Raw genomic sequence first — 72,089 nt, 5'->3', positions numbered from 1 at the left:
TTTTGTGCAGAAAGACACACCTTCATGCACAAAAACAATCAATAAACGCACTTTTCTCTTTCAATGTATGCTGAACATTTTAGCATGCATTGAAGATTTAAAAATGAGGAGAAAAAAACAATTCTCCTTGTTGTGCTTTCGTACACCAATTAGAGAATGGTGCAGCATTCACACACAAATCGAGATTTATGATTTCTGATAAATCTAGAGATGTGTCTTGTTCTAAGAGTATTCAGTGCAATCATGCACAACAACACTTATAGAACAACCTTTCAATGCAAAGTGGTGTGTATGATGAGGTTGTATTTACATGGTGTAGAAAAAGTACAAAGAGCACCTTTTCATCTCTTTGTAAATATGAAAGAGTGTCTTGCGCAATAACTATGTTACAAAAAGTGACATATTTCTGTTTTAAAATTGCTTTCGAATGATAGAAGGTAAGCTTTGAGTTTTGTCTGCAAAGATGCTCAAACAAGAATGATTGAAATGATTGCGGTCCTTCGATAGGTACAATGGGAAATATTATGAACCACTCAAATCTGTTTTTTGCAGGTCACATAATATCCGGTAACAGAGAGATTTCAAAACTACATCGGTATAAACAGAGTGTTTTAAAAAAATTGTTCAATCTTTGTAGGTTCTTGCAGATCTGCCCATTCTGCATATTTATATTTACTTAAACTTACCTTCACAGTAATCGAAAATAAAAATGATATACATTTTTTTCAAAATTCTTTTACAATAAAAATTGATGTAAACTGCTTATTTTAGAATTAGGATCTGTAAAGAAAAGAAAAAATTGTTATAACATGTAATGATAAATTTTTTACAACACAGCATAATTTCAACAAAGTAATTTGTTTGCCTTTTTTGCTTTTCTCAGAATATATTGAATTTCACTAGAAATAGTGATTTCTATCGTACTCATCACTTAACAGCGGGCAAAAAAAAAACAATCAAAAAGATTGTTTAAAAAAACCCAACATGCTATTCTCAGTAAAATACCACAAGATACAAATCACACATATATAAAATGCTTATGGCTAACAAAATTTTATAAGTTTAACTTATAAAAACTGAAAATGTTGTTGCTTAAAAATATTCACTGAGTCAATGAGCACAAAAAAGTCCATAATTCAAACATATACCTTTCCTTGAGGCCAAATGGTATTTTTGCAATCCTTTTTATGTAAATTGTCCAATGGTAGTCCTATTAAATGATAATAATACATTTCTCAGAGAGTGAATTATCTTCCTAAAACTTTGACTTTAAAAATATTAGGTAGGAATTTGGTAATTCCCTAGGCAAACGTTGTTTGAAAACCAACTGGGAATCATTACAAAGTGTCCAGCCTTTGTCACATTTTAGATCGGCAGTGTAATGTCCAGATGAGGTGGAAGGACCATCATGGAAAATTATTGCAATTGCTACAAAAGTCCTTCCTGATATTGATACTTGTGTTGCTATAAACTGCTTTATTAAAGTATCCAATTTTCTTCCATCAGCTGTACAACATTGCATCATTAAAATTATGTATTGTTCATATTTTCTTAAAAATAATGTCGATAACGTTTCTGATTTACATTGGCTACACTCCATGTTTTGATTTGCACCTATAACTAATTTATTAAAAGAAACTGATTTACAGTCTGGTAATGTTAAATACAGAAATCTTTCAGTGTCTACATTAGTGGAACATGTATACATGCAATTTTCACAATGATGTTCCCATTTGTAAGAAAGGCCAAAAATATTTTCTATTTCTACACCTTCATTTTCAAAAATGGTAAGCATATACATTAAAAATTCCTGAGCATCTTGTTGGATATTTTGTGTAAATTGTGTAGAACCAGAACACACATCCAAAAGATTACGAACATCTGAAACAGATTGTATTTTACTTGTATCTGTTGTCAATTTTTCAAAAACAGAATGCAACAGACAAAAAAATCTTTGTTGCCGATTCTGCATAATTTGTTCTTGCAAACCTTCAAGATAAAAAACAACATTGACCACTACATTAGCATAGCAGTTGACACCTGAACTATTTTCAAACTGATAACCAACAACCTCTTCAACAGTGTCCAATTTATTTTTACTTGCAATCACAACATTATCTTGTTCTATTCCCTTCTCAACACCTTCAGAACAGATATTCTCAATCCTTCTTTTTCAACCAATCACACGCTTTTCAAATACAGGATATTGACCTAAATTTGGAGCATACACCCTTCTTAACCTATTATACTCTTTTACGCAGTTAGCATCTACAGTAACCTTTGTCTCATCAAAATCAATCAAAAACAAACCAGATAATGTTCTGACTCGCGACAAAGCAACATATGCCATACCCTCTTGAAATACAGTAGATCCAATGTTCACCAATGCACTGTCTACACTTAATCCTTGAGATTTTTGAATAGTCACTGCATATGCCAGAGAAAATGGAAATTGTTTCCTATGGACATATAAATCTTTAACAAGCAAAAAACGAACTGAACAATTACCAATTTCTTTAACATCTTCAATCTGATCAAATTTAATTTCTAAAAATTAAATTCCTTCTTTTTTCTGATAATTAACAAAATCTACCACTTTACCCATTACGCCATTAACTAACCCTTTTTCTACATCCAAATTACGCCTTAAAATTACCCGATAGTTTACACACGCATACAGTGTCTTTTCTAAAACAGCTGTTTTAGATATTTTTTTTCTAAAGAATCCAGTTTTGTTTTCAACTTTCCCGTCAAAATAATAGTGATTCCTTCATGCTCTATTTTATCGATGGCTTCCATTTTTATAATTTCTTCATTTTCCAATTTCAATAGTTCTTCGTTGAATATGGAACACTCGTACAGTGTTGGCATTAAACAGATCACTGATTTATTTTCAGCAATTTTCTTGTATACTTTTGCAGGAACTACATTTTCATTTGGAAAGAAATTGCAAAGTAATCGACTTTCCAAAGCTTGTTTGCCATGTTTTGTAAGAATTCCAATTCTTATATCTTGAAGAATACTTCCATATTCAGCATCATTTGACTGTCGCATATTTGTTAGCAGTTCTTTGCATTCAAAATTAGTCCAAATGTTCACATTACCAACACTACCAAGAGACTTTCTGGTATCTTCATGTGCAAGCGTTTTAAATACCGGTTGTCCTTTTACCGGAGTCAGTTGCAATAGATCTCCAAAAACTAGGACGTGTTTTCCTCCAAATAACACGTCATACTCTGTTTTAAGAATTTGCTGCATTCTTAAATGCACAAAGGCAAGCATCAAGTTTGAGACCATGCTCACCTCATCAATAATGAGAAGTTTCATTTTCTTCAAGACTCTTGAAACTTCACAACAAGCTTCTCCAGATAGCTTGTGGTATTCCAATTTGTTCTCATGCTCCACTGGTAGCATTAGTAAACGATGTAAAGTAATTCCTTTAATGTTATGTGCTGCCAACCCAGTTGGAGCAGTGACAACACAAGACAAATGCGACTCAGTTGTTTTTTGCAGATAACTTGTAATTACTTTAATTAAGAAACTTTTTCCTGTTCCAGCTTGACCACTCACATACATTCGGATAGGTTGAAATGATGTACATGAGCACCCTTTCTTTTCATGAAGTAATCCATGGTCAATGTGCTCTTTCACTTGTTGATATATTTGTTTCTGTTCAACATTTAGTTGTTCTTCCAAGTTTCCTAACTGTATTACATCTTCTTGAGCTTGATACATTGCTGTTTCCACCTCATTCATGGCAGTTGCTGCTCCATTTTCAACAATTGGTTGTCCAAGTGGATCTTGACTCAGTGCAGCAGAACTTTGACTGTCTTGAGAACTGTCTCTAGCAATCTCAGCTACAATTGTAGCTTCTTGATCAATTTCATCAATCAACATTTTCACATAATTTGCAAAAGCACTGCATTGTATGCTATCTTGACAAGCATTAAATGAATCTTCATAGCTCTGAAAATCTCCAAGTAATTCCAGTTCTGAATCCATGGTTTGAACATTTGCAAAAGGGATAAATAGTAAAATTCCCTTTTATCAGCAGTGTCGCAACTCAGTTTCCTGTGATTAATTAAATTTCCTTTCCTTTGTTTCACCAGACATCCTTCAGAACCAATCACTGCATATTTTCCATCATTGATGTTCTCTGTAGTATTCCGTTTAAAAGTGTAGTTTTGCAGCACTTCATAGAGACACATGTTCTCAAGATGATGACTTCTGTTTGGGTAATATGTGTCCAACATATTTGTTTTCAAAATATCTGTACTTTCTGGTTCTTTTTCTACTAAATATTAAATTTCTTGCACAGATTTCAGTACCCGATTTCGCATTCCTGCAAGACCTAGACTCACCCAAATGATTCTTCTACTTTTGGAATATAGACTTGCAGATGATAACCGATCTGAACATTCATATGCTCCAATTTCACGATGCGATAACATCTTCAAACTGAAACTGTATAATTTTTTACTTAGAGTCTTCTCGTGAGAAATCTCTTCCCACATTTCTTTCAATTCCGTCTTTTCTGATTTAGTAATGTAGGACGTTACATATCGTGCAACAGCAATTGAATTGTCCGCAACATACTGAATATCCATGTTAGCATTCCACATGGATAAAATAACTGGATTGTAGTCCTTTATGTATTTCGATTCTTCACTTCTTTTTAAGTTGTAGGTATTTTTCGGAGACTTTCTTGTGATGGTATGTCGCATAGCTGACATAAAACTGTTCACTCTTCCTTTGGATAATACAGGACGTGGAAATCCAAACCGACATTTGGTATAGAACTTATCCTTTGACTTGTACTTTCGTCGACAGTATTTTCCACATCGATTGCTTTGGAATCGTAAGACTTGTTGTTTTAAGTTTTTATGTTCTTTGCTATTGGGTACAGCACATGTGGCATAATCTTCAATGAAAGACAGAACAGTTTCATCTGAATTTGTTCCAAATTTGGGGGCGTCCTTGATCCATAACAACATATGTATATGAGGAGCACCTCTTGCTTGATACTCCTTTCTCCAAAAGAAATCCACAACTTCTTCAAGAGGAGGATTCTTTTTATTTCAGATGAAAGACATCCTAGCTTCAAATCTACGATTGAAATATCTGCATACATTAACAGGATCCAATGAGCACAATTCTCCAGGTGTCTTGTATTCAATATTTTTTATATTGGAATTTGCCTCTCGAAGAAATTCAAGTAAATCATCCCAAGCATACTCAGCACAGCATAGTGTAACAAACCACGTAGGAGTTCCCAAGTTCCATAGCATACATTTCAGTTCTCCATGACGACGGTACCAATATTCATTAGTCCCACGCTGACATGCCATCAGATTAAACAACTGAGATTCTAAATGATCATCTCTCTGATGCACTTTATCCATAAAATCCTTTGTAGTTACATTTTGCAGATGCATTCCAGTTTTTAAAATGTGATTTACTGGATATGAAAGTCCAGACAAGTCACTTTCAAACAGAAGATGAAACATATAAGGGATACATTTTCGAAATCTTGGATCTTCTGCATATAATCCGATATTCAGATGCAGGAATCTGCACAGGACGTTCATCATATCGTCCACCTTTTCCTGTTGGAAACAACTGCGGGAAACAACGAGCTTCCAAACTGTCTTCCCATACACTCATGGGACTTCCTGTTGCTTTTTTCATTTGGAACAACTCAATCGTATTCCCCATTACCTCTTTGGAATGAAGTGGATGTACACTGTAATGTTCATAGATTTCTTCACATCTGGACATGACCACTTTTTCTATTTGTCCACTTAATGTTTCAGTATCTTCTGCTAAATCTATTTCTTCTTCTCCTACAAACACATTTCTATAGTACTCATTATTTTTTAACAGATACAATGATGCCTTTTGCACTTTTCTAACATCCACTAACTCTTGACAGATTTTCTTATTCTTAGTAGGAACACCATTAATTAGAATGACTAGTGGCTCATTTTCTGCATGGTCTACACCAATAGTTTCAATATTTTTCCTTAAATCTAACGGTAAATACACAACTCTTCCTTTCAATCCTCTTTGCAACTCTGATGGAGTTAATTTACCTGTTTTAGGCTCCATACGAACAATAGCCTGAAACGGGTGAACACATTGAATGAGAATAGACTCATACATATTTAAATCTATCAGCTCTGGAGGAATAGCAACCAACTGTAGATTATTATGAACAGCTCTAGCAGGCATTTTATTCTCATCTAATTTGTTAAAACAATATTTGCAAATACGCTGCTCAGATCCCAAATCAAAACAATCCTCTACCAACAAATACGTTGCAATTTCCATCCACTTATTATCTTCTATTTCACTTTTTAAATACAGATTGACACCCCTAGTCTGATTTTTATAGTGAGTTCGCCAACATCAAATACAAGAAACATTTGGTCTTTCACCTGAAATTACCTTAAATTTTGTGATTTCATCCTCAAAATTTTTTGTAACCACGGGTTCTACATTGTCTTCAACATTTTGTTCTACTAATGTGTCAGTTTCTGCACTCTCTTGCTGAGGACCAAAGTAACAAAACTCAATATCATCACAAACCTTCTTCACATCTGATACTGAGCCACGCAAAAGAGCACTGTTCAACTCATTTAACTTTAGTGCTGGACTTTTCGCTTAATACAATCTGCTCACTAACTTCCGCATTTGAGTATGATGTACTGCCAGTATCCTGAAATGGTGAAAAACACTTTCACAAACCTTCCTAGAAAGACAAGCCAGAGAATGACCTTGCAAACCAGTATTTTTTCTCACTCTGCAAGGGTCTAGTCCTTGCAACACCTTAATCTTTTGTTTAACACTTTTTTTTACTATAAACTCGTAAAAAACTACATAATTTATCAATAGATTCCTGTCGTACACTACAAATACTACTGCAATCCCATGTATACACAGGGTGTTTAGGACGTCTCCCTAGAACTTCATCAGCTATCACTTCTTCTGCATTTCTTTCAACCATTTTCTCTTTCTCAATTGGACAACCATCTCTAACTTCATAACCTCTACCACTGGTGTCAACTGTAAACAGTAATTTTTTGCTCTGTAAATAACTCTCTTCATTAACCCCTTCAGCGCTGCGCGGATTCCTCCGCGGTGCTGAAGGGTTCGAGCGCGGGCGGGGCCATGACGGAACGGTTCCGTCATGAGCACAGCTCAACCGATGCTCATGACGGAATCGTTCCGTCATGAGCATGGAAGGGGTTAAAGAAAGGCTCTGAACTGGAACTGTGTTTCCATTCTCCCAAAAAAACATCACAATTTTTTTTTCTATTAATTACTCTTTTCCTCCTACTTTTGGCCTTCATTAAATTGATTGGTTTATCTAGTGATCGAATTTTGTTTAATACTAAAATGAATAGTTTCCTTTTTACTTCAAAAGTCTTTTCAACAATGTTTTCAATATGCTTCTTCTTTTTATAAAATAGAGCTCTCTTTTTATATTTCTTCACATCTTTCAGCAAATTGTGAACTACTCTCTTGTAAAATATTTTTTTGCGTAATTCCTTATACTGATTTTGCCTTCTTTTAGCATACTTTGTCTCCTTTGACTGAACATTTGTTGTTTTGCTTTTCCTCTTATTTTGAATTTTTTTTCTAGTTGTAACATTCTCAGTGGTTTCAGCATTCTGTACATTTTTTCTTTTTAGCCACATTATCTTGTACATTCAATACTTGTGGTTCATGTTTCTTCAAGTAATTTTCCTGTCTCTGTTCTTTTCTTTTTTTTTCTGGCATGATTTCTCTATTTTAACGTTGAAAAACAGTATCTGTAAAAAAAAATCACAAATAAAACTATATTAATAACTTTCAAATTTATAATATTCTATTACTGTAGAAACACATTTTATATAAAAAACTGACTACGAAACTATAGCCCTGAAGCACAAGTGTGACGGTTAAAACACTGCATGCATAGTGCATGCTACTTTGAAGCAGTTCATGCCCTAAAGCCTACCTCACTGAAAGAGTACATGCTAACTGACTGAATGATTACAATACTATAAGGAGACACACTGGGTGAGTGACAGGGTGTTTCCTAGAAGTGTATGAATACTGACATGGATATTGATGGTGTGAAATACAAGTGTGTAGGTGATTAGAGACCTACATGCATAGTGGACACATGTTTCAATCCATCCATATGTTAAGGCCTGTCTCACTCCAATACTACTTGGATACTGATTAAATGATTAGAGTACTGCAAGGAGAGTGCCTGGGTGAATTTGTAAGTGTTCGGGTTTTGGCGCAGTGAATGGATTAGTACATGATGCTGAATGGGTCACTGGAAGAGTACAAGGGGAGTGATAGGGTGTTTGCTGCAGTGTATGTATACTGAGTGGGGAATTGAAGGTGTGAAAGACAAGTGTGTAGGTGGTTAGAGGACTGCATGCATACTAGATAGGCGTTTGAAGCAATTCATGTGCTAAGGCCTGGCTCACTGCATGAGTACTTGGGTACTGACTGAATGATTAAAGCACTGCAAGGACACTGCCTGGGTGAATGTATAAGTGGTTGCCTTTCGGTGCAGTGAATGGATTAGTACATGGTCCTGAATGGGTCACTGGAGAAGTATAAGGAGAGTGACAGAGTATTTGTGGGAAATGTATAAATACTGTCTGGGATATTGAAGGTGTGAAAGACAAGTATGTAGTTGGATAGAGACCTACATCCATAATGGATAGACGTTTGAAACAGTCCATAGAGTAACACTTGGATTACTGCAAAACTACCTGACTACTGACTGAATCATTAGAGTACTACAAAAAAGAGTGACTCTGTGAATCTTTTTAAGATTTTGGATTCTAGTGCAGTGAATAGGTACTTACTGCCAAATGAGTCAGTGGAGGTGTGCAATTAAAGTGACAGAGTGTTTATTGGAGTTTATAGATACTGACAGAGAAATTGAAACTCTGAAAGGCAATTGTGTTGGTTGTTACAGGCCTCCATGCATACTGGAAACACGTTTGAATCAATCCATGTGCTAAGGCCTGCCTCACTCCATTAGTACTTAGGTACTGACTGAATGATTAGACTATTGCAAGAAGCGTACCTGGATGAATTTACAAGTTTTTCAGTTTTGGCGCAGTGAATGCATTACTACATGGTGCTGAATAACTCACTGGAACACTGCAAGGGGAGTGACAGGATGTTTGCTGAAAGTACATGGATACTGACTGGGGAATTGAAGCTGTTATAGACAAGTGTATAGTGTGTTAGAAGACTGCATGCATACTGCATAGACATTTGTAGCCCTCTATGTGGTAATGCATGGTTCACTACATGAGTACCTGGAAACTGACTGAATTATTAGACTACTGCTAGGAGAGTGCCTGGATAAAACTTTTACGTTTTTCAGTTTTGGCGCAGTAAAAAGATTAGTACATGGTACTGGATCAGTCACTGGATGAGTGCAAGATGAGTGACAGGATGTTTATTGAAGTATATAGATACTGACTAGTTAATTAAACAAGTGAAAGACAAGTGTGTAGGTGACTAGCGGCCTGTATGCATACTGGATAGGGGTTTGAAGCAGTCCATGTTGTAAGGCCTGGCTCGCTGCATGAGTACTTGGATACTGACTGAATGATTAGAGTACTGCAAAGAGAGTGCCTGGGTGAATTTGTGAGTGTTTGGGTTTTGGCGCAGTGAATGGATTAGTACATGGTGCTGAATGGGTCACTAGAGGAGTACATGGGGAGTGACAGGGTGTTTGCTTGAAGTGTATGCATACTGACTGTGGAATTAAAGGTGTGAAAGAGAACTGTGTAGATGGTTAGAGGACTGCATGCATAGTGGATAAGCATTTGAATCAATGCATGTGCTAAGGCCTGCCTCACTCTGTTACTACTTGAATATTAACTGAATGTTTATAGTATTGCAAGGACAGTTCCTGGGTGAAAACATAAGCAATGACTGCCTTCTAATTCTAACAAAACTTGAGAACAGGAAAGGTTTTAAGCAGTTATGCGTATTCAAACATATGAAGTACCCAAATGCTTCTCTCACAGTGGTTCCCAAATGCACACAGGCTCACAGTGTGATTCTAGACGAGCAACACTATCCCTAGGAGTTTACCAAAAGTCATTTACTACAGTGGAAGGGGTAAGGGTACTGCACAAAACCTACATATTTCAGTACTTCACTTTACTGTCAATCCCTGACTCATTTTATCAATGCATAAGCAATGACTGGCTTCTAAAGCTACTAAAACTTGACAACATGACAGATTTTAAAACGGTTATCTGTCAGCAAATACACGATGTTACCAAATGCTTCTCTCACAGTGGTTCGCAAATGCACACAGACTTACAGTGTGATTCTAGACAAGCAACACTATCTCTAGGAGTTTACCAAAACTCATTCACTACTGTGGAAGGGGTAAGGGGACTGCACACAATCTACATATTTAAGTACTGCACTTTAGTGTCAAAACCTAACTAATTTTATCAATGCATAAGCAAAGACTGGCTTCTAATGCTACTAAAACTTGACAACATGACAGGTTTTAAAACAGTTGTCTGTCAGCAAATACACGATGTTACCAAATCCTTCTCTCACATTCCATACCCAAATGCACACAGACTCACAGTGTGATTTTAGGCAAGCAACACTATCCTAGGAGTTTACCAAAACTCATTCACTAGTGTAGAAGGGGTAAGAGTACTGCACACAATCTACATATTTAAGTACTGCACTTTAGTGTCAAAGCCTGACTTATTTTATCAATGCATAAGCAAAGACTGGCTTCTAATGCTACTAAAACTTGACAACATGACAGGTTTAAAAACAATTGTCTGTCAGCAAATACATAATTTTACCAAATGCTTCTCTCACAGTGGTTCCCAAATGCACACAGACTCACAGTGTGATTCTACACAAGCAACTTTATCCCTAGGAGTTTACCAAAACTCATTCACTACTGTGCAAGGGGTAAGGGGACTGCACACAATCTACATATATCAGTACTGCACTTTAGTGTCAAAGCCTGACTCATCGTGGCGCCGCGGCCAGGGCGACTGACTCCGGAATCTGGGGATCACGGTTCGATCCCCAGCACCAGAGGCAGATTAGTCCAGCACCATGTGACTCTGGGCAATAGCTTGCTTAATCTTCCCAACGGCCCCCAGCGCCTAGAGATCCTTACGGGTGATTGTTCGCGCTTTACAAATGTGGATTATTATTATAAGCAAAGACTGTCTTCTAATGCTACTAAAACTTCACAACATGACAGGTTTTAAACAGTTATCTGTCAGCAAATGCACGATGTTACCAAATGCTTCTCTCACAATCCTTACCCGAAAGGAACACAGACTCACAGTGTGATTCTAGACAAGCAACACTATCCTAAGAGTTTAACAAAACTCATTCACTAGTCTGGAAGGGGTAAGGGGACTGCACACAATCTACATATTTAAGTACTGCACTTTAGTGTCAAAGCCTGACTCATTTTGTCAATGCATAAGCAAAGACTGCCTTCTAATGCTACTAAAACTTGACAATATGGCAGGTTTTAAAACAGTTATCTTTCAGCAAATACATGTTGTTACCAAATGCTTCTCTCACAGTGGTTCCCAAATGCACACACACTCACAGTGTGATTCTAGACAAGCAACACTATCACTAGGAGTTCACCAAAACTCATTCACTACTATGGAAGGGATAAGGGGATTGCACACAATCTACATATTTAAGTACTGCAATTTAGTGTCAAAGCCTAACTTATTTTGTCAATGCATAAGCAAAGACTGCTTCCTAATGCTACTAAAACTTGACAACATGGCAGGTTTTAAAACAGTTATCTGTCAGCAAATACATGATGTTACCAAATGCTTCTCTCACAGTGGTTCCCAAATACACACACACTCACAGTGTGATTCTAGACAAGCAACACTATCACTAGGAGTTCACCAAAACTCATTCACTACTATGGAAGGGATAAGGGGACTGCACACAATCTACATATTTAAGTACTACACTTTAGTGTCAAACCCTGACTCATTTTATCAATGCACAAGCAAAGACTGGCTTCTAATGCTACTAAAACTTGACAACAAGACAGGTTTTAAAACAGCTATCTGTCAGCAAATACATGATGTTACCAAATGCTTCTCTCACAATGGTTACCGAAATGCACACAAACTCACAGTGTGATTCTAGACAAGCAACAATATCCCTAGGACTTTACCAAAACTCATTCACTACTGTGCAAGGGGTAAGGGGACTGCACACAATCTACATATTTCAGTACTGCACTTTAGTGTCAAAGCCTGACTCATCGTGGCGCCGCGGCCAGGGCGACTGACTCCGGAATCTGGGGATCACGGTTCGATTCCCAGCACCAGAGGCAGATTAGTCCAGCACCATGTGACTCTGGGCAATAGCTTGCTTAAGCTTCCCAACGGCCCCCAGCGCCTAGAGATCCTTACGGGTGATTGTTCGCGCTTTACAAATGTGGATTATTATTATAAGCAAAGACTGTCTTCTAATGCTACTAAAACTTCACAACATGACAGGTTTTAAAACAGTTATCTGTCAGCAAATGCACGGTGTTACCAAATGCTTCTCTCACAATCCTTACCCGAAAGGAACACAGACTCACAGTGTGATTCTAGACAAGCAACACTATCCTAAGAGTTTAACAAAACTCATTCACTAGTCTGGAAGGGGTAAGGGGACTGCACACAATCTACATATTTAAGTACTGCACTTTAGTGTCAAAGCCTGACTCATTTTGTCAATGCATAAGCAAAGACTGCCTTCTAATGCTACTAAAACTTGACAATATGGCAGGTTTTAAAACAGTTATCTTTCAGCAAATACATGTTGTTACCAAATGCTTCTCTCACAGTGGTTCCCAAATGCACACACACTCACAGTGTGATTCTAGACAAGCAACACTATCACTAGGAGTTCACCAAAACTCATTCACTACTATGGAAGGGATAAGGGGACTGCCCACAATCTACATATTTAAGTACTGCAATTTAGTGTCAAAGCCTAACTCATTTTGTCAATGCATAAGCAAAGACTGCTTCCCAATGCTACTAAAACTTGACAACATGGCAGGTTTTAAAACAGTTATCTGTCAGCAAATACATGATGTTACCAAATGCTTCTCTCACAGTGGTTCCCAAATACACACACACTCACAGTGTGATTCTAGACAAGCAACACTATCACTAGGAGTTCACCAAAACTCATTCACTACTATGGAAGGGATAAGGGGACTGCACACAATCTACATATTTAAGTACTACACTTTAGTGTCAAAGCCTGACTCATTTTATCAATGCACAAGCAAAGACTGGCTTCTAATGCTACTAAAACTTGACAACAAGACAGGTTTTAAAACAGCTATCTGTCAGCAAATACATGATGTTACCAAATGCTTCTCTCACAATGGTTACCGAAATGCACACAAACTCACAGTGTGATTCTAGACAAGCAACAATATCCCTAGGACTTTACCAAAACTCATTGACTACTCTGGAAGGGGTAAGGGGACTGCACACAATCTACATATTTCAGTACTGCACTTTAATGTCAAAGCCTGACTCATTTTATCAATGCACAAGCAAAGACTGGCTTTTAATGCTACTAAAACCTGACAACAAGACTGGTTTTAAAACAATTATCTGCAAGCAAATACATGATATTACGAAATGCTTCTCTCACAATGCTTACCCAAATACACACAGACTCACAGTGTGATTATAGACAGCCAACTATCCCTTGTACAAAATACATTTACTAGTCTAAAAGATCTAAGATGACTGCACACATTGCAGAAAATCTTCTACTACACATTAGTACCAAAATGTTTCTCTCAAAATGATTCCTAAATGCACACAGACTCACTGTGTCATTCTAGACAAACAACACTATCCCTTGCACTATACTAAAACACATTTCTTAATCTACAAATACTACATTTTAGTGTTGAAACATGACTAATTTTGCAAATTTATAAACAATGACTGATTTCTAATTGTACCAAAATATAAAACACAGCACAGTTATCTTTCTGCAAACACATGAACAACACAAATGCTTATCACAGAATGATTTCTACATGCACACACACTGTCAATAACATTGTAGACAAAAGAAGTACTCCCTGCACTATACCAGGAAAAATACATTAGTCTGATTAAAATCAAAATACAGCACATACTTCCCCTCACAATTAAATAACTCACCTTTCAAGTTGTTTTGTAGATTAAGAAGTATATCAGTCACACACCAGATTTTATTATACAGAATCTCTGCACTGTGCACCTGTCAGCAAAACCAAAGAATGGCAAAGTTTCCCTCTCATTTTCCACAGATATACATGTAAACATCAAATCACATTCCTTCCCACATAAATTCAAAACCAAACACACATTTCTATTGGTTAAACATTTCAACCCTTTCCAAATGACATAAATTTCAACCCTACACCCAATCTGCCTTCTGCCTGTTACCATAGAAACAGGTCATGGAACACTGAACTGAGCACACAGGTCACAAGTTTAGCACACAATGTTGCTAATCAAAACAGAAAGTATGCTTGACTTTTCAACATATCAGCTTATCATATATAATGTTCCTTTCAATCACTTTTTGTTAACCAATAACAATCATGCATTTAAAAAACAGAAACATGCACCCTACCTTTCAGTGTAGAAGGTTGTCAAACAACCAATGATTTCTTGTCTTTTTTCAAAACTGCATCTTAGCCACCATTTTAGAAAAATCTTACTTTTCAAACTGCCATTTCATTTACAGAGACCATCTGAGTGCATCCAGACCTCCCTTCAAGATGCTTAGAGTGTGGATTGTGGTACACATCTATATTTTCTGGAGTCAAAGGTATGCAGAAAACAAAGGCATTCACAAAGACCTAGGTTTGCCAAATGTAGACATCAAATGGATTGGACAGAGAGGGTTAAAGTGGCACCAATTGATGCCATTGGTAAAAACCTTTATGCATATCCAACACCCTGACCTCATAATAGTGCACTGTGGTGGCAATGACCTAGGCACTTTGACTGGGGTAGGTCTGGAAATGCTTATGAAGGACACCTTTGCAGAATTGATTTAACTTTTTCCCAAAACTGCCTTTGTGTATTCCAACATATGCCAAAGACAGAAATGGAACTGGCCCAATCATTTTTGTCCACAAATTGAGAAAGCTAGGAAATATGTGAATAAATCTGTCTGCTTTTCTCCGAGACTATAGAACGGGGTCCATTTACAATAACAATCTGCGCTTTCATATGCAAGAGATGTATGGGAGAGATGGAGTACACTTTACTGATGAAGGAAACAAAGTCTTCCTCAACAACTTTAGACTCTGTATAGGTACTTACTTATAAGTACCAAAAACTCTGAATGAACACAACGGCTCTTTTTAGAGCCACTCAAGAACAAAACACTTAATCTTGATGTTTATCTCCCAAAAATGTCAGGTTTTTTTCCTTGGATCTGCGCACCCAACGCGATAGGAACCGCGCACCCAACGCGAGAGGAACCTTGCACCCAACCCATTAGAATGCGCGACTCCTAATTTTACCGTAAAAAAAAAAATAGCCCCTATCACTAATTTTTATTATCCCCGGGGACCCCATCCCCGGGGCTTATAAAAAAACTTTGTAGACCGTGGGGGGAGCCCCAACGCCCCCACGGTCCCAGCCTGCTCCCCGCGTCCTTCGGGAGCCGGCATTGCTTTTCCACATGGGGAGCTGCTGACATGCAGCTCCCCGTGTGGTAAAGCAATATCGTTTGGATTTTGAAAGAGAGAGCAGATTTCCCTGCTCTCTCTTTCAAAAGCCTAACGAAGTTTGCTATGGGAGGGCAGGAGACTCCTGCCCTCTCATAGCAAACAGTGTCCTGGGGGTGGGCACCCCAGGACACTGTAGGAGCCGGCCCTGGGGGGTGGCGGTCCCCAGGGCACTCGAGGGCTCCAGGAGGGGGGCCATGCAGCCCCCCTCCCCCTTTTAACTTATAACTATTTGCCACCGGGATTTGGCCCACCCGGGGGCTAATTATTCACGAAGCACGGAAGCCTGCGCTTCGGGTTTTTTATTTTTTCGTCCGGATCCGCGCACCCTGCGTGCATTTCGCTGATTTAAAAAAAAAAAAAAGGGGGGGCCCAGGGGGTCCTTCTGGGACCCCCTAAGCAACACTAGAGGGTCAGAGTATTTCTACCCTGCCCCCTTTATATGTTTAAAACCCTTATTCTCCTTACTTAATAAGCCTCGCTTCTACCAAGGCACAACATGGCTGCCAACAGTTCCTGGTTTCGAATGTAGACAGACACTTGACAGCCAATTAGCATTCAGCGCGTGATCGGGAGGGTGCGCGCTCTGTTCGGGGAGGGTGCGTGGATCCTCCGAGGCCATAGATATATCTATCTTTTTTAGTCTAATTTTCTCAGGAACTACTGAGCAGATTTACACCATTTATGCAAAAGGCACGAGTCTGAACTGAGGACTACCTCTTTGCCAAATTTGGTGTAATTCCGTTCAGCAGTTCGGGCTGTAGCTGCGTCAACAGGTCCTATGGAAAATTGCATGGGAAAAACGCGTTTTGGGACCCCCTTTTTTCTCAGCCCCCGCTTGACGAATCACCACGAAACTTTCAGGATAGGAGCGGACCGGAGCTGGCCAAAAGTTTGGAAAATTTCGTGAAGATTCGTCAACCGGCGCCAGACTTATTGGAAAATAGGTCCTAACTATAACTACCTACCGGCGACTGCCAGTAGGTAATAATGTTACATCTGTATATATATATATTATATATATATATATATATATATATATATATATATATATATATACACATATATATATATATATATATATATATATATATATATATATATATATATATATATACACAGATGTGATATTCTTAACTCCATATCAGTAAACCTTTGGAATATATATACATACTGCACTCGACATTACTTCCATAGTTAAATTATAAACATGTAGCTGCGTAGCCTTGTGGCTTGAGTTGCAACTGAGTACACTCCTAGCTTAAAAGTTCTGATGTTTGTTTAACGAGAATAGTAAAGATTTTTGAACTTGGCCTTCTCTGCAGGGTCATCCCTAAACGTTTTCCCTTCTCCCCACCTGTTTTGCTGAATTTGTTTTTGTCGGCCTTAGGGCTTTGCACATTTTACCACTGCTAACCAGTGCTAAAGTGCTTGTGCTCATTCCCTAAAGCATGGTAAAACTGGCTTACACCTAATAGGCATATTTAATTTACTTAAGTCCCTAGTAAACTGGCATATTGTTGGGATGGAAAAGTCCTCTGCATGGTGATCAACGTGTACCCCTGCCTTGAGTGCCCAACTATGCTGTTCTCTTGATCCCTAATGTTGATTTTTGTTGTCATATGTAAACAAGGATCCTGCATTGCATATACATTTGTCCAATAACAGAGACCTGTCCCATGGATTGCAGTCGTCTTGGATTGGGAGGGGTGCCCAACGTACTACCCTCATAGTGGTGGAAGTCTACTGCCTTCATCAAGAGCTAAGCAGCACAAGCGCGTTGGTGACAGCATACCATGCAGTGATCAGCAGAAGTGAACAAGTTCTTTTTAACTTGTGTCAGTGGAGTGAGGCCTAAAGGCTCACTCACCTCTTTAAATTTCTGCTGCTGTGTGCTTAACTCTCCCTTGGCCTACATTGGTTCGATGCAGGGTGCTCCGCAGTGCAGGAGTGATGACACGGTGCTGGATGTAGGTGTGCCCGGAAAGGGTACAGTACCAGGAAAGAGCAGTGCTGTGCAGTGCATGCATGGTGAGTGCGTGCACTCGGTTCATGTATACCAGAAAGGGATACATTACATGAGAGATGCAGTGCTGTGCAGTGCATGCGCAGTGCTGGGTGTATGTGTGCTTTAGAGAAATGCAAAACATTAAGTATTGTGCAGTGCGTACATGGCAAATGTGTGTTCTAACAGTGGGTGTGTTTGCATGTAGCACCCCATAGGACAATACAGAAAGGATACAGCACTTAGCAGTGCACACAGAATGATTGGGTGTGCTGATTCTATGTGCGCATGGGCTGGCACAATTCATGGTGGTTACTGTACTGGACAGTATCAGTGATCTGCATGTACACTGAGTGTGAATGTGCCTGAAATGGTACATTACATGAAGGAACCTGGGTTCCATTTTGGAAAGCCCAGGCTTTCTTGGTAAAGACATGAGGAGTAGAGGAATCCCCCTAGACAGATTTGTGTTTAGCTCCATTATTGGGAGCTGGGTGGGACACACTAGAGAAGGGACACTTCAAACGGTACTCTTTGATTCACTGAGAGATCATAAGGAAAGGGCCATGACACATCTCAGGAAGGAGATGGGGTTAATAAGGGAACCCTAAAGAGTAGGGCTGGGAGCCCGGGATTAACCTTTTGATGCACATAATACTGTGGCAGACATTCATGTGTGAACTCTAGTCCCTTCCATGGTCAGCTTTGGAGTCTCTCCCGCTGTGACCGCTTTTCAAGAGGGAGAAGAGTGAAGAAAAGTGTGCACTTCAAAAGAAGCAAAAACCAAAAATAAACCATCAAAGACCCAGACCCTAAATCGCAGTTGGTGACTGGAAATGAACTATAAGAAGGAGAGGTTGAGACCCCAAAATGTTCTCATCTACCTAGCTGCCAGGTGGGCTGTGTGAGGAGGGGAATTTCTGCAAGACTTCTGCCTATGACCAGAATTGGGGGCCAAGGCCTGCTAGCCTCCCTGCTGAATGAGGCAACATCACCCAGGGAAACCAAGACCACCTGCTCTGGAGCACCAGTGCCTGTCTGCTTGCTAAGACCAGTGTGCCCTGTTAGGCACAGGAAAGAGTTGGAGGGAGGGTGGTCCAGTTGGGAGCCCAGCTGAGTGGACTCCCAGTGTGAAGAGGCAACTGCTGCTGTGTGCAACGAAGGAAGCCTGTGCGGCACTGGCTGCTGTGACCCTGCATGCAGGAGAGGCTGCCATGAAAGTTGTGCTAGTTATGAAGGGCCGAACCTATGCGGAGCCTAGAGGCGACCTTGTATGCCACTGTGGTATGGACTACCGTGTGGTGAGGGACGACATCTTGGCACGTATGCCAGGAGGGGATGTTGATACTTAAGTTGTTGCGAGCCATGACCCGTAGGTCACCACGAAGTATCGATAAATGAGCCTGAGTTGCCCCAGTGAACTGAGGAGGATGCTGTGGGTGTATAGCCACATAACCGGGACCCCAGCCAAGAGCATCGCAAACAAATCCCCCCACCATTGGGGAGCCCAAGAATAACTGTGCAGGAGGAGCACTGGAACACCTTCAATCACTGTTGGAGCCGGTCGAGTATGCTCAGGAGAGAACCTGCATACAGCCGACTCTCTCCGAACAGGACCTGGGCATCGTGAGTGCCCGCACTCACTGGGACACTGCAAGCCTCCTCGCTGATGGTGTGGGCAGGACTGGTAACGGGCCTATCGGGCCACTGGGGACTTGCTGCTCAGGGTGCTGCAATGTCAAGACACGGTTGGTGGCCATCTTGGTAGAGAAAACAGTCTCATACTTTCAAAGATTCATTGAGGGTATATTGCCAGGTCTAAAAAGGACCATAGTGTGCCCATAGTTTCCATAAAAACATAAGGAAAGAAGAAAAACATGAAAGACAGAGCCAAAGCCATATTATTATTAGCCAATGCACTTAAACACCAAATTTACTTAATAAATCGCTGTTGGAGTAAATAAGTAGAGGCTTTACAGAAAGTTTCAAATGTGTCCAGGCAATAAACCATTACTGATCTAACCAACACATATTAGTTATGGGGTTCCGGTTGTTATGGTTTCACAATCTTATGCTCAGACTGCCAATCATTTGAAATTCCCAACTTGCTTGTGTTAAAAATAGAATACATAAATCATAGGAAATGGTGAAATTCATGAATTGTTTGTTCCCTATCTGCACCCAATAGATCATTTGGTATAACGTCAATGCAATGGAAACAGAATGAATCCCTGTCTCTCACTGTACACCCATGTGATGATAATGGATACGAGGCATCTTTTTTTTGACTGGCCCTCACGTTTTCCATAATCTGAAACCTTAGCTCCCTGGTAGTATTGCCAACATAAATCTTGTCGCAACAGTTTATAAAATGTCGCATTTTATGATCCTGATTAGTGTTGTATGTAAAAGAGGTGATCTTATTAATGCCCAATTTACATGCATTGCAAGTTGTACAGCTGTAGAAACCTGAAGGTTGATATGGCGTCCAGTGTTTTCTATCTCTAGTAGAAAAGGCGATATAACTGGGTCTTACAATCTCTTTAATAGTTCACTTTTTGAATTATTATTTGGTTTTATTGATTCTAACAGTTGGATACATTTGTGTGAAATGTTTAGGGCTGTTTGATTGTCAACATTTGCAATGAAAGTGAATTTCATTGAATGGTGGAATATTGCTTAACACTTGGATTGCGTAGCAATTTGACTGCTGGTCTGTTCTTGCCATAGGTGAATCTTACATAGTGAGAGGGCTGGTGTACTCTGAAATATTTCCCTTTGGATAAAAGAAATATGATTGATATTGTTAATTTAACAATGAATGTTTGATTTTTTGATACAATATTAGTTGAAATGTAATTGAATATTTCATAATATAATTGCTGTGATTTTAATGACGATATTTACTTATACGGTACAGCTGAGGTTAATTTGACTGTTGCATAAGATTTTCAAGAAAAGATAAAAAATGCACTCAAAAACTGTTCTTTGAACTATATTAATTAGGTGAGAAAAAGCATTGTTTATGTACTTAATTGCTTTTATTATGTGCTACGAGCCTGGATAAATAGGGATATTCCCTAGTTAATAATATTACAAAAAAAGAATTCAATGGTACTGTGTTTAATTAATGTTGTATAGGACTTCGGGTATAATTAATTGTGAGTGTTCGCTTAAAAATTAATAATTGGCACTAGTGTGTGAAACAAACCTTTAATGTTGTGGTTTTGTGTATTATAACATTTGTATTCACACAATCAATGACTGCTGAATGTGTTTTGCCCTGCCTCTCATAAGATTTGATACCCATATGCATATATGCAAATTTTTTAGTTGATTCGTTATAAGAATGGAGATGTATTTAGGAAGTGAACCTCAATTTAATATTGCAGGCAAAGGATGCCGATATAAATTATGAATTACTGATACGTTAGGCAATCAGTATATTGTAAATATGCACATAGTGCATGTCTTGTTTACAATTAGGGTCACAGATTTGAGAGGTTATGTCCCATATGTACTTTTAGAGTTTGTTTGATATGTACTGCTTTACAATTGCAGTAAAAATGATTTTAACATTTGCTTGTTATGTTTTATGTATTTTTTATCAACCCTATAAAAGTCCTATTGAAAAGTGTTGGCTGTGTTCGTCATTCACTTTACAAGAGAGAAATAAAGAATAATACATTAACCACAAACAAGTATCCTAATTTCTTATTGACTGTCCAACTGTTTTGGAACATATTTGGAATCCTAATTTTCCTTTTGGATAAACGTGGAACATTTTTACTGCCCACAGGGTGCTTTGCCCCATCTTAATATACCAATCTTATGATATTGGGGTTTCTTTGAACAGTTAACCCAGGGGGCAGAGTACCCGTGCTTTGGAACACTTGGAGTGCGACATCACACCCTATAACCGATCTTAGCTGTTTAAGAAATGTCATGATTTGTGACTAAGGAATTGCAATTTAAAATCCTCTTTAATGGCAAAGTTGGATTTCCAGTCACATTGACTAGGTGCAGTTGGCCTTTGGGTTTTCCTTCCAGACAGCCACACAATAGAGGGACTGGGGGGCTAGCAGTATGGGCCATACTAGAAGGATGTGAGGGCAATGCGGTGCACAGCCCCACTTGCACTTCAAAGACCCCACCTCAGCTCACACAAAAAGAAATTCACACTAGCCTGTTGTGACTGCAGACATCCAGGGACCAAGGCAGGGAGGCAGGAAAAGGCACTTTTGTGGGGGAAAAATTCCAGAAGTTTCTTTCACTTTAAAGTTAGCACCAGGTATAAAACTAGGACCCTCAGACCCATGCTTAAGTTCACTTCTGGACCTGCAGGAGGACTGTCTGTGGACTGCCCTGCTGCATGAGGCCTGCTGTGTACTTCACAGGACTGCCCTGCTGCACCAAGAGGACGACCCTGCTGCCTGAAGCCTGCCTTGTGCCATCAGAGGACTTCCCTGTTGCTTGAGACCTGCTTTTCTGCTGAACCAAGAACTTCCAGAGTGACTAAAAGGGCTACTTGACTGGGCTCTGACCAGAGCCTCAGACATAAAAGGCTCCAACCATCTTGAACACGCTCCTGGATCAAACCTGTGCGAGTCCTAATTGTTACATTACCTTTAATGAGACTGGGATTGGTGGAGTGGTGCACAGCTCGTAGATTGCGACAGTGGTGGTCAAATAGTCAATGAGTCCTGATGTATAGTTAAATTTTTTTATTTCCCAAGAAATAGTTTGCCAGCCAAATCTGATTTGCCACACTCAAGCGGACAGCTCCACTCTCAGCTCGCCTGACAGACTTAGCGCACACAGGCCCTTATCAAGGCGGCCCCCGTGCTGAACACTTGCCACCTTACCATTCTGATCCAACAAGAATGCTTATTCATGCCCTGAAGAAGTTCAATCCTTGAACGAAATGCGTTGGCTGGCAAACTATTTCTTGGAAAATAAAAAAATGTAACTATACATCAGGACTCATTGACTATTTGACCACCACTGTCGCAATATATGAGCTGTGCACCACTCCACCAATCCCAGTCTCTCAGTTTTCTGCACAGCAGTTGGCACTCAACGACGGCGAGTGCTGGAGTTGGCCTATGCACGCTCACCCCACATTTGACCACCAGGTGACAACAAGGGAACAACACAGGGAAGTGCGGTCACCGAGTCCGCCGTTGTCTGGAACCACTATTTTACATTACCTTTAATGTTCATCTACATGTTTCCTTCTATTACCCTTTCCCTTTAATTGCTTTGTATTCTTTCAATATCAGCACCTGCCGTGCAGTTGCTTATGACTTCATTTGGAATTGTAGTGAATGTCATTCTGCTCTGGATTTCTTTTCAAGCAGTACTGTGCCCTATCCATTAAACTGCTTTTACCTTCTATTGGACTTATTGAATTATTATTACAAGGAATTTCTACATTGGCGACGAGTTACCTGTACCAGCTACCTCTGAGGGCACAGGAACCGTACAATTGCCTTTGGGATTATCTGTTTGGTGAATGTTACTTCTACCCTGCCTGGAAATTACCAAGAATCAAACTTTCTGCATTTAAAGTAGATTATATTGCTTTATATTCAACCACCATTCTTTTGTGGATTTTCTACAAGCTTCCTACTTCAAGAAAACAATTTTCAACAAATTTAAAGATTTCCTTAATTTTGCATCTTTCAACTGGTTGCCGTTACCTGGTTTCCCCATGCAACCTCGTCCGTGACGACATCATCCTTTGTTGCCCTGTTGCGGTGGAAACAGAGTTGCCAGCGCGTGTTCTCCAGAGATTCTGCATCACCGTGAGGTGAAGACAGAGTTTCCAAGACGTGACGTTAACGCGATCATTTCATCACGCAATGTGACCTCTACGCACCTATGTCATCCGTAATGCGGCCATCTTGTGTTTCTTGGTTTCTACTTCATCTCGTTGAGGCGCACTATCGTGCATGTTCTTTCAAGTTATTGTTTTTCTTTATCACATTACACGAACGATGTGCACGATAAAGCACGTACTTGCAAGAGTTAAGATTATCGCCGACTCGCACGGCTGCGCGTAAAGTTTGGGGTAAGACTTAGTTCATTTTTGATTTGCTCTACCCTCATGCACAATTATATTAATTTAAACTGTGACGGTTAAAAATATTCAAGAAGGGAATTCAGAGTGATTACATCGTTGAGACTACATATTTTAATTTAAACCCATTCTGCAAGGAAATTCAGAGTGATTACATCGTTGAGACTATTTATTTTAATTTAAACCCATTTTACAAGGAAATTCAAACATTATATATTGAGACTATATTTTTATGTTAATATTGTACATTTTCTGTGTTAAAATGTGCAATTTCTCTTTTCCATACCACATTAGGATTAGTTATAATCCTATCATAATATTCTTTTGTATTATTTGTTTTTGCTCATCTTTGACCATGCAATTTAAACCCCCTGCGAAGTTCCTCCAATCCAAAGGTGATCCTCCTATCCCCTGGTCCAGGTGGAAGGAGGAATTCTTGACTTACATTAAAACCATTGATGGGGATAGAATGGGCAATGAGAGGAAGAAAAATATACTGCTTCATTCTTTGGGGTCCGAGGGCCAAGCTGTTTTTAGAACTCTACCTGTTGTACCGGGGAAACTGGGTACTTTTGATGAAGCCTTGTTGCGCATGGAGACACGTTTTAAACCCACTACTAGCATAGCATTAAATAGATACAAGTTTTATACTAGATCTCAAAGGGATTCTGAATCATTTGATGATTTTTTAACTCTACTTAGAACCCTAGGAGTTCCTTGTAATTTTGGTGTTATGGGTGACGAAATGATAAGAGATCAGATAATTGTAAATGTTAAAAGTAAAAAAATTCAAGAGCAGTTATGGGTTTTAGGGAATCCTAACTTACATGATACTATAGCTACAGCAAAGGCATTTGAACAATCCGAGAAATGGATGAAGACTATTGAGGAGGTATATACCAAAGGTGATAGATGCAACAAGTGCGTTGATGAAGTTTGTGCTGTGAACAACATCTCTAAGAATCCTTACCAAACTAACAAAAATGACAAGTCCGTTGTATGTTTCAGGTGCGGTAATACCAACCATGTAGCGTCGTTTAAATTTTGTCCTGACATAGGTAAGGAGTGTATCAAGTGTGGAAGAGTGGGGCATTTTGCTAAAGCTTGTAGGGAGGACCGCAGAAGTACGATTAGCAAAGGAAAAAAAATTCCGAGTAGTTCCAGTGGAATATCTTGTATAAGGGATGTTCAGTCAACAGACAGTGATCCTGTAAATGAAAGAGGAATTGTAGTATCTGTGGTAGATGTATGCTCTCTTGGAGAAACTTTAAGCTCACCTAAGTGCATTGTTAATTTCCTTAATGTAGAACTGGAGCTGATGGCAGACTGTGGATCTCCTTGGTCCATCATTACGGAGTATTATTTCTATAAAAAATTCACTAACATTGTGTCCATGAAGGATCTATCTCCTCCAGATATTATAGCTCAAAGTTTTGATGGCTCCGCCATTGAAGTGTTGGGATACATGGCTTCAGATGTCCATTTCAAAGAGAGATCTGCATTTATTAAAGTATATGTAGCTAAGAAAGGAGTCAACGTATTAGGTTGGAGGGATCAGTGGAGGTTAGGAATCATACTTAACCCTTGTAGTAAAGAACCGGTTATAGTTGTGGAAGAAGCTATAACTTGTTGTGACATTGAAAAAGAGTTCCCTGAAGTTTTTTCTGATAATCTTGGAAGGCTCAAAGGTTTCACACATGTTATAAAACTAAAACAAGGATCACTTCCTGTCAAACAAAAACTCAGGAATGTTCCAATTAATGTAAGGGGAAAACTTAGTGAGGTTTTGAAAGGAATGTTGGATGAGGGTGTTATTGAAGAAGTGGAATCGTCTGAGTGGGTATCTCCGGTTGTGTTAGCACGCAAACCTGACAAGTCTTTGAGGTTGTGTATTGACCTCAGAGCTCTTAATGCCAATATTTTAGTAGATTGCCATCCATTGCCAAATATTAACGAAGACGTAAGTTTGTTAGGTGGTGCCACTGTTATCTCCACTTTAGATCTTAGGCTGGCGTTTCATCAAATTGAGTTAGCCGAAGAGTCACGTCACATGACTTCATTCATCACTCCCCAAGGACTTTTCCAATTCAAAAGGATGCCTTTTGGATTGGCATCTGCGGCTCCTGTAAATATTAAGCAAGTCCTGGGCACACGTAATAGATAAACAGTTGATACAATAATGAAAATTATCTGGAGGTCAACACGGTAGTTCCATTAAAGCTGTTTTATGTAAGCGGTATTCGTGAGAAAAGCAACAACTCCAGCCGACACGTGTTTCGTCAACAGGTCAATGCCCGTGACTCTTCAGGGCTGGAAATAATATAATGCAACACAATCATGATATGAAATTCAAATTATAAACATGTGTGTAACGATCATCAGTTGAGATAGTGCGGTGACATCACACAACACCCAACTAACAGTGAAAACCCTAAGCAAAACCTGTTCTAGGAGAGAACAAATAGGAGAAAATTGACTAGTAATTACAATGCTGCAGTACAGCAAAACAGTAGTAGAGATGTAGAAAGGAAATCACCAAAAGGAGAGAAGGTCAACATAATGGTTAGAACACGCATGTATCGCATAAAACGATATGAAAACACCAGAGAGCAAGAATGGTAGAAACGAGTGAGGGAGAGTGAAAACCAATAAGTGAATGCGCGCACGTTTGAGTGACATAGCGTATAAAGTACAAGTGCAGAGCATATCAGTATTGAAAGCAAACAAATTATTACAATTAGCGTAAAAGAAAATAAACACACGTGTCACTAAAGCTGTGCGGCTGATGAAAAAATGGCCTCCACAGATAGCACGACATCATAAGCGATCAAAATGAAGAAGAATTTAAATAAAACCACTGTATTACATCATACACAAGTTTGCTAAGAACATGTAAAATAGTGAGCAAAATCCTACAAAAAGGCGATAACAAGGAAAGGAGGCGTGCGTAGAGGGCTAGCAAGGCAGGGGGCTAGAGCAAACAAAGTGGAAATGGCATGCAAGTAAGTGATGGTCGTGTAGTGAGAGAGAAAAGGGGGAAAATGTACCTGAATGAAGCGTAATGCGAATATCTAAAATGGGTGAGGAGAGATGGGAAAACGTACTCAATAAGCTAGTCGGCAAAGATAAAACTATGGGCAAAGAACCAAGAAAAATCATGTAAAGGGTAAATGTAATGTGAGCAAGGTAAAATAGGAAAGTTACGACTCACCAATGAACCAGTGATAATTCCGACCCGGTTGACGGATATGAAAGGGAGCCGGAGGTATGGCTGTGATAAAATGCGTGGAATAACGGGCGGGTACGTCCGTGAAATGGCAGAGCCTGAAAGGAAGCACGAGTAACCGGTAAATGTACTGGTACAACGAAAAGGAAACTAAAACTCCACGGTCGCGTGGGTCGAGAGCGTGCAATGCCTGAAGGTGCAGGAACCAGGCTATGCTCGTCTCATCCTAGAGAAAGGGAGGCCGAGTGATTACAGGAAGTGGTTTAAAACCTGTTGGGTGTGGAACGACTAGAGCGCTAACCGTGCTGCCTATTAATGTGTACAGGAAGTGATGAAAAGTGAGGGTGACGTGTGGGACGTAGGGTGGAAAAAGCAGCTAAAAATTATACATTCAAAACGGCTTAACAAACTGATTCACAATGGTAATGTTACATGAGTAAGAACCGACTTTACAGTCTAGTAGTCGGCACAAAAGGAAATGTACTACCGCATAGAAAATATTGCGTTTGAAAATACATAATTACTAACAATGATAAAACTAACCAAAACTGTGCATTATTAGTAGGACATTTAAATGATGTTGAGACATGTGTAACCCTAAAATTGGCAGGTTACAAACAGAAACGCCAGAAGTAATCATTCTCGGAGGGCATTTCTTAGTAGATCGACATGAATCGCGAATAACAAAATAATGATGCTAGAGCTAGATCTAAGGGAAAACAGGAAAAGTAAATACATTCACAAGCAATTGAGAAATAATGTATCCTGGCAAGATCTGAGATCAAATAAAAAATTAAAAATTAACAAGAGGGCTATTGGAAGATACAAGGACAAAACCTGAACAGGAGAGTGAACTTCAACTAGTAGAATAAATGAAAGAAAAGGAGAGCAAGAAAGTAGATCATGTAGTAGTAATGAATGAGCAAAGGGCGGGGGTGTTTTGGGGGGGTTTAAGGAAAAAAGGGGGGGAAAGGAGAAAGGAACTGTTCGCTGAGAGGCATATAGTAAAACATGGTAGGAGGTGTACCAAGGAAAGAAATGAGATGTACTTGGAGGTGTATGGGAGATGACTCAATAAGAACCCCGTGTATCAGTTTCATAAGTCATAGCGTACAAAAGGGAGCCAGAAAGGACCATGGTCCTAAGAGCCCAAAAAGTAATGTAGTTCATGGTCGGTGTTATGGCCATGTCTCACAGTGTACAGGCGCATGATCCAAGTCGCCTCGAGTCGTCTCAGTCTAAGTTCACAGTTACCTCCCCTTATGTTAGGTTGGGCCACATCTATTCCAAAAAAGGAGAATCTTTTGTGTGTGCCCTGAGATGGGCACGATGCCATATGTAGTGCCATGGGGTAACGAGTGTCCTGTTGGTGTATTGCTCTGGCATGTTCACCAATGCAGTCCTTGAGTGCCCTGATGGTGCTGCCCACATACTGACTCTGACAGGTGCACTCCAGTACGTACACTACATATTTGGTGTTACAGTTAATGTTCACTTTGATTTCATAGCAATGTTTGTGGTAACTCTTGAATTCCTTGACTCCATTTTGCGCCCATTTGCACACTCCACAACATCCACATTTGTGAAACCCTTTGGTATGTGGTGTGAGCCAGGTGGTGGTATTAGTAGAGTGTGGAACAGTGGGACTCAGTCTATTTCTCAGAGTTCTGCCGCGTCTGTAGGTAATGAGGGGCTTAGTGGTGATGTTTTCACTCAATGCTTTATCAGCTAGTAGGATGTTCCAATGTTTCATGAGGCTCTTACTGATCACTGTGCTGAGATCATTATCGCTTATTATCAGTCTGGTTTGTATGATTTGGGGTACCTTGTGTGTATTAGGTCGGAGTGTGCTGTCTCTGCTTAATTTCTTTATTCTGGTTGTGGCCTTGTTGATTGTTCTTGGTTTATATCCTCGTTTGAGGAATCTGTCCTCCATGTCTGACATGCAGTTGATGAATTCAGTTTCCTTGCTACAGTTCCTACGTGCCCTTACGAGTTTACCATAGGGGATGGACTCCATCTGATGTGCAGGGTGGAAGCTGTACGCATGAAGGATAGCATTGTAAGAGGTCTCTTTGTGATACAATCTACTATGTAAAGAATTCTCTTTAACATAGAGTTCCATGTCAAGGAATGTAATGACGGATGTGCTCTAACTACATGTTAATTTCATATCCATGTCATTGGTTTTGAGGTGGTTACAAAAGTCATCAAGCTCTCCTTGTGTTCCGGACCAGAGGAGAAGACAATTTTTGATGTATCGACCCCAGTAAATGATAGAATTGGTCCATTGGGCACCTTTCTCACCCCAGATTGCCTCTAATGAGCCCATGTAGAGGTTGGCGAAAGAAGGTGAGAACCTTGAGCCCATGGCTACACCTTTGGTTTGTTTGTACCATTTCTTGTCGTACATGAAGCAGTTATTCTTGAGTATGATACTCATCATGGTAATAAGCATGTTCATGTGTTGCCACAGGGTGGCCGGTCTCATGTCAAGATATTTAGTCACGGCCTCTAGGCCTGTATCAGGTTTGATCGAGGTGTACAGAGACACCACATCAAGTGTAGCCATGATCATACCCGGTTGCCATTGTACGTCACTGAGAATACCTAGGATGTGTTTCGTGTCTTGAATGAATGATGGGAGGTTTTTGACTATGGGGTTGAGAAAAAGGTCCACGTACTCAGCCAATCTTTCTGTCGGTCCACCTATACCCGATACAATGGGTCTCCCAGGTGGGAAGGTGGATTGTTTATGAATTTTTGGGAGGGTGTATAGCCATGGTGAAATAGGTCTGTCCACTCTCATGTAGAGGACCTCATCCTCATATAATAGACCTGCAGAGTGCCAGTCATTCAAGTGTCTGTTAATGAGGATGACAAGAGCGCCTGTAGGGTTATTAACCAGTGGTTCATAACAAGTGGGATCATGGAGCTGTGCAAGAATTTCATGATGATAGTCTGTTCTGTCCATAATAACGACGTTGCCGCCCATGTCGGCCTCTCTTATGATCAAGTCATGATCGGAGGAAAGGGTTTTGAGGGCCATGCGTTCGTTTCTTGTGAGATTGTCCCTGTTTCTACGTTTGTGTTTGTCCAGTTTTTTCTCGTGTTTGTCAATGTCTTCTAGGACCAGATTATAGAAGGTGTCAACTGGGTTGCCACCTGGAAGTATCGGGGTCCATTTGGATTTAACCCTAAGACCACTAGCTATTATAGTGTCAGTTTCAATGTCGAGTTCATGAAGAAGCTGTTCAAGTGTGTATGGATGGTCGTCTAAGTCGCTCAGTGTCATGCGCATGTGAGTGTCTTTGATATCTTTGATGCTTTGCAGAGTCGGGAAGGACGGATTGTCAGGGTTTCTGGTGTTAGTACCATCCTTGGAGATATTGGAAAAGTGTTTTCTGAGTTTAAGACCCCTGATGAATTTAAAGAGATCAATCTTAGTTCTACAAAGGTCGCCTGTATCATGTGGATTGAAATTAAGGCCCTTGCTCAGTAGAGAGATCATGTCCTAATTTAATGGTGTGGAGGAGAGATTGACTACCTGAACTATCTCTTGGTGATTAGTTGTTTCCTCGTGTCCCCTGATCTTAATTTTTTCTTGTATTCTTCCTTTGCCGGATCTTTTCCCTCTGTGGGGTTTCTTTCCTGCGTGCCCTGTCTCTGCTGTGTTCTGTTCTCGCGTCTGATTGATTGGACCTCGCTTAAAAAATTGTAGCTGGTGGTTCCTCTCTTTGGTTCTGATTCACTATTACTAGGGACGATGTTGAGTGATGAGGAGCTAGAGGAAATGGAGGATGCGTCTACTGTCTCTGGCTTGTCACTGTGTTTTGTATTGTGAACTAGTTTGTGGTATTTCTTGGCGAATGTGAAAACGCGCCCTTCTTTATAGTCAGCCTCGTCTCTTTTTAATTGTCTGCTCTTCCTGTCTTTGATTTCGTTTTGATGTTTGTTAAGAATCTCGTTAAGGATTATATAGTTCTTCTCTGTTGCCTCCTTGAGGTCTAGATCCCTTATCTCTAGTTCTAGTTGAGCTATATCTGATTGTAGTTTGATCACCTTCCGGTCAGCATTTTCAATTTAAATGTGGATAAGTGTGTTTGAGTTGATTGTAAGTGCCTCTTCCCATCCACCTAACAGATCGTCGTCAAGGTCATCGAATGTCGGGAAAATCTGTGAGCGCAGTCCCCTTGGTACTCTGTTTAACCTAAGATACTGTTTAAGGGTGGCACTGTCCCACCACCTAGAGTTCTCAGCTTTTTTTAGCCTCTCTAGTTTAATGAATTTCTCTTTAAGACCTTCTCTGCGTTGGGGGTTTCCGCCTGTTGATGTACCCACTGTTGGGGTTCCTTTTTCAAGGTTCTCAAATAATTCCGATGCAACTTTATCCCTATCCATAACAAGAACAGGGGCTAGGTTCAATGAGAGTAGAGGTTCTGCGATGGCTGCCAGTCCTGCGTGAAAAAACAATCTAGTTTCAGCGAGGGGTTTCAGAGAAAGCAAGACAGTGGCGCTCAAGCAGGTTATCCAAATAGTGTATGAGAGGAATGAAGAACTAATGCTTCACGGTGCAACCAGTGCAGAGGTAGACCCCAAACCTCTGAAAGAGTTATGAGCCAAAAGGCCCTAAACACTGTAAATATAAAGCAGGGTTACACATGTCACAACCTCATTTAAATGTCCTACTAATAATGCACAGTTTTGGTTAGTTTTATCATTGTTAGTAATTATGTATTTTCAAACGCAATATTTTCTATGCGGTAGTACATTTCCTTCTGTGCCGACTACTAGACTGTAAAGTCGGTTCTTACTCATGTAACATTACCATTGTGTATCAGTTTGTTAAGCCGTTTCGAATGTATAATTTTTAGTTGCTTTTTCCACCCTACTTCCCACACGTCACCCTCACTTTTCATCACTTCCTGTACACATTAATAGGCAGCACGGTTAGCGCTCTAGTCGTTCCACACCCAACAGGTTTTAAACCACTTCCTGTAATCACTCGGCCTCCCTTTCTCTAGGATAAGACGAGCATAGGCTGGTTCCTGCACCTTCAGGTATTGCACGCTCTCGACCCACGCGACCGTGGAGTTTTAGTTTCCCTTTCGTTGTACCAGTACATTTACTGGTTACTCGTGCTTTGTTTCAGGCTCCGCCATTTCACGGACATACCCGCCCGTTATTCCACGCATTATATCACAGCCATACCTCCGGCTCCCTTTCATACCCGTCAACCATGTCGGAATTATCACCGGTTCATCGGTGAGTCGTAACTTTCCTATTTTACCTTGCTCACGTCACATTTACCCTTTACATGATTTTTCTTGGTTCTTTGCCCATAGTTTTGTCTGTGCCGACTAGCTTTTTGAGTACGTTTTCCCATCTCTCCTCTCCCATTTTAAATATTCGCATTACGCTTCATTCAGGTACATTTTCCCCCTTTTCTCTCTCACTACACGACCATCACTTACGTGCATGCAGTTTCCACTTTGTTTGCTCTAGCCCCCTGCCTTGCTAGCCCTCCACGCACGCCTCCTTTCCTTGTTATCACCTTTTTGTAGTATTTTGCTCACTATTTTACCTGTTCTTAGCAAACTTGTGTATGATGTAATACAGTGTTTTTTTATGAATTCTTCTTCATTTTGATCGCTTATGATGTCGTGCTATCTGTGGAGGCCATTTTTTCATCAGCCGCATATCTTTAGTGACACGTGTGTTTATTTTCTTTTACGCTAATTGTAATAATTTGTTTGCTTTCAATACTGATATGCTCAGCACTTGTACTTTATACGCTATGTCACTCAAACGTGCACGCATTCACTTATTGGTTTTCACTCTCCCTCACTCGTTTCTACCGTTCTTGCTCTCTGGTGTTTTCATATCGTTTTATGCGATACATGCGTGTTCTACCCATTATGTTGACCTTCTCTCCTTTTGGTGATTTCTTTCCTACATCCCGACTACTGTTTTGCTGTACTGAAGCACTGTAATTACTAGTCAATTTTCTCCTATTTGTTCTCTCCTAGAACAGGTTTTGCTTAGGGTTTTCACTGTTAGTTGGGTGTTGTGTGATGTCACCACACTATCTCAACTGATGATCGTTACACACATGTTTATAATTTGATTTTCATATCATGATTGTTTTGCATTATATTATTTCCAGCCCTGAAGATTCACGGGCATTGACCTGTTGACGAAACACGTGTCGGCTGGCGTTGTTGCTTTTCTCGCGAATACCGCTTACATAAAACAGCTTTAATGGAACTACCGGTGTCGACCTCCAGATAATTTTCATTATTGTATCAACTGTTTATCTATTACGTGTGCCCAGGACTTGCTTTATATTTACAGTGTTTAGGGCCTTTTGGCTCATAACTCTTTCAGAGGTTTGAGGTCTACCTCTGCACTGGTTGCACCGTGAAGCATTAGTTCTTCATTCCTATCATACACTATTTGGGTAACCTGCTTGAGCGCCACTGTCTTGCTTTCTCTGAAACCCCTCGCTGAAACTAGATTGTTTTTTCATGCAGGTCTGGCAGCCATCGCAGAACCTCTACTCTCATTTAACCTAGCCCCTGTTCTTGTTATGGAGAGGGATAAAGTCGCATCGGAATTATTTGAGAACCTTGAAAAAGGAACCCCAACAGTGGGTACATCAACAGGCGGAAACCCCCAACGCAGAGAAGGTCTTAAAGAGAAATTCATTAAACTAGAGAGGCTAAAAAAAGCTGAGAACTCTAGGTGGTGGGACAGTGCCACCCTTGAACAGTATCTTAGGTTAAACAGAGTACCAAGGGGACTGCGCTCACAGATTTTCCCGACATTCGATGACCTTGACGACGATCTGTTAGGTAGATGGGAAGAGGCACTTACAATCAACTCGAACACACTTATCCACATTTTAATTGAAAGCGCTGACCGGAAGGTGATCAAACTACAATCAGATAAAGCACAACTAGAACTAGAGATAAGGGATCTAGACCTCAAGGAGGCAACAGAGAAGAACTATATAATCCTTAACGAGAGTCTTAACAAACATCAAAACGAAATCAAAGACAGGAAGAGCAGACAATTAAAAAGAGACGAGGCTGACTATAAAGAAGGACGCGTATTCACATTCGCCAAGAAATACAACAAACTAGTTCACAATACAAAACACAGTGACAAGCCAGAGACAGTAGACGCAGCCTCCATTTCCTCTAGCTCCTCATCACGCAACACCGTCCCTAGTGATAGTGAATCAGAACCACAGAGAGGATCCACCAGCTCCAATTTTTTACGCGAGGTCCAAACAATCAGACGCGAGAACAGAACACAGCAGAGACAGGGCACGCAAGAAAGAAAACCCGCAGAGGGAAAAGATCCGGCAAAGGAAGAATACAAGAAAAAATTAAGATCAGGGGACACGAGGAAATAACTAATCACCTAGAGATAGTTCATGTAGTCAATCTCTCCTCCAAACCATTAAATAAGGACATGATCTCTCTACTGAGCAAGGGCCTTAATTTCAATCCACATGATACCGGCGACCTTTGTAGAACTAAGATTGATCTCTTTAAATTCATCAGGGGTCTTAAACTCAAAAAACACTTTGCCAATATCCCCAAGAATAGTACTAACACCAGAAACCTTGACAATCCCTCCATCCCGACTCTGCAAAGCATCAAAGATATCAAAGACACTCACTTGCTCATGACACTGAGCGACCTAGACGACCATACATACACACTTGAACAGCTTCTTCACAAACTCGACATTGAAACCGACACTACAATGGCTAGTGGTCTTAGGGTTATATCCAAATGGACCCCGACACTTCCAGGTGGCAACCCAGTTGACACCTTCTATAATCTGGTCCTAGAAGATATTGACAAACACGAGAAAAAACTGGACAAACACAAACGTAGAAACAGGGACAACCTCACAAGAAACAAATGCATGGCCCTCAAAACCCTTTCCTCTGATCATGACTTGATCATAAGAGAGGCCGACAAGGGCGGCAACATCGTTCTTATGGACAGAACAGACTATCATCATGAAATTCTTGCACAACTCCATAATCCCACTTGTTATGAACCACTGGTTAATAACCCTACAGGCGCTCTTGTCATCCTCATTAACAGACACTTGAATGACTGGCACTCTGCAGGTCTATTATATGAGGATGAGGTCCTCTACATGAGAGTGGACAGACCTATTTCACCATGGCTATACACCCTCCCAAAAATTCATAAACAATCCACCTTCCCACCTGGGAGACCCATTGTATCGGGTATAGGTGGACCGACAGAAAGATTGGCTGAATACGTGGACCTTTTTCTCAACCCCAAAGTCAAAAACCTCCCGTCATTCATTCAAGACACGAAACACATCCTAGGTATTCTCAGTGACGTACAATGGCAACCGGGTATTATCATGGCTACACTTAATGTGGTGTCTCTGTACACCTCGATCAAACCTGATACAGGCCTAGAGGCCGTGACTAAATATCTTGACATGAGACCGGCTACCCTGTGGCAACACACGAACATGCTTATTACCATAATGAGTATCATACTCAAGAATAACTGCTTCATGTACGACAAGAAATGGTACAAACAAACCAAAGGTGTAGCCATGGGCTCGAGGTTCTCACCTTCTTTCGCCAACCTCTACATAGGCTCATTAGAGGCAATCTGGATCTGGGGTGAGAAAGGTGCCCAATGTACCAATTCTATCATTTACTGGGGTCGATACATCGACGATTGTCTTCTCCTCTGGTCCGGAACACAAGGAGAGCTTGATGACTTTTGTAACCACCTCAACACCAATGACATGGATATGAAATTCACATGTAGTCAGAGCACATCCATCATTACATTCCTTGACTTGGAACTCTATGTTAAAGAGAATTCTTTACATAGTAGATTGTATCACAAACAGACCTCTTGCAATGCTATCCTTCAGGCGGACAGCTCCCACCCTGCACTTCAGATAGAGTCCATACCCTATGGCGAACTCGTAAGGGCACGTAGGAACTGTCGCGAGGAAACTGAATTCATCAACTGCATGTCAGACATGGAGGACAGATTCCTCAAACGAGGATATTAACCAAGAACGATCAACAAGGCCACAACCAGAAAATAGAAATTAAACAGAGACAGCACACTCCAACCTAATACACGCAAGGTACCCCAAATCATACAAACCAGACTGATAATAGACTATAATGATCTCAGCACAGTGATCAGTAAGAGCCTCATGAAACATTGGAACATCCGACTAGCTGATAAAGCATTGAGTGAAAACCTCACCACTAAGCCCCTCATTACCTACAAATGCGGCAGGACTGAGTCCCATTGTTCCACACTCTACTAATACCACCACCTGGCTCATACCACATACCAAAGGGTTTCACAAATGTGGATGTTGTGGAGTGTGCAAATGGGCACAAAATGGAGTCAAGGAATTCAAGACTTACCACAAACATCGCTATGAAATCAAAGTGAACATTAACTGTAACACCAAATATGTAGTGTACGTACTGGAGTGCACCTGTCAGAGTCAGTATGTGGGCAGCACCATCAGGGCACTCAAGGACCGCATTGGTGAACATGCCAGAGCAATACACCAACAGGACACTCGTTACCCCATGGCACTACATATGGCATCGTACCCATCTCAGGGCATACACAAAAGAGTCTCCTTTATTGGAATAGACGTGGCCTAACCTAACATAAGGGGAGGTAACCGTGAACTTAGACTGAGACCACTCGAGGCGACTTGGATCATGTGCCTGCACACTGTGAGACATGGCCAGAACACCGACCATGAACTACATTACTTTTTGGGCTCTTAGGACCATAGTCCTTTCAGGCTCCCTTTTGTACGCTATGACTTATGAAACTGATACATGGGGTTCTTATTGAGTCATCTCCCATACCCCTCCAAGTACATCTCATTTCTTTCCTTGGTACACCTCCTACCATGTTTTACTATTTGCCACTCAGCGAACAGTCCCTTTCTCCTTTCCCCCCCTTTTTTCCTTAAACCCCTCCAAAACCCCCCCACCCCGCCCTTTGCTCATTCATTACTACTACATGATCTAATTTCTTGCTCTCCTTTTCTTTCATTTGTTCTACTAGTTGAAGTTCACTCTCCTGTTCAGGTTTTGTCCTTGCATCTTTCCAATAGCCCTCTTGTTAACTTTTAATTGTTTATTTGATCACAGATCTTGCCAGGATACATTATTTCTCAATTGCTTGTGAATGTGTTTACTTTTCCTGTTTTCCCTTAGATCTAGCTCTAGCATCATTATTTTGTTATTCGCGATTCATGTCGATCTACTAAGAAATGCCCTCCGAGAATGATTACTTCTGGCGTTTCTGTTTGTAACCTGCCAATTTTAGGGTTACACATGTCACAACCTCATTTAAATGTCCTACTAATAATGCACAGTTTTGGTTAGTTTTATCATTGTTAGTAATTATGTATTTTCAAACGCAATTTTTTCTATGCGGTAGTACATTTCCTTCTGTGCCGACTACTAGACTGTAAAGTCGGTTCTTACTCATGTAACATTACCATTGTGTATCAGTTTGTTAAGCCGTTTCGAGTGTATAATTTTTAGTGGCTTTTTCCACCCTACTTCCCACACATCACCCTCACTTTTCATCACTTCCTGTACACATTAATAGGCAGCACGGTTAGCGCTCTAGTCGTTCCACACCCAACAGGTTTTAAACCACTTCCTGTAATCACTCGGCCTCCCTTTCTCTAGGATGAGACAAGCATAGGCTGGTTCCTGCCGCTTCAGGTATTGCACGCTCTCGACCCACGTAACCGTGGAGTTTTAGTTTCCCTTTCGTTGTACCAGTACATTTACCGGTTACTCGTGCTTCCTTTCAGGCTCCGCCATTTCACGGACGTACCCGCCCGTAATTCCACGCATTTTATCACAGCCATACCTCTGGCTCCCTTTCATACCCGTCAACCGGGTCGGAATTATCACCGGTTCATCAGTGAGTCGTAACTTTCCTATTCTACCGTGCTCACGTTACATTTACCCTTTACATGATTTTTCTTGGTTCTTTGCCCATAGTTTTGTCTGTGCCGACTAGCTTATTGAGTACGTTTTCCCATCTCTCCTCTCCCATTTTAGATATTCGCATTACGCTTCATTCAGGTACATTTTCCCCCTTTTGTCTCTCACTACACGACCATCACTTACGTGCATGCCGTTTCCACACTTGTTTGCTCTAGCCCCCTGCCTCGCTAGCCCTCCACGCATGCCTCCTTTCCTTGTTATCGCCTTTTTGTAGCATTTTGCTCACCATTTTACCTGTTCTTAGCAAACTTGTGTATGATGTAATACAGTGGTTTTATTTAAATTCTTCTTCATTTTGATCGCTTATGATGTCGTGCTATCTGTGGAGGCCATTTTTTCATCAGCCGCATAGCTTTAGTGACACGTGTGTTTATTTTCTTTTACGCTAATTGTAATAATTTGTTTGCTTTCAATACTGATATGCTCTGCACTTGTACTTTATACGCTATGTCGCTCAAACGTGCGCGCATTCACTTATTGGTTTTCATTCTCCCTCACTCGTTTCTACCAGTCTTGCTCTCTGTTGTTTTCATATCGTTTTATGCGATACATGCGTGTTCTACCCATTATGTTGTCCTTCTCTCCTTTTGGTGATTTCCTTTCTACATCCCTACTACTGTTTTGCTGTACTGCAGCACTGTAATTACTAGTCTATTTTCTCCTATTTGTTCTCTCCTAGAACAGGTTTTGCTTAGGGTTTTCATTGTTAGTTGGGTGTTGTGTGATGTCACCGCAACTGATGTCATCTCAACTGATGATCGTTACACACATGTTAATAATTTGATTTTCATATCATGATTGTGTTGCATTATAATATTTCCAGCCCTGAAGAGTCACGGTCATTGACCTGTTGACGAAACACGTGTCGGCTGGCGTTGTTGCTTTTCTCACGAATACCGCTTACATAAAACAGCTTTAATGAAACTACCGGTGTCGACCTCCAGATAATTTTCATTATTGTATCAACTGTTTATCTATTACGTGTGCCCAGGACTTGCTTTATATTTACAGTGTTTAGGGCCTTTTGGCTCATAACTCTTTCAGAGGTTTGGGGTCTACCTCTGCACTGGTTGCACCGTGAAGCATTAGTTCTTCATTCCTATCATACACTATTTGGGTAACCTGCTTGAGCGCCAATGTCTTGCTTTCTCTGAAACCCCTCGCTGAAACTAGATCTACGGCTTCTGTAGGCCAGAGATCCATGTGCCATCTTTTCAAAAACATGCAGTTGTGTGTAAAATGTTTCTAGGATGATATCCTGATCTACTCGCCTGATAAAGAATCTCATGCAAAGCACTTGAAGGAAGTTTGTTCCATTCTCAAGGAATATGGACTAACTCTCAAAAAGAGCAAATGCAAACTGTATCAAAATTCAGTTCAATATCTCGGACACACTCTGACTAAAGGGGGGGTTATTCTAAAAAAATCCCTGGTCGATGCCATCTTTAAAGCTCCAGCTCCCGATTCAAAGGACACGTTATTGTCGTTCTCAGGTCTCTGTGAATATTATAGTAAGTACATAAGGAACTTTGCCTCAAAGATGGAACCATGGAGAGAATTGATGAGGAAAAATGCTGAGTTTGTGTGGGGTAATAAGTAGCAAGAAGCATTTGATAATATCAAAGCAGAAATGATTGCTGCTCCTACTTTGAAACCATATTGTATAGGAAAAACTTGTGTGCTCACAGTAGATGCCAGTCTATATGGTTTGGGATGTGTGTTGTCTCAGTGTGCCGGGAAAAAAGAATGGAATGTTGCTTTTGCCTCCCGCACACTTAATCTCACTGAGAGACGTTATGCAGTAATTGAAAGAAAATTATTGGCGTGTGTATGGGGAGTAGAGCATTTTAGAAACTATATTTGGGGTGCAAGATCAGTTTTAAGAACTGATCATAAGCCTTTAGTTTCTATCTAGTCTCCGGGTGGTGGTCTCAATGCCACAGCCCGTATTGCCAGATTGATGTCTGGACTACAAGAATACAATTTTACTGTTGAGTATGTCCCAGGGAAGTCCAATGTTACGGCAGACTGTTTATCCAGACTTCCTTGTGATGCTGTTGAGGTGTGTGAAGACGAGGAGATTGTTGCTGCCATTTCTGAAGTAATGTCGGAAAAATTCAGTTCCATTTCTCAAGAAATGTGAAAAAGAGGCATGGATGATGATGATCTTTTAGGTCAAGTTGTAAATTATATGAGAATGGGCTGGCCTCCCAAGAATTAGATTTCTGTCGAGCTTTTCCCTTTTTGGGAGCTCTTTAATGAACTTGTCATAGAAGGTGATCTTAGATTTAGGCAAGGCAAATGTATTCCACCCTTGTCTCTTCCCAGTGGTATTTTGTCCATGAGTCATGAAAGTCACTTGGGAATGTCCTCCATGAAGAGGCTTATAAGATCTATTTTTTGGTGGCCAGGATTAGACAGATATGTCGACAGAATAGTCAGAGAATGTCCTGAATGTGTGACTAGCGAGAAAATGCTCAAATGCGACCCTGCCTCCCTCATTCCTGTCAAATGGCCCGATTTTCCATGGCAAAAGGTAGGTCTAGATATTGCAGGGCCTTTTAATTTTTTGCCTCAAGATTGCAGGTTTTCCTTAGTAGATTACAATTCAAAATGGCCTGAGGTAAAATTAGTTCTACACGCCACCAATGAAAGTGTAATAAAATGTTTAAAGGAAGTCTTTGCCAGGGAGGGGTTCCCTGAGGTACTTATTTCAGATAATGGTGTACAATTGAAATCTCGTGATATGACTTATTTCCTTAATTTTTGTAACATTAAGCATGTCACCACAACATTATATGAACCCCAAGGAAATGGCCAAGTTGAAAGGTACAATAGAGTTCTTAAACAGGACATTTTGTGGGTACAGAATTTTGGTTCAACCTGAAAGGATAAATTGAGAGAGAAGTTATGGTTGTACCGTATAACTCCCCACACGACTACCGAAGTTTCTCCCTTCCTTTTGCTCAAAGGTAGGGAACCTGCATCAAAATTATATCCATGGTGGTTCAGAAAGGTCATGAAAACTTATTCTTCAGAAATGTGTCTAGATGACGTTGCTCACACAGTGAAACAAAAACAAGGGAGAAGTAAACTCTACTATGATTTACGCATGAAAGTACCTCATTTTGTGGTTGGAGAGTGGGTGAGAATTACGAAACCCGGTATTGTTCCTAAAGGTGAGATGAAATTTGGAAACCCATCGCGATTCTTAAGGTCAATTGTAACAGTGTGGTTACCCAAGATGGAAAAGTTTGGAATGTTAAACGTGTTTCTAAATGTATTAAATTTCCTTCAAAATCTTCCCAAGGGGGGAGATGTGTTACATTACCTTTAATGTTCATCTACATGTTTCCTTCTATTACCCTTTCCCTTTCATTGCTTTGTATACTTTCAATATCAGTACCTGCCTTGCAGTTGCTTATGACTTCATTTGGAATTGTAGTGAATGTCATTCTGCTCTGGACTTCTCTTCAAGCAGTACTGTGCCCTATTCATTAAACTGCTTTTACATTCTATTGGACTTATTGGATTATTATTACAAGGAATTTCTACACTGACCCTTCAGTGGCTCCTCTCAGAAGGGGTATCCGGCCTTGTGAAGCCTTCATCAGCTACAGCCTGCAGCTTTGTCCCGCTGGAAATTTCTGACATCCATAAAAGAGACTAAGTCTGAATGTAGAATTGGCTCCCGACAATGAAGCCTCCTCTTCGGTCCCAGCCAACAGCCAACTGCCTTGCCTTACTGAGCTTTACCTTCTCAGACAATTTTCTTCAAAATGTCTTCTAAGTCCAAAGGTAAGGGGAGACCAGGACCAATCCACTTTATGTATCCGAACTGCACTCCATCACAGTCGTTCATAACTTTTGAGTTTGCCGCGGTCTCGTGCGACTAGATGTCCGCAGTTGACGCTTGGATCTTTTAGGTGACATTTTTCCCTTAAACATTAAAAATTCATATCTTCAGTTATACTGATTGGATTTTTGTTGTTATGGCATAAAATAATTTATTAAAGACTCTATTTTTCTAAATTGTGGTGGGATTGTTCATGTGTGGTGTTTTCACTTTATTATTGTTTAAGTGCTGCATGAATACTTTAGGAAAATAACAAGATTGGAGAGTGAGATAAGTGCTTGCTTATTTTCCCTAAATAATGCAACAATAAATGAAAAGACGAGCTAGCCACCATAGTTTAGTACCTATTTGAGATGTCGTTCACACTTCCATGTAGGGAAAAAACCTTTTAAGTGTTTTAAAAGACTTAAACAATTGTTGCCTAAATACTTTACACATTGCCTCAATGTTAAGCCTGACTTCTTTTGTGCCAGGCTACCTGACAGTTAAGCACAGGTTAATTTAGGGACTTTTTGTGGTTCACCCTGACCCTTGTGGCTGTATGCTTGAGTAGGGTTTTGCACCCTCCTCAACCAACAACCCAATTTTTCACAGGGAATTCTTGCAGTCAATATGCAGGCTGACGTTTATCATGAAAAGTCAGTTTCAGGAAGAGTGAATAGGTATGGTACAGGAGATATCAGAATCTCCATTTTCAGAGGATTAGATGAGAGAAAGACTCCTAAGTCCTGATGCATTCTAGGATATGGGCAAGAACTGTAGTGACTTGTGTGGAGAAGACTTTGAAGCAGAGTTGAGTTTCCTTAGCATAAAAGTAAAAAGAGATGTTTGAAGAAAGTGTGGGATACAATAGAGCCTAGTGCAGCAGCATCTGTACTGTGTGGGTCGGGCTACACATAAGCTGCAACCTGCAGTTCAGCTTTTAGACATGGAATCGAAGTCCAAGTCTACTTCAGTGAGCATTGTGGTCTGGTGTGGAGAGGACAATGAATGTGATGCTTCATTGGTGGAAGCTATGTCTGCAACTACATAGGACTTTGCTGAGGGTGAAGAGTAGCTTGTGATGAATGTCTGGCAATGCAAATAAGCAAGGGGACTTGAAAAAGGCATTATCAATATTAGCGCATCTTGCCCAGTACTAGACATCTTGCACCTAAAGATTATGCAAGTGGGATGCTGGAGACCATGCAGGATGTGTTTGTGACAAAGCAGTAACAACATGCTCAAAATGGATTGGGAGAGTGGGCCTAGACTGACATCAATAAATCACTTTTCATTGTCTCTATCTTGACACTTGACTTACAGACGTTAAAAATAGCAGAATGTAAAGACTGATACTAACCACAATGCGATTTATGTTATGTTATGTTATAGTATTTATTGATACCACTACAGTTATAAACACTAACCTAACCAGCCACCAGTCCAAATCCAATAAAATCCAAGCACAGAAAGAAACGCATAATGAGATCAAAGTAGGTGACCAGAGACATAGATGTGAAATGTTTTCCTCATATTCCTCAAATAGGATGGACTGGAGTAATTGATAGGTCTATGTACTAGGCAAATATGGTCCTTTTTACTACTGGGAGCCAATGCAGTGTATTGTGGAGGAGGCAGAGACACACCTAGCTAATTTTGCAGCTGCATTCAGGATGCTTTAAAGCTTCTTTAACACAGCGAGTTATAATAGTTCAGTCTACTAAAATTAGTCATCTGGAACACAATCTAGCAGGCCTGTGTAGGAAGAAGCAGGGCAATTTTCCTCAACACACTCAGTGGGAGAAAGCAGATGGAGGTCAGATGGTTGACTTGTTTCTCCAAGGACAAATTACCTTTCAAGAAGGAACCAAGATTCTTTACTGTCTTTGCTGGGCTTGGTGGATCAGACCAAGATGGAGGCCAAAAGGTAGATGGAAAAGGTCTGTCAGGAAAAGAGTGAGAGATCCAAAGTACCTCTGTCTTATTCGAGTTTAAGTTCAGGGCATAGAATCGCAACCAGAAAGTGCTGCTGTCATGCACTGGTGGAACGTACCAAGAGGGGCCAAACCTGTTCTGTCCAAGGTGATGATCAATTGGAAGTCATCTGCATAGTTCATGTAGGTGACACGGTAGACCTGACCAAAGTGACCAAACAACGGATGAATATCTTAAACAGGGTCAGACTTATGCTGACACATAAGGAGGGAGGCAGCTTGCTTAGTGCCACTCCTCTAGAGAGAATTTACACCACATATATGCTCTCCCGCCAATCCAGGCCTCAGTAAGTCTGGTTGGAAGGAGAGATTTAGACACTGTATCCAATTGGTCGGACTGGTTGAGAAATACCAAGGCAGTTGGAACGGCCTTCTTTGCCAACATTCTCAAGTCACCAAGGACCAACAACCATCCAGTTTCTGCACAGTGTGCCAGACTGTACAACTGTAAGATGTAATGTTGTTCCAAAGCGTAGTTGGTTCACATCCTTCTCCAAGAGATTAACTGGAAGGAGGAGGAGAGATATGGGCCAAAAGTTAGAAAGGACGGCTTGATCTGCATTTGGCTTTTTTAGCAAAGGAACAATTAAGGCCCTTTTCCAGTAAGCAGGGAACCAGGCATTGATGAGAGAGCCAGGACATGCCTCCAGCAATAGTTGTGAGAGAGTTAACTTCCCATATCTTTCAGAATTTCGAAAGAATGGGATCCGATGGGGAGCCAACTCGACAGTGTCAGACAGTCTAACTGACCATCCTTCAGTTCAGGATCTGCAACGGTAAGATTTGGAGACAGGAAGTAGCGTCTCAGGGTAAAAGGCAGGAGATACTGGCCACAAACCCACATGTTTTGACTTACAGGTCCCAGTGAATTGAATGGATCACAAATGGCATTGTGAATTGAAGGTGATGTTAATCTTATTTTCAAAATATTTAGAATGTTTGTCTACAAGCTCTAGGGAATATTTAATTACTGAGACAGGTCATTCTGGAAAAGTTAAAGACCTAACTACCGGGCAGATTCCCTTTTGAGGAATGAATTTTGTGCGGTTAAGATTATGTTTGAGTAGTATTCTGTTTTAGCAGAGACAACCAGCCTCTTGTATTTCAGTAAAGCCTGCTTCAATTTAATTTAATTTTAGCCTGAATGAAATAGATCCGATAAAGGTGCTGACAACACACTGAAATGGCACATGCAATCAATGTCTCTCTGTTCTCCCATCTCCTAAACGCACAAGTTACTTACCTTTGGTAATGATATATCTGTAAGAAACATTAGTAGTGATAGAATTCCCCCAGGCGTCAGACTGGATCCGGAAAGTTTTCATCAGCAGTACCCCTGTGCGTCGGTAGGCGGCGTTGCGCGGCTCTGCGTGCGTCATTGGTGTCGTCGGCACCGGGATGACGTTGCTGGAGCTACTTAGACGCTCCCACGAGCTCTGACATCAGTTCTGTGCACGACTTTACGTGCCAGGAACGCAGAGCCATGCAAGAAACTGACCACTGGTGTCATGAAACTAGGGCCCTGCAAGGGATAACCTTAACCCTAGAAATCAGTTTGCAGAACGGGGAGTTTGGGTGGGGCGGTAAGGAATCTATCACTACTAATGTTTCTTACAGATATATCGTTACCAAAGTTAAGTAACTTGTGCATCTGAAAGAAACACGTAGTGATGGATTCCTTACCTTAGAATAGATACCCCAACAATACCAACCCCGGTGGTGGGTCTGCGAACCAAGATCACACCAGAAAACCCTGGAGAACAGAATGGCCAAAGAAGCCGTCTCTCCGGACTAGGCTGTCCAGGCAGTAATGCTTGGTAAACGTGTGTAGCGAGGCCCACGTAGCTGCCTGACAGATGTCATGCAAGGGAACTCCCGGTCCCAAAGCAGTAGTGGCTGCTGTCGCCCTGGTAGAATGGGCGCGCAGCCCCACCGGAGGCTCCTTTTTAGCCAATGAATAACAAGCCTTTATGCACAGAACGACCCACCGAGAGATGGTCCGCTTGTGCACGGCCAACCTTTCTTGGCGCCCATGTAGCCAACAAAGAGCTGGTCATCCACCGGAACTGTTGTGTGCGGTTCAGGTAGAATGAGAGCGCATGTTTTGGGTCCAGACGGTGGAGCCTCTCTTCCTCTTTTGAGGGATGCGGAGGCGGAAAGAAGGTGGGCAAGGTAATGGTCTGCCCGATATGAAAGGCAGTGACAACCTTCGGCAGAAAAGATGGACAAGTCCTTAGAACCACTTTGTCCGGATGGACAGAGAGAAAAGGAGGTTTAGAAGAAAGAGCCTGGAGCTCACTCACTCTTCTGGCAGAGGTGATGGCCACCAGGAAAGCTGTCTTTAAAGTGAGAAGACGAAGAGGACAGTTGTGAAGTGGCTCAAAGGGAGCACACATCAGATATGTCACAACCAGATTCAAGTCCCACTGAGGCATTATGAATGGAACAGGAGGGAAAAGATGAGTAATGCCTTTCAAGAATCTATTTACAACCGGGCACTTGAAAAGGGAAGGGTGATCTGGAAGCCGTAAAAAGGCTGAAATGGCCAAAAGATAGCCCTTGATAGTGCCCAGAACAGAGCCCTGCTGGGCCAAAGAAAGGCGGAATAGGAGGACCTCTGAAAGAGGAGCAGAAAGGGGATCCACAGCCTTTGCTGTGCACCATGCCACAAACTTATTCCACCTGCAGGCGTATGCCATCTTAGTGGAGGGAGGCCTGGCAGCCAAGATTACATCACAAACTTCGGGAGGCTGGTCAAAAGACGTCAACTGCCGCCGCTCAATCTCCACGCAAGGAGGTGGACGGTGGACGGTGGACAGGTTTGGGTGGAGGACCGTCCCCTGCTGTTCCGACAGAAGATCCTTCCGGAGAGCTGGGGATCGATAGCCATGCTGAGTTGTTAAATGGTAGCGGCAGTTTCAGTCGATAACCTTCCAAGTATTTGCCCGGCGATAGGTAGCTCGGGATACCATACTCTTCGAGCCCAGTCTGGAGCCACAAGAATGACTTGGGCCCAGTCGTGCTTGATCTTCTTCAGCACTCTGGGTAGAAGTGGTATAGGCAGAAAGGCGTATAGTAGACCGCAACTCCACTCACGACGAAAAGCGTCACCGAGCGAGTGCCACCTTGGAAATTCCAACGCGCAGAACTGATGAAATTGCGCGTTCTCTTCAGTGGCAAATAGATCTAACCAAGGCTCTCCCCACTGCTGAAAGAGACCTTGCGCCACATCTGAGTTCAGACGCCATTCGTGATCCATCATGCACCGGCGGCTGAGTTCTGCCCTGGCGTTCAGAGAGCCTGCCAAATGTTGAACCACCAGGGAAATGCCCTAATGTTCCAGCCATATCCAGAGGTGCAGAGCCTCCTGACATAGGGTCCACGACTCCACCCCGCCCTGTTTGTTGCAGTACCACATGGCAGTGGTGTTGGCTGTGAACACCTGCACTACTTTCCCCTTGACAGTGGGAAGGAATGCCTTCAGTGCAAGTCGGATCGCCCGAAGCTCCAGAATGTTGATATGGAGCCGGGACTCTGCCAGAGACCAGAGTCTTCTGATCTCAGCCTCTCCCACGTGGCCGCCCCAGCCCAGAATGGACGCGTCCGTCACAACTGTGTGTTCCGGTTGGGGAAGGGAGAGAGGGATCTGCCATTGACCCAATCGCGATTCATGAGCCACCACTGCAATTATCGTGCAGTGCCCTCCGAGATCTGGACGTTATCGGACAGGTCGCCCTGATGCTGTGCCCACTGGAACTTCAGGTCCCACTGCAGAGCCCGCATATGCCATCTGGCATGATCCACTAAAAGGATGCAGGAGGCCATCAGGCCCAGTAGCCGGAGGGTCATCCTGACCAAAACCCAGGATAGAGGCTGAAGATCGGAATCATCGCCTGAATATCCCGTACTCGCTGCTCGGGAGGATAAACCCGAAAATGCGCCGAGTCCAGAACCGCTCCTATAAAGAGGAGCTTCTGAGCAGGAATCAGGTGCGACTTCGGCACGTTGATGGAGAACCCCAGCACAGGCAGGAGGTCGGCCGTAGTCTGAAGGTGGGAGACGACTGCCTGGGGCGAGCCCGCCTTCAACAACCAGTCGTCGAGATAGGGGAAGACTGGAACTCCTGATCCGCGCAGATGAGCTGCGACCACCGCCATCACTTTTGTGAACACCCGAGGCGCGCTGGTAAGGCCAAAGGGGAGCACGGTGAACTGAAAGTGCTTGTGGCCTACCGTGAACCGCATGTAACGCCGGTAGGCCGGCAAGACAGGGATATGAAAGTAAGCGTCCTGCAAGTCCAACGCTACCATCCAGTCTTGTGGGTCTAGGGCAGACAAGACCTGAGCAAGTGTGAACATCTTGAACTTCTCCTTCCGGAGAAAGCGATTGACGTTCCGAAGGTCCAAGATAGGACGCAGACTCTTGTCCTTCTTGGGGACCAGAAAGTAGGAGGAATACCAACCATGACCTACTTCTGGCCCAGGAACGCGCAGGATGGCCCCCTTGGCCAAGAGTGCCGTGACTTCCTGTTGAAGAAAAAGCAAAAGACACACAATTGATGGACGGAATGCAGAACCAATCAAAACATTTACCCCCAGTCAAGAGATCTGGGTTATATCCATTATTCTTTTGCTCACCATGCCACCCCAGTTTAGACCTGGCCATATGCAAATCAGTCTTGGCCCTGTGCCTCATGGGAATAGTCCAGCAAGAACTGCCAAGCCAGGTCCTCCCTGGACCGGAAACAAGCATCCTAGGACCGGTTTCGGGGTTTCATCCCTCTTCAGCCAGGATAGCTTGAATCCAGTGGCACAGTGAGCCCGGGACCCACGTCTGGACATACCCGGCGCACTTAGGGTGAGAAAGCAAAAGACACACAATGATGGACGGAATGCAGAACCAATCAAAACATTCACTCCCAGTCAAGAGATCTGGGTTAAATCCATCATTCTTTTGCTCATCATGCCACCCCAGTTTAGACCTGGCCATATGCAAATCAGTCTTGGCCCTGTGCCTCATGGGAATAGTCCAGCACGAACTGCCAAGCCAGGTTCTCCCTGGACCGGAAACAAGCATCCTAGGACCGGTTTCGGGGTTTCACCCCTCTTCAGCCAGGATAGCTTGAATCCAGTGGCACAGTGAGCCCGGGACCCACGTCTGGGCATACCCGGCGCACTTAGGGTGAGAAAGCAAAAGACACACAGTTGATGGACGGAATGCAGAACCAATCAAAACATTCACCCCCAGTCAAGAGACCTGGGTTAAATCCATCATTCTTTTGCTCACCATGCCACCCCAGTTTAGACCTGGCCATATGCAAATCGGTCTTGGCCCTGTGCCTCATGGGAACAGTCCAGCCTGAACAGGCCAAGCCAGGTCCTCCCTGGATCAGAAACAAGCATCCCAGGACCGGTTTCGGGGTTTCACCCCTCTTCAGCCAGGATAGCTTGAATCCAGTGGCACAGTGTGCCCGGGACCCTCGTTCTTCCTGTTGAAGAAGCGCAAGATGGTCCCCCGACGTGCGGTGCAACTGAGGTGGCATCCCTGGAGGCGAAGTCTCGAAGGGGAGGGAATAGCCCTTTCTGACAATTTGCGGTGTGGGTCGATCACCGACACCATGCGGTGACAGTCCCCTTAGTTCTTGAAGCTGGGCATCCCTACGACACCAGGAGTCGATCAACTCGAAGAATTGAGACAAAAGGCCTCGAAAAAACTCAGTCAAAAAATGACTGGGGGTACTTGCTCTTCCTGGATCTGTGCTTGCTGGCGTGGAAAAAGAAAGAACTAACGCCAGCGAGCGTGGGCGTGTCTAAGTAGCTCCAGCGACGTCATCCAGGAGACGACGACGCCAACGACGAATGCGGAGCCGCACGACGACGTATACCACCGCGCAGGGGGACTGCTGACGAAAACTTTCCGGATCCAGTCTGACGCCTGGGGGTAATTCTAAGATAAGGAATCTATCACTACGTGTTTCTTTCAGATATAATAGATGGTAATGGAATGTGAATATGCTGTCATTGCCAACATGAGTGAAGGAAGGTGCATCTTGACATGTAAGCGTGTAGTGGACACAGACCAACCTTTCCATGGATTCTATCCCATCATCATCATCTCGCCGTCTGTACTCCATCAGAAGCCTGTCCTTACCTGGACAGATGTAGCTGAGCCACTGGACTTTCTCTTCTGCGATTCGCACTCTGGATTGTGATCAAACACTCTTGCATGACTGTCTCCTCCACTGCAGTCAGGGTGTTTCTCCCACAAGGAGTCCCCGAGAATCTTTATGAAGCACCCTTGACTGGGGGGTGAATCTGCCCTTTCTCCTTCCCCCGGGCAATGAACCGGCTGACCGCCCCTTTCATTCACAGGTTCACTTGGAGGTGATTCCTAGAATAGAGGAGTTAAAAGAAGGTACCAGGTTTTTGTATTACATGATTAAATAATATTGCATTTTTAAGGAGATTTCAGGTGTCCATCTGAATGGGCATGTTCCAATATAAGACGCCAATTCTTGTTGGCTTTGGACCATTGACAGGTCCTGCACATATGTTTGATTGTAAGCAGAAGGTGGGCTGTGGGAAGACACTCATAGACATTCCCCCCTTCTTTGAATTACTCTCTCTTTCCTGAATCCACTCTTGGACACCTTACTGCATTGCATTCTCGTACCTCATTCTCCTTTTATTTTTGCTTCCTGTAGAGAGAAATCAAATGAAATATTATGCATATTGCATTAAAGAGTGGTAGCAGGCTTGGCATATGTTTGCCCCTCGCTAAAGTAGTATTTCAATCCTCCTAATTTTCAACCAAGGTCACTGGCCTAATGTTCTTTGTTCTTATGATCTCTGTATCATAGGATAAGAGTCCCCACAAACCCCCTGTCTAAAGGAAGCTTCAAATCATATAAAGATTGGAAAATGCTATTGGTCTAATGTGCGCATGCTTCCATATGAGTTACCAAGCACTATGAGCACTGTATGAAATAAATAAAGTATACATAAGAGGAATGTACATTACATACCATCTTCATGGAAATGATGAACAGTTCTCACCCGTTCGGTGAAGCATTGCTCAGCCGTGTCCTTTTTTGTGTGTGTTAGATTATCATTTCCATCACAGCCCCACATTGTACTTTCATCCCTTGGGGAGCTCTGGCATGTGGGAGTCAATCCTACTGCAGTAGTCCCTGTCTCGCAGGTACCCTTCTCCGGTCTCTTCGGCTCTTCTGGCTCTGAAGTATAGTGCTAAAAATGTAGAGGAGACAAAGAAAATGTCACAAAGCTATTAAGGTGAGCTGTCCAAGTTCTGAAGGTATAGAATATTGGGAAAGACGAGTAGGGATATTCAAAGTTTTTATTATGCAATTGAAGTTTAATGTAGTTCTTAATTATTGACTTTTAAATATCTCACAGAGCTTCCCACTTTTCCTCCTTTGCCTACACCCAAGCATAGTTTTTCTCTGGTGAGTGTTAGTAAGTACTGATACCAGATGTCTATGCCTAATGGGTATTTTGTAACTATTTTGTACTAGAAACTCACAAGCATTTTGTAATGAAAGAGCATGACTTTTATACCATTTCTTCGCAAGTGATGCAACGCTTGTGAGGAAAAGGTACATCAAATGACACTTGCATATACAAGCATTGCAAAAATCTGGTTTCATCCGAAGACCCCACTCACATAGAACTTCATAACCTTTGCATAGTTTTCATACTTTTTGTAATATGCAAAGACAAGGTTGGCAACTACTCACACCAGTATGTACAAGCCATATGGAACAACCTCACCTTACTGGAGAGAGCTAGTACTAAAGAAATTCATTGCCGGTTGGAAATACCTTATTGGCTTCTGCTGTGTGCAATGGGCAAATGGCCGAGGCATTGAGATCGAGAACATGCCATCCCCAGAGCTCACCAGATCTCTTTTCCTTCCTGCCTCAGATATTGTTATGAACTCATCTGATGTGCTAAACACTTCTCCATGAGCACCTGTCCAACAGAAGCAGATCACCGTTCTAGTCAATCAAGCACTGCATCAAGCTCCTGCCAGCCTCACCTATTCCTCACTTAACAGAAAATGGCAATGCCATCAACCTGTTCTTCAGTGAAAAAATACAGAAGATCCAACAGTACAATATTGATACCAAGCCTGCTTCATCTCTCACACCCACTCCCTCCCATGGAATCCTGCAATGTTCAACCTTCAAAGCCACTTCTCTCCCAGGTCTGACTGTCATGTTCACGTTTCTCAAAACCATTGTCCTCGATCAAAGCTCTCTCTGGAGATGCTCTCTTACTGCTAATTACTATTGTAAATTCCTCCCTCACTCATGGTATTTTACCAGAAGCTCTCAAGACTGACCAGATCCTCCCACTCCTAAAGAAACCTACCCTAGACCCTGATGACTTAACCCTTCACCTGCTCATCAATCACCTACCATTCACCAGCAAGATCATTAAAAAAGTTGGGAATGTTCAACTCCAAGATCATATCAATGCTAACCATCTCCTGCATGACTACCAGTCTGGCCCCAGGTCACGCTGCAGCACGGAGTCTGCCACCTTACATTTTGTAGACAATGTCCTCTTGACCATAGATGAAGATGACCCCTGCCTCTTGATATTGCTCGACCTCTCAGCCCACCCTCATAAGCAACCTTGAACCGTGAATGGGAATCACCAGCAATGTCCTGTACTAGTTCTCCTCCTACCTCTCCAACCAATACTATTTTGTTCACATGGGTACCACCAGGGCACAAAAGATGCCTATCAAATGTGGAGTCCCTCAGGATTCTATACTGTCCCCTGTCATCTTCAACCTCTACATGGAGCTGCTTGGTAATGTACACACAGATAACAACATCAAGATTTACCAATATGGCAATGATATAAAACTCTACTTGAACATCTCCTATGCTTCAGATAGCCAATGCTTCGGGCACTGCTTGCACATTTGTCCAACACATACCTGAAGCTCAAACCAACCATGACAGAATTGATATATTAGCCAAGAACAACAAATAAGATATAGTACAAACCTGGCTCAATGACAAGAACCATGAAAGTTTCGAACCCCAACTCTCACCAAATGCCAAATCACTCATATTCACATTGGACACCAACCTTTTCCTTAAGGAACACATTACCAAAAAACAAAGACTGCCTGGTACCAGCTCTCTCTTCTGAAGAACGCCAAACCATTTCTTCCATAAAGCGACTTCAGAACTGACGTTCAAGACCTTGTACTCTTGCATTTGGATGGTGATAATGATCTACTCTATGGCTACCCAGATGCCACACTGGTCCCCCATGCCACAGCACATCTCATCTAGGGCCTGAAGAAATATGATTACAACACTCAAACCCTGCTAGAACACCACTGGTACCCCTTGCTAGAATGCACCATCTTCAAAATAGCTGTATCGTTTAGAAAGCTATCGCAATGAGACCCCCCCGCCCCCTTATCTAGCGTTATAGATTTCTATGAAAACAGTTAATGCAAAATAAAAACAATATTTAATGATCTGGTGAAAATTAGAAATAAACTATCAGGACTAATAGTTCTCTGCCATCTCAGGTATTTCTCTCAATACGAACAAAGATGTTCATCTTAATCATTTGTGCCCAACTGAGATTCTCGAGGGTTCAAATCATTCTACCATTTTGAGATACCCATATAATTGAAATTTACATACAATGGGTCCAATTCCTAAAGCTATTTGCAGGCAAACAAAAACCCTTTCTTATGAGTGTAAAGATACTTGTGATATTCACAAAAATATTTACTCACAGATAACATTTTGTGCAAATAAATCTCTTAGAAGAAATGGGGATGGGTATTCCGGCAGCTGAATGCTCTGAAAACGTGGACATATCAAATGGCTTGCTTCTGGATATTCACAAGCGTCTCTCAGTATATTCCTTCCTGCAAATGATTACAGATACTCCCGTTATAAACAGGAGTAAATCATTTTCCAGAATGGGAAACAAAAGGGAACTCCCAGAATTGGAGGGCGTGCTGGGGAAGTAGTGTCTCCATGGGAAAAAATATTTCCCAAATGGAGGGAAAAAATAATACTGCATTGTAATTAATGTGATTTCCTTATGCACAATTTTACATCATATAGAATTATGCAAAAAGAAATTCCTTCACATGAAGGTACATGGAATTTACAAAAGGTTTCCAAGGTCTAAATGCTTTAAAATACTTGTTTCCATTCATGTTGAAGATACCATCAATATCTCTTTATGTTTATGAGGTCTGGGACTGGCCATTTGACATCCACTTAAAAACACGCTCAGAATAAACTAATTCATGCAATTTTGGAACACCATAAACAATGCTAGCCTCAGTACTTGTACCAGAACTGGGATGGATGCCCTTTAAAAACATAGTTATCTTGGGCCCAATATAATTTTACTGGAAAAAAATCGCTTGTCAACTGACAATGTAGTAAATATATTTGGGAAAATATGCAGTGAAATTATGACATAGGTTACAAAACTGTGTGTGTTGGGACCAGAATGCCCTCTGCTTGATAAAATGGTATGTACCCCTGCTTTGAGACCCCGACTGCATATGAATTTAGTATCTTCACTTTTTGTTTGACCCTGGCACTTTAATCTACCACTTGTGCAGAGGTGTAGACCTGTCATGGGTAATGTGAGGTACAGCACCTGTTCTATGACCTGTAGCGTTGCCCAAAATGCACTCTCGAAGCAGGCATAGGATTAGTGCTCACACATGGGATACGTCCTGTAAAGTGGTGGCAGCAGCATACTGATGTTTTATGACTAAATAGAGTGACAAGGCCTTTTTCTCTGTGTCTCGTGTAAAGGTCTGCTGTTATGTGAACCCCAGATCCTTGCAGTGTGTGTGTGTGTGTGTGTGTGTGTGTGCGTGTGTGCGTGCGTGTGTGCGTGTGTGTGTGTGTGTGTGTGTGTGTGTGTGTGTGTGCGTGTGCGTGTGTGTCTGAGTACTAGGCTCAGTGTGATCTATTTTTGAAGATTCCTTGTTTTGCATGGGACAAGATGGCAGGTGGATACAACCTCCCCAGAGAGTGGGAGTAAATTGACTGTATTCCTGCTGCAAGAGGATGGAGACCCAGACACTGAAGTGAAGGAGGAGGGAGATATAGCGCCCCTTAGAAATTGAATGACTGTCTTGTTAGCAACAAACTGCTGATTAGTTATTTCGGAGCACCGCTATATGGTAGATAGTATGGATGATCTATAGGACTGCAGCTTCTGTTGTTCAGGGACATTTCCAGGCAGGGTCTGCCCATTAGTCTGTCCCTGATTACTGCTTCAGGAAAGCTGGTGACAGTCAGGTGAAGAGATCTTCCTCTTCATTGTACCCTTATTTTGGAAACTCAAGCTTGAAACCAGCATCATTGCTACTTGCTGTGAGAGTAATCACCTTGCACACAAGCTGTATATGAAAGGCAGCCAGAAATTGAAACGACATTTGAAAGAGAACCAATGCAAAATATTTCTGAAAACCTGAACAGTGTTTCCACATCACCTATTTGGAAAATGTGTGTAAAAGTGAAATCCAAACCAACTCTTTCTATCTAGTTCTAAGTTATTCATGACCAATGAAATAAGTGCTCCACAGTATACTTGAAGGACCGCTCTGTGACCAGAGTAGGTGTCTGCATGACAGTCAATCTCCAGGAAGTGAGGGGATATCATCTGAAGTCTACACCTTTTGCTGGAGAATCTGGGGACCTACCCTTCAAGAGGGGGGACTCTTGAGAATTGGAGGAACAGTGCGTTCCCAAAATGGGGAACAACCAGAGAAAGCAAGCAACTATTATGGAGCAAAGCTAGGACAGACCCATGTGTGAAGGAGTCCTCTGTCTCCCTGAGGTTTGCTGTTGAGAACTGCACCAAGACTCCTAAAAGCACAAGCATCATTCATGGCCAACAGCCTGCATTGGGAATATAAGAGTAGTGTTGCTGGATTCAGGATGCTTCATACTCACCTAGGTGGAATATCGGATTGGCTGAGAGGCAGCAATTGCTGAAGACACGCATGTGTTCACAATCAGCATGGAGGTGTGCCTGTCTTCCCAGCACCAAGCCTAGGAAGGCTGCTACTGCCAAAGTTTAGTAGCACTGTGTAAGCCACTATGCTGACGTCTCCCACCCGTCAAGTTCCAAGTGTGACCACTGCTGCTGCACATGTCTGTCTGGCATCACCCATACTGCAACGGCCAGAAATCAGGTAATCACAAGGCATACATTTGTGAGTGGAAATAAAGACTGAGGAAGCAGACGATGGTTTGCGAGACAAGATCTAGACATTTTACCGTGTACACATAAAGAAGTGATAGTTAACTGAACTGCTGTGTGTGTCTACACCTTGAGGGTCTTCTGAGTGAACTGTACCTGTCCCTAATCATTGCCTAGTCCTAAGTTACCCACTAGGGATTACAAACGCTGGGAACTTATTTTGCACAGGATGGGTGCTGAAGGCTCTTGCACCTCACAGACATGGGGGATTAAAACCCTGTGTCTGAATCCCATTATTGTGCTGTGCGAGTAAAGTATTTTCTTTTCATTCAAATAGTAAGTCCTGGGGTGGGCATACACATTATTGTGTTTCATGTCTGATTGTTGGTTTCTAAGCTCCTGCCCCACACTTCCCCCTGAAGCCTTTGTTTGCTTCCCTTTGCTAATCTGAGAGTCACGTGCAGAAAGGGTATACTTGATCCAGTTTTCAGAGCCAGTAGGGACCCAAGGACATCAGTGGCAAAGAACCGCAACCACTACAATGAGGCCTAATAGTCCCCACCTGCCCTGTGGCCCACAGGACGGGCTCTGACAGTATGGGGAAAAACCCTGAAAATCTTCACAATGTTCATGAATCAAATGAAGGAGAAGCAAGACTCATATAAGAGGAGGTAAAATGATAAGAAAGGAAACTGATGAAAATAAAGTGGTCTGTTCTGATTGTGGTAATGTTGTACGTAAGACATCTCTGTCAACCTAAGGTATATTTATGAAGCCCTTAAAGAGAGCTATATATATGATGGAATGTCATTGGACATAGTGAATGGGTTGTTTGAGTGAGAACCAGATTCTAGTGGGGGAAATAACCTGAAAGGCATATGAGACCTCTTAATGAGCTTTATTGTGTGCTTGCAAATAAGCAAACAGAACGTGGAACGCGTCTTAGTGCTCCTGCTTGATAAATCATCAAATCATCAAAGTAAAGTAAGCCAGTATGTTCTTCCTGAAAAAGAGCACTGCAACAGTATTGACCCCTGGATTTCCCTTTGCAAGCTGTGGAAAAGGAACTAGGTCACACACTAGCCAAACTTAGTTTAATAGAATTTAATTTTCTTAGAGGACCTGACTCAAGCTAATTTAAACCTTATCTGTCACCAAATTAAATACTATTCCATTGACACAGTATCATGTTAGGAAACATAGACTGATATAAATAAAGATGAACAATAAATAACATTACGTATTTCTTCATGTAATTTCATTTAGTCAATTTAAATTGAGGTTTTAAAAATTCAAAACTGCAAGGTATTTATATAGGTGCTGAATGGATAACTTGTTTTTTCAATGCAAAGGTTTAAAATAATTATCATGGTCTGGCCTACAAACTTCAAGACCTTAAAGTTGTTCCTTAAGTAGTACCTGCTTTCGAAATGCATTCTAATTGAATTGAAAGCGCTTCATATGGGGGATCCTCTTCACATATGGAATAGTGACTACTTTTGAAAGCCTTTCCTTTATGGCAATACCAATAGACATTTTAAAGATTTTAAGAATTTAAATAGTGAGTCATGAGAGCTAACTCTGTTATGGGAAATGCTATACTTTAGTTGATTTTAGCATTAAAGAAAAAGGTAGTTTTCATTTGCAGGAATTCTTGAGGAACTTTAATAGGGAAACAGCTTTTACAACGTAGCCTTTACCATAAAGGTGAGTATTTCAATTGTGCTTTTAACACGCATGGTATGTGTTGGTAAGGTAAGTGTGTATATAGATATATATATATATATATTCACAGAAAAAAACGAAGGTTAAAAGGTTAAAGTAACATTATAGTTAGGTAAGAATTTCAGTGACAACGTAACATTTTAAACATAAAAAACACGGGAATTCACTAGTTATAGTTAGCTCTGGTAACTATAACTAGTTCCCTAAGGTAAATATAACTTGCACCCCCGTCATGTACAGTTTTCTTCTCAATAATTTAATTGCAAACGTTGCAGTGATATTATCAATGATGTCATATGAGATGTCTTGAGTGATGTAATATATGGGGTAATCAGCAGTGCATGGCGATGGCATGAGTTATAGTTAAGTTAGGGCACAAGTTACAGCTACCAGAGCATTGCTCCTGGCCAAAGGGAGAATCTGCTGATGCTTGCTCCAAATGGATGGGAGCAATATCTGTTTACCTGCACAGCAGGAACACAGAAATCTTTTCCATAGGTGGGAGCATTTTTAAATCTCACGCTGGGTGCGAGCAAACTTACCATCCCTGTCCGCGCTCCTGCAGGCAGGGAAGGCATATTTGCTCCCATCCAGCGGGAGATTTAAAAATGCTTCTGCCAGGCAAAAGCAAGCATATGTTTCCCTTCCTGATCTGGGACATGCACGGAAAGTACTGTGTCCCGGCGGATGGACTGCAACAGATGCAGTCTGTAAGCGAGCCCAGGGGGATGGCGTCCCCAGGGGATTAAGAGGCTCAGTGAGGGGGGTCACAAGGACCTCCTTTCTTTTACCTTAAGTTTGACCCCAAGGGCATGGGGGCCAAGCTAATCAAAAAGTAATACTTTTTTGTCAAAATCTGTTTATTTGGTTTTAATATGACCATAGACGAGCATCATACACAATACATACAAACAGAGCAAATATAGCGGGAGAGCCAGGAGTTACAGAGAGCTAGTAGGAGTGTCATCTTCGTCCCAAGTTCTATGGCTCGAAAAGGTCCCCATTCCAAGCATATACAACAAGTAATACTTTTTTGGAACATTTTGTGGAGATTTGTCATTCAGCGCCAAAGTTATTAGCAACACAAAAAAGGCATTTCCTAAGGAAACACAATACTAACTGTAACAATCCTGTGGCAACCGCCACAGGGTAATATGCATATACATAGATATATATTTGCAAATAATGGTAATGGTAAATTTAGGGGGTAAGGGATGGGTACTGCTAAAGGGTGGTAAGGGTAATTTTAGGGTTTAGGGTTGGGTAGTGGTAAAGGGAGGTTTGGAGTAGATTAAAAAAGGGGTTCCCTCAAAAAAAGAAAATACTACATTTAATATAAAATTAGGGGTGTTGAGTGGTAAAGGGAGGTATGAGTTATTTTAGAGTTCAGCATGGTAGTGGTAAGGGCAGGGTGAGATTAAATTTAAAAAGAGTGCGTATGAAGGGGTACCTCCAAAAAGAATATATATATGTATGTATATATATATATGTGCTGAGTGAAGACGCGCTGGTTTTTCTTTATATATATATATATACCCCCCGGCAGACCCATCATTTCTGCAAGAGGGGGGTTGTTGGAAAAGGCCTCGCAGTATATTGATTATTTTTTGCAAAGTCATGTAAAAACCCTTGAGTCGTACATACAGGACACAGGTGACTTTTTACTCAAAATACAACAGATCACATGGATGAACGACGATTGGATGTTAGCACTTGATGTGACTGCACTCTATACTAGTATTATTCACACAGACGGTATAGCGGCAGTGAAATACTACCTTACACGCAGACCTGAACAATATCAAGATCATAACTCCATGTTGCTGCAGATGTTGGAATTTTGCTTGTGTAATAACATATTCATGTATAACAATCTTTTGTACCGCCAACTGCAGGGTGTAGCCATGGGGGCCAGTTTCTCTCCAAGCTACGCCTGTTTACACATGGGGGCTTGGGAGGAACTGGTCCTCAAGGTCCAGCATAAGTCAATCTTTAGTACCAATGTCATTGCCTGGTACAGATATATTGACGATCTTTTTGTGGTTTGGAGGGGTAGCAAAGAACAGGCAGAGAATTTCATCGACATGATTAATGTAAATCAATTTAATCTAAAATTCACTGCAACCATGAGTCAATCAAGTATAGCATTTTTGGACACTGAGGTATTTATTGCTAACAACACAATCCAGACCAGGCTATACAGAAAACATACTGCAGGAAATACCATCCTTCACGCAGGGAGTGCACATCCTAATCATCTTATCCACAGTATCCCATACGGTGAGATGCTTAGATTAAGGAGAATATGCAGCAGTCAATCTGACCTAGAGCTCGCACAACAAGCAAGTAGAATCCGATTTTTGGAGAGAGGCTATAGTGCACGAGTTATTAACAGTGCCGTAATGAAAAGTATGCAAGTAGACAGACAAAAACTCCTTGATACATATAGAACCTCTGATTCTATGGTACCCGCCAATACAAATACTATGCTACCACCAACAACTAGTCCTTTCAGGATTATCACGGGGTACAATAGACAACATTCAGATCTGTATAAAATCATTAATCAAAATTGGCCCATTGTCCTCAGTGATCCTATTATCGGCCCTACTCTTCCTCACAAAGCTTCTATCACCTACAGCAGGGCTCCCTCCATGAAGGACCGTTTGGTCAATACCAATCCCGAAACAATTGAAAGAACCACATGGCTTCAGACCAATAGCGGATTTTTTAAATGTAAAACCTGTAAGTCTTGTATCCATGGTTCTAATACAAAAACTTACAAGGATGGCTTTAGTGACAGGGAACATCCCATTGATAAGGTTTTAACATGTAAAACAGAATTTGCCATATACGTTTTACAATGCCCCTGCCAACTTAGATATGTCGGCAGTACGAAACTTGCCGTACACAAGCGCATATTACAACATCTCAGGGCTATAACAAACGAAGATAATACTTATCCAGTGGCCAGACACTTTAAGGAGCATCACCATAGTGACAATAAGGGTTTAAAATTTTATGTTATTGATGCAGTGACGGCAAGCAGACGCGGAGGAGATAGAGAACATAGACTCCGCCAACTTGAAACGCGATACATCTTGCAGCTTGATTCGAAACACCCCGGGGGATTGAATATCACAGAGGATCTCTACACTTGCCTACCTTAAATACTATCTAACATTAGGCAGGCTGTTATGTCTTTACCATAGATTTCTACAATATTTGGCAGGATCTAGAGGTAGCTTACAGCCCCTCAAATCCATTTATATATATTTATGTATTTATTTATGTATTTTAAATAGCCAAACTATTTGATGTAGAAAATATGACCTCTCTCTGTTATACATATATTCTGTACCCCCGGTGTTGCTGCTAGTCTCTATAAGGTGCCATCCGAACTTACCTGTTTGTAATATAAAGTCACACTAGCACCCTTTGTACATATGGTGCCCTTCTTTATTATTTTTCTCACGTGTTTACTCATGACATTATTTCATGTTAGGGTGAGGGCTCTCACCATATAGTATTTTACATTGAGAAAACATCCCTCAGTCCACTCCTATTTCGAGTGTTGCTGGATATACCCTCCTTTGAGACCTGCCCACTTTTACCAGTGAGGCAGAAATTATTGAGCAGATACACGGGTCTCCGGCTGTCTTCTTCATGCTTTCTATTTGCTTTTTACATCTTTCTTAAAACTTCAGTCATTAGATTTATTGGGCAATGTTCTTTTACCCGATTTAGTCAGTTCCTTAATTTGAGTATACCCCCCAATATGTGATTATTAGTTAAATCATCGCTACTATAATCACATTTGCACATATATATTTTTTTAATTCTCAATATTATTATTGTTTTACCTCACAGGTGCGGCTCATTGGTTCACACACTTCACTTTGCACATTTGCACAATTCTCTCATGTGACTGTACATATGATATTAGTTCCAATTTAAGCAGACTTACTTACAGCGTCACCCTTAGGGATTCATCCCGCAATATGTCAACATAGTTTTGATCAAAAAGGTGGAAGGCTACTGTGATGTTTTCTATAAATATGTTCCCATTCAGATCATATACTAAATGGGATCTTTTCATCACAAGTTAGGCGCATTTTAAACATTAGGCCTCGTCATAAGAATTTTATCATTTTAGATTCATGAAGTATTTTATCTCATGATCTTTCAGAGGTTCCTTGGTGTAGCACCGTATCCTTACTATATAGCTGTTAAATATCTGACACACATTTAAGGACATAGGCATTGTGAATTGAACGTGTCTTTATGATATATTTAGGTGGGTACGCAAAGCATTTAAAACAGCGATATTTTGCACAAGTGAATGAATACATTTTTATTTATTCTATGTCAAATTGTTTGTTATTTGCACTTACATCGATTTTAAATATTTTGTATATATTTATTTATTTGATGTATACTCTAACATAGGTTTTTAAATTATTTATAATTCAATTACCGTGCGTATACTACCTTTAAAATGCGTTGTTTTGCACAGTTATATTAGTTAAGTCTGTTATCTATATCCATTTGCAGGCAGTCACATGATCAATTGAATGTTAGCACAGTCACTTTATAAACCAACTCTTTATTGGTTCATGTTGTCATGTGATCAAGGCTCGGAGGAGCCGAAACGTTATGGCGGCAGAAAGGCACAAAATAAAATAATCAGCACTCAACTTTGGTCAGTGTCCGTTTGTGCTGTGACAGTGTGGAGTGACATTCGCAGCAAGCTCACGGATTTACTCATATATATATATATTCACTAAAAAAACATAGGTTTCAGGGACGTTACAGTTAGTTGAACATTTGACTCATATAAAACCAGAGAAATTCGGCTGTTATAGTTAGTTGAGCTAACTATAACTCGCGCGCCCGCAAAGCACTGCTGATGATGTCACATATTACATCACTCATGACATGGTCAGTGACATCACCGATGACATCACTGATGACATCTCAAATGACATCACTCATGACATCACTCATGACATCATCCAGTGAATGTGTGTTTCTATAAAATGTAAATATGTTTTATATATATATATGCCAAGGTGTATTGAAGAATGAATGCATTTACAAGTGCCTAAAGGAATTATTTCGTATGTGTGTGACTGACTGTATAAGTGAGTGATTGAAAGTGTCTTACTGAATGCATGGGTTAGTGACTAAACTGTGTAAAAGTCTGTATTAGTCTCTCCATTGGTGTGTCTGAATATCTGTATGGGTCCCTGAGTGTCTGTGTGGGTGGGTGGGTGTATGGGTCTGTGCATAGATGTCTGAGTGGGTGTTTCAGTGGTTGTATGGATTAAAAAGTGCATCTGGAAAGGGCTGTATGGGTGAGTTAGTGTGTCTATGGGTGTGTTGGTGAGTGAATAAATGTCTCAGTGGTATATCTGTGACTAACTACATATGTTTTAAGCCACGATATGTGAGTGTTGGAGTATATAAATGAGTATACGTGAGACTAAGTTATTTCAAGAGTGGGTGTATAAATAAGTGTCTGCTTCTATCAGTGATTGTATAAGACAGTAAGACAGTAAATATGTGTTAGTATCTGTATAAATAAGTGATGTGGTATGTCTAAAAATAACGAAGTTGGTGTGTATAACTGTATACATGATTAAATGGGTATGTGATTCATTCTTTGCATTACTGACTAGGCGTGTGAGTAACTCTATGGATGAGTGGCAGCGTGTGACTGCATGTATAGATGTATGAGTGCATATTATAGTCCTCTATTGATGAGTAACTACATGTATAAGCGACTGGACATGTGTGTAGACCTAGGAAATAGTGAGTGCTATGTAGTATATGGCATTCTTCTATGTACGGTTTAAAAAATAGTAGTCAGCGTTTTAGAATGGGTGTATCAAAGTTTATATTAGAGCATCAGTATGTGCATCAGATTGTCACATGGATGATGTCATGAGTGATGTCATCAGTGATGTCATTTGAGATGTCATCAGTGATGTCATCAGTGTGTCACTGACCATGTCATGAGTGATGTAATATGTGACACCATCAGCAGTGCATTGCGGGCGCGCGAGTTATAGTTAGCTCAACTAACTATAACAGGCAAATTTCTCTGGTTTTATATGAGTCAAATGTGCAACTAACTATAACGTCCCTGAAACCTATGGTTTTTTTTGTAAATTTCTCAGGTTTTTTAAATGCTAATTCCTAACTTTAACGTTTGTAAAAGCTATGGTTTTTTCAGTAAACTTCGAAGGTTTTTTAAATGTTAATTTCATATTTTAATGTTTATAAAACCTATATTTTTTCTATTATATTTTAAAACATTTTGGAACTCTATTATACTTCTTGTTTTTAACTTTAAAAATCATATAATGTTTTATATCTTCCCAAAAAAAGATGTATTTTTTTTGGGGGGGGGGGAGAAAACTGCACTCCCATACCTGTAGCGTACCAAGCTCCATCACCACACGAATCCTATCGGCCATATTGCTGACCTCGTAAATGATGCGCATTTCGTATCCGACGAATTTGTGGCACCGCGTCCCGCGTGACATCATATACGCATGAAGTCTCCCCAGGTACTACTTTGGTATCCGACGGGTACGCCATTCCCTTTTTTTTTTTGTCTCAAAAGTATATCTAAATAAATTTAAACAGTATAAGAGAGCACACGAAAATCAAAATTATTTTAAACATTTATATATTTCTAACTGTAATAAACTTATATTATGATAAATATATTTTGTCAAAATCGCGTCGGGTGCGGCCTCCTTGCGCGCTCAGTGACCTTAAAAAAAAGCATTTTGATTGGTTCATAACATTTCCCATTGTAACAGTTGTACGACCCCACCCATTTTACTCATTCTCTCTACAGCGTTTGATGAGAGACACCTCTTCTCCTTAGAAAGCTTGTTTGAAAAGTGTTTTCCTGTATACACATATCTTATAATACACACAACATGCAACGATCATCTTGATCAATATTCCTCCTCTGTACATTAGCCTTCCACGTGTGATTGCCATGCATCTCAAACGTTCCATCAAAAAACAAATATGTGTTACACGATGCCACTGGTGTGTGTGTCTGCACATTATTGTGCTGCCTTTCGGCCTGGGTACTGCTGGCTCTAAGGAGCATCATCAGCCATGGGCAGACTGCACATTCTAGATCACATGCCATCTCATTAACGATAGTTTCCGCCCTCCCGACACATGCTACACTAATCTAAATTGCACTCTCTGCGAGGTCAAAACTACAAAAGAAACACACATAAGTACACTTCCTGGTCAGGCAGGAACTGAACAACGCCCAAGTTCCCGGAATAATTATTCACACACATACGCTGGCCTGGCATACGCAAGTCCAGCCCACTTTGCGTACGTATAAATAGGATAACCACGACGCCACATGTCCCTCTTCTTCCACACTACCTCAAATGATTTGCCGCATCCACCTCGCATATCACAATGCGCAATAAAAAAAAGAAAGGGATCCATGAGGTGTACTCCATCTTAGCAATCAACACGACCTCTAAATTGAGAGCCCTGCTGCCTGTCGTCTACGAAAGGGATTTCAACAAGCAAGAACTGGCACCACGTAGCATAATTTTCATGTAATCTGGACTGGGTGGAGGAAAAATAAGTTTATCAAAAACCTCCAATATCCATTAAATCATATGGTATAGCCCCATCCAGTGTGCTACCAATACTTAAAATTTCAAAGCAACAGAAAAGATGGAAACAAGAGAGTGAAGAGTCAGTCCACAAGATAGTTTAACAGCTTTTCTCACTCTACACACACCCTTATTATTCAGAAGGTAGATGAAAAAATGTGTAAAGGAAGAGAAAGTACCTCACGTGCGCACCACCAGAGGAGCTACTGGTAGGTTCTCACCAGCTTGCCCACATTTGTTTCATCATTGATGACTTTCTCATGAGAAAAAGAGTGATGTGTCCAGTGCAAAGAAAGAAACGAACACAACAAAGAGATGTGCACCGTGAAGACGAGAACAAAAATTGTACCAACAGAAACAAAGAAAGGGTTAGACTCACAATTATGCTTTTATTTATTTCAATTAGGAGTCTATCCCACTATTTAAAAACACAGCATGTTGTATACCTTATTAATGACGGCCAACATGTTTCATTGCCAATTAATTTGTGGCAAATTCATCAGGGCTATAGAGGTCAAAAATCACCTCCCTGGACACACAACAATAAAAAGGACTAGTCGGAGCCTTGGGCCCACGTACCAGCTCCCAACCAGTCACAGGGGCGTGTAAACTGTTTGCTATCGCCTCCCTGTTCAAAAAAGCACACCTGTTGCTAGTGCCTGCATCGTATACCTTCACACACGGGTGGTAACTCAACCCTATGTCTACGAAAGGCATCCATGAGGTGTACACTCTCCTGCAATCAACACTCCATCTGAATTGTGAGCACTGCTGCCCGTAGTGTTTGCTCACACAACAATGACAGCAGGTAAGCAGAGCGGCCTGGGTGCACAGGGCCTCCAATTGAGTGCGCTGCAGCGAGAGGGATGGGGTGCTTCAGCCTAGCTGCGCAGGTCCGAACAAACAATATTGCCATGTGTTATGATGTGATCTTTGACCTCATTCAGTCACATCTCGGTCTCATTTTAAAGACCTGCTATACCATAAGGTAGGCCTAAACCTACGGGCAGCGCTGCCCTACAGACACCAGTGCAGGGCGGTTCTGCGGGAGGGGTGGGGTGCATCACCCTGAGTGCGCACTTGCAAAAAAGCGATGTTGCCGTGCGTAATGATGTGATCTCTGACCTCATTCAGTCACATCAGTCTAATTTTAAGGACCGGCTGGACCGTACTGTAGGCCTGAGCCAGCGGGCAGCGCTGCCCTACAGACACGTGGCGTTGGCTTTTAGGACACTGTAGTGAGCTCCTTACTAAGTGTACATGCACACAGGCTCCCGCATGCGCTCTGTTCCTTTGTATGTGAACGTTGGCATAACATATTATTATTTAACCTCGTGTATTCTCGTGCACTCCAACAGCTCTTTGAACCATGATTACCACTAACAGTTGGTAGATCGTACTTCAAAAACGAAGGATGCACTCAACTCCTATTTTCTATCAAGCTTGAAATAAACCTTCATTTACCTCCAGACGTTTGCACCATTAAATTATTTCTCACTTTTCAGACATTCCATGGATTGCCACAAGAAGGCGGAGCGGGAGCTGACCCCGCAATGATGCCCTGGCATTCTGACACCTTCCATCGTGGTATCAAGACACCGTCCCCGACCGGGGACCTGGACTATCGTACAAACATACCCCGGACTAGGAGCTTGTACCAACACGTCGTGGGACACACCAGGGGTAGCAGGTGAGCAGTGAAGCCGCGGTGTGCAAGACCTACAATTGAGCACAGTGCGGGGGAAGGGGTTGGGGTGCAGCACCCTGGGTGCACAGGTGCATGAAAGCGATTTTCCCGTAGCTAATAATGTAGGACTATATTATCAAACAACGACCATAACATTATCACCACTTTAGCGACAGGAAACTGCCGCTAAAGCGACGATAAAGGGTTGATAATATGCCCTTGTAAATTCCCATAGAAGCCCATGTTCACACCAGAACCTGTGCTTCTAAGGGAATTCACAAGGGCATATTATCGCCCCCTTTTCGCCGGTTTAGCGGCAGTTTCCTGCTGCTAAAGCAGCGATAATATTATCATATCATGTCATAATATGGCCCATAATCTCTGGCCTCATGTATTTAATTTTAAGGACTTGCTGAACCACACTCTTTCTAGCAGACCCCAGCGTCCTAGACAAACGGGTGACGGAGGGTAAACACTAAGGGCTGGGTGCAATAGGCCGATGCTCTGTCTCCTCCTCCTCCCTCTCTTCTTTTGACTCTCCCTCCCCTTCTCCCTTCCACCCACTCCCCCTCCCTTCCATTCTCACTATCGTCCTTTCATTCGGACTACCTTTCTTTACCTCTTCCACATAGCACACATACTTATGTTTAATTTTTGCCTTGCAGGTTTCCTACGCTGCTTCCACTGGTGTCCAACCCACGTTATACTGTTCTATTAAAGTTACATTTCTATTTATTTCTGTTTTAATAAAGGTTACTTATTTTTTCAAATAAATAACTGAGTGCATATGTCTTCTTTTTCTGACGACACTTGTCTATTTTCTATTGTGAAAATCATCTGTTTATACGAGATTTTAAGGACAACATTATTTAATATTAGAGTGCACCTACCAAACATAATCTAACTGACTATTAGACAAATGCAGCCTGGGTAATTGTACAACTGCAAGAGTTCTATGAGTGTATCACTTTATAACACCATAAGTACTGCCCGTGTGATTACAGAACAATTAAAGCACTGCCTAGGACCACCGAGGCTTCAGGGACTGCCGAGGCCCACCCTGCATATTTAAATAAAGACCCGAAGTGTGGCGATCCCCGGACTTCAGTTGGCCTCGAACCCCCCGAAAAAATTAGTAAACAATACCCGGGAAGGTGGCTCTCCCCTAGGCTGCAAAACATCTCTGTGCCCTTCCGCGCCTAATTTGCATGTGCCATTGAGATCCCCAGTCCTACAGAGACCCCACAATATAATAATTGGATTGGTCACGGAACATTACCCACCCAACCACCAGGGGCCTCATTTAAAAGAACGGGTGAGACACCTTTTTTTTTTGTTCTTTTATCTCCATTTTTACCATCCGCATCCCCTCTATTACAGCGATACAAGGTTTTCCTCCTCTTGCTTCAAGTACTCGAACAAGTATTTGCTATCACAGGGTGGAAGCCATGCACCACCCTTTAATAGCAAACTCAAATGTCCAGCGAATGCACACCCCGGGACATTGTATGAGCTGCGCCTGAGAGGTCGCCCTCCCTACTACCATGATGCATTTGTTAGTATAAACGCATACTAACACTACTTACACACGTGTAGTACAGCGACCAAAATGTAGTGAAGAAGCAGAGGAAGCGCAAAATCTAAAAATATAAATCCTACCTGAAGTCGGATGACAGTTCAATGAGCCGATGACCCTGGCATGAGTTGAAATAGCTACACGAACAAAACGGGTCTTCAGCACAACGCAAGCAATTTTGAAATATTGCTGAGTGGTGCCTTCTTTTTGCCTTCTCCCACTCGTCGCCAAATTTATGTAGTGAAGAGGCAGACAGCAGTGAATCCAATAAGTAGATTTATTACAAGAAAACAAGACACCTGAAACAACCACCAACAGGAGCAGACAGCAAAGCAACCGTCTAATCCAGCACCGTGTACAAACTCCGCAAGGTTCCCCTCATGACAGCCCTATATTCTAACATTACATACTGAGGGCCATATTATCAGGGAACGGCGTTAAAATTATCACCGCTTTAGCGGCAGGAAACTACAGCTAAAACGGCGATAATGGGCTTGATAATATGCCGTAGAGAATTCCAATAGAAGCCCATGTTCTCGTGTTAACATGGGCTTCTATTTGAATTCTGTACGGCATATTATCAAGCCCATTATCGCCGTTTTAGCGGCAGTTTCCTGCCGCTAAAGTGGCGATAATTTTAACGCCGTTCCTTGATAATATGCCTCTAGATTCTAGTAGAATTACATACTAACATTCTACTATGACTTACAATGGAATACTACACAAAGCACATGACTTTACAGCAATAAGCTCGTAGTTTCATCCACGAGTCTTGACACCGGTAGGGGTAAGACTTTCGCTTCCCACTCCCTATATTGTATAAACGTAAACTAACACTTCTTCCACAAGTATGCTACAGCGCCCAGAGCACATCACTTTACAGCAATGAGCTCACAATTTAGGCTCACGGTTTAATCCCCGAGTCTTCACACCAGTAGGGATGAGTAGTTCGCTTCCCACTCCCCATATACTATAGACGCATACTAACACTACTTTCACACTTATACTACAGCGACTAGTATCCTACACCACCCAGAGCCCATCACTTTACAGCAATCAGCTCGGTTTCATCCCCAAGTCTTCAAACCGGTTGGCGTAACTACTTTGCATCCCGCTTCCGGTATGCTATCAACACACAGTAGCGGTCAGTAGTTCGCTTCCCACTCCCTGTATGGTATAAACGCCTACTAACACTACTTTCACACGTATGCTACAAACACCAGACCACATCACTTTACAGCAATGACCTCACGGTTTAGACTCTCGGTTTCATACCCGAGTGTAGCACCATATCATATCACCACCATGCCACTCTGAGCAACACCGCACTTTCAGACCGTTAACAGTGAAACTAACTACTGGCGACCGCCAGTAGGTAATCAAGAACAAATTACAATAGTTCCTTGATTCTTTTAGCTTTCAAAAATTCTCTCAATTACTCTCTTTCTACTTTTCCATATTTTAAATATTCAAGTACACATTGAAGTCAGAAATGCAACGTATTCTATCAACACACTTTCTAGAACATTCTACAACACGTGGAGGTTAAAAGTTCATCAATGTTTTTAAACCTAATGATATTTTTTTGCAACATTTTCTCGAACATTTAACGGCACGTGCAGGTTAAAAGTTCACGATTGTTTTAAGTTCGAACAGTGCCTTCCAAATGCAAGTAGCAGGTGTGGTTGAGTTGAGTACATTTTAACCTATAATATGTACTATAATATGTACGTGCAAACTGCTTTTTCTTAACCAATCACAAACATACTTTTCCACAAAACGAATGTGCACCCTACTTTTAAAAAACAATGCTTTTCATCTCCCAATCAGGTACCATTTTGTATGTGAAAAGAAACTAGTTCCCCATCTTTAAACATATCTCTTATTCTACGAAACAACTGCATGAGCTACAGACATCTTTATATACCTTCCAGCCATACCTTCAAAATGCTAGTGTGGATCGTAGGACATAGCTATGTTTTCTGGTGCAAGAGGTATGCAGAACAGAGACGTATTGACTTAGACCTAGGTTTACAAAATGTGGACATTAAATGGTTTGGACAGAGAGGATTGAAGTGGCACCAATTGTTGCCTTTGGTTAAAACCTGTTTACATCTCCAACACCCTGACCTCATGATTGTGCACTGTGGTGGAAACGACCAAGGCACATTGACTGGGGTAAATTTGGAAATGCTTATGAAGGACACCTTTGGACAATTGATGATACTTTTGCCTCAAACTGTCTTTGTATATTCCAATATATGCCAAAGACAGAAGTGGAAATGGTCCAAACAATTTTGTCCTCAGATTGAAAAAACTCGGAAAAAAGTCAACAAAACTGTCTCTGCATACCTCAGAGACCACAAAATGGGGCCCATATACAACAACAACATACATTTTGATATGGCGGATATATACAGAAGTGATGGAGTTCACTTCACAGATCAGGGAAACCGAGTTCTCCTGAATAACTGGAAGCTGTGCATCCGCACTTATATGTAGCTCCAACTAATGAACACAGCGGCTCTTTTTAGAGCCACCCTATAACTTACAACTTAGGCCCCCTATTTTAGGGCCATATAATGCCAACTCCCGCACCCTCGCCAAAATGTATTCTCCACACAGCTGTGGAGCAGTGGCCAGACCATCTCACTTTGCAGCACAGACCTCTCGCTTTGATTCCCAGCTCTACTCACCCATAGGGGTGAGTAGTTTGCGCTCTACAAATACCATATTGATTTACCTTCGCACTCCCTATACAACACCACCTAAGCACCATACACAAGCTACAATGTTCTAAACAAAAGTTCATCCAAGTACCTATAACTACATGCTGACACTACTTGCACAGATGTGGCACAGCGGCCAGAGCACACTACTTCACAGCATATGACCCACAGTTTGGGCTCACGCTTTAATCCCCGACTCCGGCAGCAGCTCAGCTTAGCAACATGAGACTCTAGACAATACCTCACATATATTCCGTATCCCAGGACTTTCATACCAGTACGGGTCAGTAGTTCTTATTAGTAGTTATAAACACAGCCGGACACTACTTCCACAACTGTAGTGCAGCGGCCACGGCACATGACTTCACAGCATAAAACACACAATTTGGGCTCACGCTTTAATCCCCGAGTCCTGCAC

Source organism: Triturus cristatus, chromosome 4_1, assembly GCF_964204655.1.
Source record: "Triturus cristatus chromosome 4_1, aTriCri1.1, whole genome shotgun sequence".
Taxonomy (NCBI): Eukaryota; Metazoa; Chordata; class Amphibia; order Caudata; family Salamandridae; genus Triturus; species Triturus cristatus.
This window is presented reverse-complemented; position numbering follows the sequence as displayed.